Raw genomic sequence first — 72,089 nt, 5'->3', positions numbered from 1 at the left:
AAACACCATTCTTATAAACAGAAATTGAGCCATTCAAATCATTAAAAGAGTACTTAGAACCTTGCTTGAACAATGCATGAAATGAAATAATGTTTCTCGCCATCTTAGACGAATAGCAACAATTCAATAAATCTAATCTAACATCATTATTAAGCAAAAGTTGATAAACTCCGATCTTGGTTACTGGTGAAGACTTTCTGTTTCCCATGATCAAGTTTATCCTCCCTCGCTCCACCTCCCCACTTTCTTTTAGCCCTTGCAAATCAGAACAAATGTGAAAACTACATCTTGTATCAAGGACCCATAAACGAGAAGATAATGAGTTATTATAGAAATAGTGTAAATACCTACTGAAGATGGCTTCACTTTGCCATCTTTGATGTCCTGCAGATACTTTAGGCAGCTTCGTTTCTAGTGCCCTTTTTCATTGCAATAAAAACAAACAGAATCTTGTGGGTCGGAAACATGGGGACAACTTTGGGCCACTACTAGATGACCCAACTTAGCTCTTCCAATTTTGCAAAGGAGGACTTTTCCTATTTTTCCCCTTTCCCTATCCAATAGCCAAGACAGGGGCACTAGCAGGAGCGGAGGCTATACTTTTACCCTTCATTCCTGCCTCTGTCATCTGCAACAAGTTGTGCAATTGGGCTAATGCCTGCTCGGTGTTGTTCAAATGGTAAGTTAGGATGAACTGACCATAACTATCGGTAAATGAGTTTAAGACCATGTCCATGGCCAATTCCTCATCAAATTGCACGTTGAGCTTGGCCAAACACTCTATGTAGCATTGCATTCTTTGCACATGACTAACAACCGACTCCCCTTCCTTTATCTTCCAAGCCATGAGTGACTTGACTACTTCAAACTTTTCTTGACGAGCTCGCTTATGGTACTTTTCCGTAAGGTCCTTGTTCATTTCAAAGGGCCAGTAGTCCTCATAGTACCTTTGCAGTTCTGGGGACATGGTTGCGACCATGATGCATGCCACTTTGGTTGCATCATCATAGTGCTTCTTGTAGGCAACATATTCTTCGGGAGTGGCTTTGGTTTCATTAATCTCTTTGAGTTCATTTTCAAGGACATACTCTTTATCCTCAAAACAAAACACCATTTTGATATTTTGCATCCAATCGTTATAGATAGATCCATCCATAACGATTTTGGAGCAAATGTTGAGCAAAGAGAAGTTGTGGTTAGAGGAAGATGAAACAGAAGTGTTTCCTTGAGTAGACATCTGAAAAGAAAGATAGTTTTAGTTGGATTTCAAGATACCTCAACATAATAACCCAAATATACAATATTAAGGTTAGGATCCAACTATGAGAATTCACAACTTAGAAATGGGATGCTGAGATCTAAGTGTGAATTTCATAAAGGTTAGTGAATGACGATTCACTAATTCCACCAAATGACGAAACGAATGAAGTGAAATTCCTAATTCTTTTGAGATACATTGAAAGTATTCAATGACATGTTTTAATCTCGGATTATGCTAATCTATTTGTGACTGGGATACCGAGGATCACAAACAAGATGTGAATAACCATGAAAATGTACTTGGTAACCTCATTGTCTTTATCATTATCTATTGATGTGCCAGTAAACCACGCACGCTCCATCAAAATTGATAATCATGAGATACCCATTATGACTCTTTATAAGTCCTAATTAGTGTGCCGGTTAACCACACACGCTTCACTAATGACTTATAAAGCCTAAGGTGTAATTTCATGGGTTAGCATACTTTTCACATTTTCCTAAAGTAAATAGAGTTGGGATTTTATAAGATAATGTTATAGTAATTCATTAATAACATTATACTTTTAATGAGATTAAGTTGTCCTATCAAATCCGTTCTGCTAACGACCCTCCATTAATCAAGGAAGCGGTGGATGATAGTGGACACCCATTCAACTACCATTTTATAGGTAGTTTCCTTATATCCCCCTTATAGACTAGCTTCGTGAATGAGGCATACTAGCGATTTGACTGACCAATTATTATACATATACTATATATATATATATATATATATATATATATATATATATAAGGTGTGTTTTAAACCTTTTAAAACATTAGGGTTTATATAAATTTTTCGAAAAATTAAACCATTAATTTTTAAATTTAAAATAATCCAAAACTAGATTTACTAATTATCTATTAATTAACTTTTAATCAGTTTATTAAATCTTGGGAGGATTATCTAATTAAATTAAACAATTAATTTAATCCTAATCCTAAACCCTCTAAATTTCGAAAAATTAGGGTAAAGGATAATGATCCAATTAATATAATTAAGCAACAATTATCCAAACAAGAAACCCTAAAATCATAAGGATTTTTCGAAATTCAAGGGATGTGGCTAGGGTTTTTCAAAACCCTAACCCTAATTTTCGATTAGGGTTTTCGAAAACCCTTCAAGTCGAAACCCTAAAAATGAAAACCTTGGCCTTCAGGGTTTAATAGCTATAAACCCTAATTTGCAATTCAATTATTATAACAATTCAATTTAAAACAAAGCCAATGGCTCTGATACCACTGATAGGTTTTAGGTAAAACAAATAAACTAGAAAAATAATTCCTAAGTTCACATGCAACCTACTTTGGATCTATGTTTTAACTATTGAACATATAACTTTGAATTGAAAAATAAGAACCCTAAGAGAGGAGGCTATTTTCGAAATTAACCGATTAGTGTTTTAGAGTTACATACCTTTCAATTGTTATAGTAAACAATTGGTAATCCTTTGATCTTGATCTTCTTGTAAGCTTAGCACCACAAATGCAATGCCTCTAATGGAATCACACCCAAGAACTAGCAAGAAGGAAACTTATGAGGAGAGAGGCTAGGGTATGCAGTTTTCGGCCTAGGGTTTCTTCAAAGGAAGGAGTGGCCGATTTTGGGAGCCAGAGGCATCCTTATATAGATGATGTGGCTAGGGTTTAGCGAAAACCCTAATTTTCATTTGCTTAGCGCCTAAGCTTATCCAAAGGCCTTATCCAAGCCCCTTGGACGAAATTATTATGGTTTCCCCTATAGAATTCGCCCACCCCCTTCCAAGGAGGTTCTGGAACCTTCCACTCAACTACTAGATAATTACAAACTAGTCCCTGCACTTTATAATTAATACAATTAACCCCAAAAGCAATTCTAATTAATTTTTGGCTAACTATTAATTAAACATTATGATTCTTATTAATATATTAATCTTTTAACATATTAATAAATCATTTATATTAATTTATTAATCTTATAATAAATTAATATCTCTCCTTTCATAATTTCCTTGTCTAGTTGCTAGGTTTGAGAGTAACCCAAAAGGACTGTGTTATTATCAATTTAAGCATATACCAATTATAGTTATGGGCTTAGACACCTAATCCAACAATCACAATCCCTAGGGTCTTGATGTGGGTTGGTTCCTATGGTGTGATATGTGTTTTATTTGGTATCTCTCTAGTTTTTATTCAGTATAGTGTTCACGAGGGGATCCAGATCAGGAGTGAGTGGCCAAGATAGGTCGGGGTTGACCGAGGATCAAGTCATGGAGATGATTCTTGCTAAGGTTGTTTCTATTGTCCGGGGACAGATGCCGAAGTTGTTTGGGTCTTTCAAGATCACCATGATGGAGTTATTTGATGACTGATACGTTTCACTTTCTGAGGCTGCTGTTGCAGCAGCCACTGCGGTCGTCACTGCTGCGGGAATTGGTGGGGGGAGAGCCTTCCAGTACCGAGACTTCGACAATACGAAGCCCCCAATGTTTGATGGAGTCCGAGATCAGATCATAGCCATGAGGTGATTGTCTGACGTTAAGGGATGTTTCTTTATGTGTTCCTGCCTAACTGACCAGAAGGTCAAGTACACTACGAACCTTCTTCGGTTTGGAGTGAAGAATTGGTAGAGGCTGGTTACTGGTTCATACACTCCAGAGTAGAGAGTTGCAGTATAATGGGAGCGGTTCTCTGAGATGTTCCGCTCGAGATATGTTCCATTGGTGGAGCGACAGTTCTCTGAGATGTTCTGCTCGAGATATGTTCCATTGGTGGAGCGGGAGAGGCTGGCCCAGGAGTATTTGGATCTGAGACAGGGGACCGAGTCGGTGACGGAGATCACAAAGATGTTTGCTGAACGAACACTATTTTTCCCTGAGTTTGCTGCTTCTAAGCAAGCTCAGATGACCCGGTACTTGAGCATGCTCAAGACGGAAATCCGCCAGTTTATGTCTACTCAAGGCTATGGTCCAGTCATTGAGTTGCAAGAGGCCGTGAAGTAGCGTGAGATTGAGATGGAGCTTCAGACGAGGGAGCTGAGGCAGGCCTCTATGCAGTCGCAACCTGCAGCAAAGTGTTTCAATCCGTTGATGTAAGATCTGAGATTCAAAGGGGCCGCACTTGCGTTCATGAGGGTCCTTGTCGATTTACTTATGGATGCCACAAATGTGGCAAGAAGGGGCATCTTACGAGGGATTTTCGCCAGCCAGCCCCAATACCGAGCACTAGAATTTGCTACCATTATGATCAGGTTGGCCATGTGAAAGTCAACAGTCCATTGCTCGCCGCCAAGCCGGCGTATGCTCCAGCACCGACGACTTTGAGGATTACCGATGGGCACCATGGTAGGGCGGAGCCCTCGAGGGCTCAAAGCCGTGCTTTTATGCTCACTGCCGAGGAGGCCCTGGCAGTGCCAAACGTCGTGACCGGTATGTTTTTATCTATTGTTTTGTCGATTATTTTATGGTATGCTTATGTTTATGTTTCTAATAGGTACATTCTTAGTGAAATCTTTTCCTGCTCTTGTGTTATTTGACTCAGGGGTGAGTTAGTCCTTTGTGTCTCAATCTTTTAGTAGGGATTTTTGTATGCCCCTTATCGAGTTGGAGTGTCCGTTGCGGGTTCCTATCGCCAACGAACACAGGGTTTCTACATCCGGAATGTATCAGGGTTGTGTATTGGATATCTTCGGGGTGCCTTATCTGATTGATTTGATCCCTATCCTCATGGCGGATGTATGCGTGATAGTAGGAATTGATTGGTTGAGAAAGTTTGATGCTATGATCTTCGGGATGCCTTCTCCCTAATTTCATTTTTTCACTAAATAAATATCCAATACGTAAAGTCATTTTCAGTTAGTGTTTACATTTTTTTTGTATCTTCAAATAAGTTTTTGAATGCATGTAAACTTTACTTAATTAATAAGAAATTTAGTTGCCAAATGTAAAAATATGATATATATATATATATATATATATATATATATATATATATATATATATATATATATATATATATATAAAGAGAGATTTATTTCGTATATACACATTTCATATTATATAATATGATTAAATGTAATTTTCGTGCTGTGTTTGTGTATAATTTAATAATATTTCATATTTTTACATTTCTTTTATTAAATTTAAATATAACATGTCAAACAATTAAAAAAATGGGGTTAGAATTATCTCTTATATTAAATTATTTCTGAATTGGGTTTTAGAGAAAAAAATTATTAAATTTTTTGAATTATTTATATCACATGTTGGGAACGTGGGTCGACATGCGACTTAATGTGGCAAGTGTGTCAAAACATAAAGATAATTACCATAAAAACATAGGTTAAACAATAACATCCTTTAAATTGGTTTGTCAAACTTGTTCAAGTCAAATAGATGAACCCAAAATCCAACCAATCCAATAAATGTGTTAAATTTGATCTAATACCATGGTTTCACAATATTGGAAACCAAAAAATAGCGAGCCAACAATATTGATTTTAGGTTGTAAGAATTTGAGAGTTTTTGTTTTGTTATTCTACTATATTTTTAATGAAACCGACAAACAATAAATAAAATATTTAAATATGTTAATTTATTAATAAGTCATTTAGCCATATTATAAGACCATAGGGAGTGGTGCGTTTTTGATCGTATCTCTCACCACAGTGACAGGGGGAATACCGTCCCTCTATGAGGTCTCCAATGGGATTTAGCCGCAGTGCTGTCGTTTTTTAGCTACAGTTTGTCTCTTCCCTTGACTGTTTGAACGGTCAAAATGTTTTCAAATTTATATATATATATATATATATATATATATATATATATATATATATATATATATATATATTTATTTTACCTATATATAAAACCTATCATCACTTAATTACCGAACTTCAATCAAATTTCTTTGAGTAAATTACTGAAATCTTCCCTGTGGTTTGGTCAAAATTGCACGTTTGGTCCCTAACTTTTTTTCTTTTGCACTCGGATCGTCCCTATGGTTTGATTTTGTTGCATTTTTCGTCCTTATGGTTTGGTAAAAATTGCATGTTTGGTCCCTAACTTTATGTATGTAAGGGACGAAAAATGCAACAAAATCAAACCACATGGACGATTCGAGTGCAAAAAAAAAAGTTAGGGACCAAACGTGCAATTTTAACCAAAGCATAGGGACGATTTCAGTAATTTACTCAATTTCCTTATCTTTCACAATATTTTTTCAAGCACTCTCAACATGTCTCTATCGAACAACCCAAACAATCAGAAAACATCCACTAGAAACACCCCGAGACCTTACGATCAATCGATTTATTCGTCCCTATTTTATCACTATGGTGGTATGCTATCGTATTATCAACAACAATTCTCACAACCACAACGACCAACACAAATACAACCACAACCACAACCTGTAAACGACTTAGATTTTAATCTGTTTGAATTTTTGTCTCAACCTGAATTTGTTCAACAAACACAATCACAACCACAAACATCCATTTCTGATTCTGAACCCGAATTCGTTCAAGAAACTCAACCCACTCGAGCACCAAATAAAAGAAAAAAGAAAACAGTGACTAAAGGATGAGATTTGAAGAAGTGTTCATATTGTCACAATCATGTATTGATATTTTAGAACATGTGACAATAGGAAAAGACAAAAAAAAAATATGACAGTTTTTGGATGTGGAATACAAAAAGGTTCCACAAAGGAATGAAGCTTCATGTGTATCGTTTAAAATGCCATATTTACTCAAAATGAGGGTAGACAAACAAGGAAGTCATGTTGTTTAATGATTTGTATAACAACATAAAACGTCAATGGAAAGACAATGAAAGTGATAACAAAAAATGGTCAAGAACATTCGAATGGCAAGTGAGCAAACCACCGAAGAGCATATCGATGGTGGTTCAAAACGGTCAAGAACATTCGAATTCGACCACCCTACATCTGATGCTCGTGTAAGTTTCGACCTCAACGATGATGTATCTGTTCGAGTTTCACCAACTTCCCGACCAAAAGTAAAAAATCAAAGACAAAGTCAAAGGCAAAACGTTAGACTCATATGAGTTGAAAGATATCGGGGACGATATGAAGGCCATAAAAGAAAGAAGGGACAAAATTTTGCAAATTGTTTCCAAAAGAGAGCTTCAGAAACAAATGGATAATGATATCAGGATACTAATGACGAATACATCGGACATGACCGGGGAAGAGCTTAAAGTTGCTATGACGATGAAAGATGATGTCAAAAAATCTTATGCTAAGTAGGTAGGTTTAAGGTTGTAGGTTTTAATCGTTGGATATGTGTGTGTGTGTGTTTTGTAGGTTTAAGATTTCTTGTTTTTTTTCTAAGTGTTTTGGATTTTTTTAATTTCATGGGATGTTTTTTTTAATTAATGCAATGTAATGTTTTTATTTTTTTATTTTGAAGTAATGAAAAGTTATGTTTATTTTATTAAAATGAAGTTTTTATTTAAATTTAATTAAAAAAAATGTGGCACCACTCCTACTGTGTGGCAAAGAACCACATTTTAATGGTAAACAATGGCATAATACTGATATGACAGTGAAGAGAGTATTGTAAGAATGACATCATTCTCTCCAGCTCACTAAGACCTTAACATATCCATGATAAAAAAAACAAGTTTTTCTATTAATTTTTTTGATGTCACGTTATCAAATGAAAACAAGTTTAAGGTTTTCTATAATAATAATAATTTTTTTGAGTTTATTTATGGGTCCTACCAATCAAACAACCATGAAACTGAGTTTAAAATTACAAAAATATATATATATATAGTATCATATGAGGACTTTTTTCGGTGATGACATTTTAAAAAAATTAAAAAAAAGTACAAATCATAAAATCGTGCATAGTATTATATTGAAAAGTAAAAAATTGGACATTTTTTTGGGATCATTAAAATGAATCATGTATCATTTTTATTTTAAGATCAATTATTCAATTTTAATGATCCCAAAAAAGTTTTCCAATTTGTTTTCTCTCAAATATAGTATTATGCTCGATTTTATGATTTGTACTTTTTTTTTAATTTTTTAAGGTATACTCATGAGTCCTTACCAAAAAAAAGAGTCATCACCGGAACTGGACCCTATATATATATATATATATATATATATATATATATATATATATATATATATATATATATATATATATATATATCATAAATACTTATAAAGATAGCATTTTTTCGTGATTATCATGCATTTGAAACATCATTTTTTAACTTCTTCAAACAATATTCATTTGAAACCCCATTTTTTAACAAATGCAACTCAAAAGTTTTATAACTTATATTATGTTTAATTAGCATTTACTGAAAAGTTAACTATAAAAAGACCAATCTTTTGGGAAGACATGCATATAAATCACATACAAATTTCAGAAAGAAAACAAAGTTAAATGTTTTTGTGTTGGGTTGAGGTCTTGTGACCACTTTTGGAGATATGTTATTATTTAGAACTTTTAATTGGTAAGTTTGTTATACTAATTCATTTTTATATTTTCTTCGTTTTTGGATTATTGTAATACAGTCGTTCTATATTGTGGTTTAATCGTTAATATATTGATCATATGTTATATAGGGTGATGTCGAAAATATTTAATTAAATATTTGAAATATGTTTTTTTTGTTTTGTAATTGTACCGTTCCAAAAAGATAATTAGTTAAAACTCATACATATGTTATACTTTCCATCTCTCACTTTCTCTCTCTCTCTCTCTCTCTCTCTCTATATATATATATATATATATATATATATATATATATATATATATATATATATATATATATTATAATAGAGGTCAAATCACTTTAACGAAAACTCATTTAAAATCTAATATTTCAAATGTTTTTTAATAATGATTGTAAAAATTTCAATATGTGTTACTTAATTGATTGATTAATAAAAATATTAATGTTTTGAAACTCTTAACTCTTAAACTTATATTATTTAATTTGTTAGTTAACTAAAATATTTTTTATACATAAAGATAACATTTCTATGTTTGGTTACTCATATTTGTCTATGTAATTAGAAAACAAGGTGTACATAGAATGACTACTTCAATTTCACATAGGAATCGATACCACTAGAGATGTATATTGTCTTTAACCGGTGGTAGGAGATCCACATACCATTTTTAATTATTTATATTAATGCTTAATAATATCTATTTTATATTCCTATTCACCTTAATTTTTAGGTACAAATTAAGGAAGAGGATTATCGGCGCACCAACATAAATTCAAACGTACGCCTTGCAAAATATGTAATTAAAATTAAATATCATATTACTAATCGACTTATTTTAAAACTCTAGATGACATTTATGTATAATGATATATTTTTATGACTTCATTTTTAATTTCAATGTTTAATATTTGAAAGTTCATATATGAAACTTTGGATGTTTTGGTGTAACATAAATAGTGTAATACAAAGTTTATTAGTTCAATATTGTTTATTAATAACTCATTCAAAACAACTTATTTTTTATTTTATCCAAAAAAATATTATCAGACATAAGAAAAGTAGATTATACTAATGTTATACAAAAACTTATAATATATATTGGATATTATAAAAGTAAAAGTAAAGTTTATAAGTTATTGACTATATTAGATAGTATCAAAATGTAAATTGATGGATTTTTATGTTATTTAATAATTCGTTAATGCCCAAAACATGACTAAAAACGTAAATTTCAACATATTTTTATTTTTTTCTATAATTATTTTAACCACTTAAATGCATTCTTACGCAACGCGCGAGGTTATGCCTAGTATGTGTGTGTATGTATGTATATATATATATATATATATATATATATATGTGTGTGTGTGTATGTGTGTGGTTGAGATGCATTGAGACCTAATATATTTATGAAAAATCGATTACTAAAAGTGAAATGTTAAATCAAAATTAACTCATTAAGGACATGATCGTTGTCTTACGAATCTTATTTCATGTTTAATTTTTATGTTATTGGAAATATCAATAAAAATGTCTAAAATTAACATAATAAATCTAATTTTTGGATTTAAAAAAAAGGTTTATGTTTTTAGACATAATTAAAAAAAACTATAAATTTGCTTAAAACAATAATTTTTCAGAAATAGAGTAACTTTTTCTAAAATTATAATATAAAAAAAAATCATGAAGTTTGAAGTGCATATATGCATTTTTTTTCCAGTATATATATGCATTCTTTTTCGGTGTGTGTGTGTGTGTGTGTGTATATATATATATATATATATATATATGTTCAATTTACCATTTTTTTATCTATTCAATAGTCTCAAGAAATTATTCCAAACCTACATGAACATTAAAAAATAATTAACGAATAACACACACACAAAAGACATGTGTACATATCGATGTATGTGCATGTCCATATCGACGTATGCACATATACATATCGACATATGCAGAAGTGAACATATATTTATACGTATGTGCATATCAACATATGTATATATAATGTAAGATTCACATATGATTATATCATGTAATATTTATATGTGATTTTTGATGGGTTTTGAGCATAACAAACAATCTTATGTGTGCATGCAACCCTAATTGTTGCATCTATGTTTTCTCTATTAGTCATACTAGCATTGAACACAAAACAAGAAACCCTAGGAGGCAACTACAATTTTCGAATCTGACATTATACTAGGGTTAGGATACATACCTTGATTGTTATATTGTAATAACAATGAAATGATTGAAGATCTTGAACTTTTAGAGCAAGTGTCACAAGTGTAACACCTCTAATGGCTCACAAACACACCAAACAAGAGGATAAGAGGAGTGAGGATGAGAAGCACTTGAATTCGGCTCTTATAGAGTTTGTAAGCATGTGGCTGAAATCACAAGGGGTTGGGGATCTTTATATATATGTTGGTTACTTAGAGCCAAAACCAGGGTTTGCTGGAGGAAATCCTAATTTTCAGCCTAAGGTCTAAGCAACCCATGGACTCCTCATCCCTTAGGCCATGGACGTAAATTCTAGGGCCTCCCTAGAAGTTTTTGTCCATCCTTTCTAGGATGGTCCAAGAGCCCAAAACCACAACTATTAAATAATTGCTAAATAGCACATGTACTTCTAATTAATTCCTTTAATCCTAAAATTAATTCCAAATTAATTTCTGATTAAATATTAATTAAATAACATGATTTCTAATTAATATATTATTTTCATAACATATTAATAAATCATTTTGTGTACTAATTTATTACTCCAAATAATAAAATCAACATCTCTCTCTAAAAGTCATTGTGTCTAGTTGCTAGTGTGAAGACAACCCAAAAGGACTATGCTACTATCAATTCAAGTACATACTAATTATAGTTATGGGCTTAGACACCTAATCCAACAGTCTCCCACTTGGATAAGTCTAATAACTATAATTGCAAGTATAACTTCAAAAATTGAATAACAAATTGTAGCTCTCACAGCCGCTGTCGAACTCTGACCTAGTCAGTAATGTGTCCTAAGATAAGTGATCATATAATCCTCCATTCTGCAATATATCATGTGGACAAATCACATGGAACAAAATCTCTCTCATTGTCCAACAGTTTGTTTCCCGATTTATGATTTGTAATGACAAGGAACTTAATTGAACACATCAATTCAGTCCTAACCGGGCTCGACACATAAGTCAACACCAAATCATCGAGGGGCCCAAGATATCGCTTTTCCCTTTCAGGGAAAAAGGAACAAATAAACTTCAACTTATATGCTTTCATTATTTACACATCAAATCATGCACAACAATACGTTTTATAACATCAAGTTACTGATGCGTTTACGCATTATCAATGCATAACCAACTCGTAAACAACAACTCATATATCTCTGATTAAAGATTATACGATATTATCGTCTCATAATTACTCGTGTTAAATTCCATGAAGTAATTTACTAAGCGTGGGTTAAATCCAATACTTAAATCCCCATTTCATAAGTACTCAAGAATGTTGCACCAAACCATTGTTACGTCTAAACCCTTAGACAATCTACAACCCAATCCATGACAGCCTTAATTATTACTTACTTCCAAAGTATGATCAACTGTGGATATTTGAATAATCTAATTATTCTGGAAGTAAAACATGCTAAAGCGAAACACAATGATAAACAATTGAGAGAAGATAGTAAACAATACTTATAAACAAATATCCATTTATTTAAATCATCAAATGTCAATTACATTTATTTGTTACAAGTTTCTAAATATATATATATATATATATATATATATATATATATATATAATCACTAAAACTAATATCATCCTTCAAACCAATGCTCCTCGCATGCTGAGCGTGCTTGACCCTACTTAGACCCTTTGTGAGGGGATCGATAGGATACTCTTCTGATGATACATGATGAGGTGTCCTTCTTCTACTCGATGTTTGAGGAATTCGGGCACACTCTTGGGTATGTCTGAACTCAAATGGAGGAATTGGTAATCTTTTGAAAGAAAATAAGTTTTTAAAAAGATTTTTATAAAGAAAATAAGTTTCTGAAAAGGTTTTTATAAACAAAAAGTGAATATGATGCGTGTAATCAATCGAGCTCAAGTAAGTGATTCCCAGAATACCCATACATAGTGATATGATATATGATATAAATATTTACATGCTAGGGACACTTTCAGGAATTGCATGATAGATCGGCCTGATATGTGATACCTTGTAGCCTAGGAGAATTGGATGATATGCTACATTTGGAATCTATATTGGTAGAAGTGATTGCTAAGTGTATGCTTTAAAAATTGTATACGGTTATGATCATATAGCCCTAAAATGATTGATTTGGACTTGTTTCTTGTTCCTTATTTGGTTGTGGTCCTAGGGTAGAGTCTTCCATTTGATTGTCTATTTGATCATGTATTGTGTATGATTTGAATGCATAAGGCAACCGATAGTGAGAGTGGAAGTTCCTAGCATGGGTTGTAGTAAGTGAGCTTGGGATGTCCTGTGTTGTTCTGTAGCTTGGAGTGTTACTGCACAAATGTTGCTTTCTCTATGCTTTGTGGAACTCTTATTGATGTGAGTTAACTATTAAGTGAATATGTTAAGTCATATGTTGCAAAGATTAACTAATCTCAGAGTGACGTATTTGACTTTATTGCGTAGCTCTCGTTTGAGTCTAACCGTTGGAGGGTTGAGTCTTTTACTTGAAGGATTATCTAAAATTTATGGCATGTGATTGTATTCATGAAGTAGTTAGCTAAAATTAGTGGGAGTTCTTCAGCAGCTGATGGCAAGGTGAATCGGAACTTTGGAGAGCCTAGGAGGTGCTTTAGTGGGTTTTGTTGTGTTGTTTAGCGAATAATTGGAGTACCAGTTTGAGAAGGTGACCTAGAGGACTCAGGATAATTCATGAGGAAAGTATGGATAGGTGTGGAAGATAGTATTGGGCCTATACTACTGGAAGCATAAGATCCATACTCAAATTGAGGGGAGTCATGGAGAATCTAAGAAGCCTGTAGGAATAGGATTCTTTGAGTATGTTCTGATTATTGTATGGTTGCTTTTTAGTATGGTGATGAGCACTCGTGGAGGAGGTTCAGACTCTAGTTTAGGCTTAAGTGTCGGTACTGAATCGATGGATGAGCAGGTTTGGGACTTCATCTCGTCGGAGATCACCCGTAACATTTTTGAGCATACTCCTATGATCTTTGGTTAGCTCAAGGAGTGGATTATGAAGATTTTGGATGAGCGTATGGGCATGTTACGTACGGAGATTTTGGCTATTGTGGGGGCCCGCACTCTTTCCTTCCACGAGTTTCGTGCTTGTGGAGCTCCCAATTTCTTTGGGGAGAAGGACCCCATTGCTAGTAGGATACAGTTAGCGGACATGGTGAACACTTTCCATTCGGTCTTCTACCCTGAGGGGTGGAAGGTCAGATTGCTTCTTGTCTTCTGCAAGACAGAAACTGAGATTGGTGAGAGGAGGTGGACTTTGCTTTTGGAGGGGATATCATTAATACAATGACTTAGGAGGAGTTTGTGACCCGATTTAGGGCATATTTTGCACCAACTATCGAGGTGCATCAATTGGCGAGGGAGTTTCGGGACCTTCGCTAAATGATTGAGACTATAGCAAAGATCAATGTCAAGTCTAGGGAGAGGGATCTTTTGGTTTCACAATATGCCATAAACGAGGAGATGAAGAAGACAAGCTACCATGATATGATGCGAGATGATATAAGGGAGTTTGTCAGCTTGTCGGACTTTGGAGGACATCATAGATGGAGCCTGAGAGCAGGAGATTGATTTGGAGCACCCAGGGAAGAGGAAACCAGAACATGTGCAAATAGTTGGGAGTCCTGCGAAGAGACCCAAGACTTTTGATTAGCAAGTGAAAGGATAGCAGGGTCGAGGTCAGTGCAACAAGTGTGGGAAGTGGCACGATGGAGTTTGTCGATCTAGGGGTTCAGGTTGCTACAAGTGTGGCAGGATTAGTCATGTCAACATAGATTTTCCCCAGGGGACGAGTCTGTTATGTTTCCATTGCAACCATGTGGGCCGCGAGAAGGTCGATTGTCCGATGTTGTGGGGTGGAGCAGTGTGTACACCTGCTTCAGTTACTTTGAGGATCACTGATGGTCGTAAGGGCATAATGAATATTCATGTGGTGAGGAGATGAGCATTACAGTTACAGGTTGAGGAGATTTAAGTGTTGGATTAGTGTCTAAGTCCATAACTATTTTGGTATGTACTTGACCCGATTATGAGTATGGTCCTTTTGGGTTGCCTTCACCATAATAATATGTAGAATGAATTAAGGAGAGAAAGGTTTAATTATGATTTATTAATATATTATGAGAATAATATATTAAAGGAGCAATCATATTGTTTAATTAATATTAGTCAATAATTAATTAAGAATTAATTTTGTGGCCAAAAGAGATTAATTAAACTTAAGGGACTTATTGTGTAATTATAAGATAATTACATAGATGGGCTAATGGACTCCATAGAAGTTGGAGTGGACGAATTCTATGGGGAAACCCATTATAAATCGTCCAAGGCTTCTAAAGAGGGAGTCCATGGGCTGCTTAGGGCTTAAGCAGTCAGATTAGGGTTTCCTAGTTGTAAACCCTAATAGCCAGCATATATAAGGAACTCTTATGGCCCCAAAAAACGTGGTGAATACTTCTTTTAGGGTTTCCAGCCATTTTGTTGCCTCCTCTCTCCTCCCTCTTCATCCAAGTTGCTTGGTGGTGTTTGTGACTCCATTAGAGGTGAAACACTTGAGGCACTAAGCTTTCAGAAGCCAATGATTGATTGTTATTGCTATATAACAATCAATGGTAAGATCTAAACCCTAATTTCAGTTATAGTTTATTAGATCTAGTGTTTATGGCTTTGGATTATCAATTGCATGTTCATTAGACAAACTAGCTCCAAAGCTATTAGGGTTTGCATGTACACCATAGGATTGATGTAGTGCTCAAAACCCATCACTAAGTTCCACCAGTTGACGTCACAGGCATGTGTTGTTTTCCCTTCTTTATGCTCTTATTCTTTGTGTTTGTGATGGTATGTTGTGTGTGAGACGCTATGTGTGGTTTATCTAAGTCTCCACCTGGAAATTAAAATTTTTCCTCATGCTCGTTTATATATTTTATTTTGAGAATCTTCATATGCCATTTTGCATACCGAGAGTCGTGCTTAGAAGATATTCGGGTGAGCCGGTTTTGGATTTCGATGTGGGAGGCATTAACCACCTTCAAAGCAAGCTTTAAGTGAGAGAAGACCAACAACCAGTTCGATCTTTGGTGCTATCAGCAAGGAAATCAAGGAATCCGCAAGGTGGGCATGTTGGGTTTGAATGCAGGATTTGTAGGGCTCATTCGGGGATACGAGGCAATGAGGACTTGGTTTGACCGTGGGTGTAAGATCGATATTTGTCAAGTTCATACCTTCGAAGTGTGGTTAGTTGCAGGTTCGCATGGGAATTACTCTAGTTCAACTAGGTCATTGAATTGGTTGGGTACCCATTTCGATAGTTGAGATTTTGTTCTTCGTCATCCAATAAAGTCACTGAGGACTTATAATGGATTAAGTGGAAAGTACTCCGGAATATTAAGCTTGTTGAGATTTTGGGGGTATTTATTCAATTTTGGCAGGTGTGTTTGCTAGGAATGGCTAGTAATGGAATGCTAGTACTTGTGGGATTAGGTTGTCGACAACTTCGAGTAGTCAGGTTGCGAGATAGATTGAAAATCTATCAATTTTGTGGTTGGAAGAGCGCATCTAAATTCAAGTGGGGGAGAGCCACTTGGACTAATGGATTGCACAAGGAATGAGATTTTGTGTTACCTTGCGCATTAGTGGTGGTGCATGGTAGGTATGTGGTTAGGTTCAGTTGGAGGGATTGTGTTAGAGCCTCTCTGCCTGTTCTTTTCTGGTGAAGGCTTTGGGGTTAGAAGCACAACCCATCCACATGATTGGGATATAGCCAGATGAGGTTTCAGATCATGATGATTATGGTTGGTATGGTATATAGATGGTAAGACCATGGGTTGGGCCCATGACAATATGGAAGTGTTGTAAGATTGCATGGTGTCCGTAGGATTCACTAGGTTAGTAGGCGGTATGGAAGTGTTGTAAGACTGCGGGGTGGCCATAACATTCACTAGGTTAGCAGGTAGTGATGGAAGTGTTGTAAGATTGCGGGGTGACCGTAGCATTCACTATGTTGGCATGTAGTGATAGAAGTGTTGTAAGAATGCGGGGTGGCTGTAGCACTCACTAGGTTGGCAAGTAGTAATAGAGGTGTTGTGATACTATGGGAAGGCCACAACATTCATGGAATCAAGGAAGGTTGTGGGCTGTATGGGATCAGTCGTGATGTAAAACTACAACTGAGCATGTAACATTCATTTAGAGAAAAATAAGTTACGTTTGCATCAGTGTGATGGTTGGTTATGATATCCCTGGTTGGAACATGAGGGTTTTTGAACCCTTATATACAAGTAGGTTAAGGTAGCTTTGCCAGAAAAACTCTTGGATAGAGACTCGTAGTACAGTTGTTTGAAAGGATGTCAGTTTCAGCGACTAGTCGGGAATCTGACGCTTCAGATAATTGGTAGATCAACTCAGAGCTCAAAAGATCGTGCATAGATCGAAAATGCGAATGTTTTTCAGTAGGATAATTTAGGGTCGTAAGGATTTTGTTCAGATTAGATTGTGAATTAAAGCCATATTGGTTGTGATTTAGAATGGTTTTGTATGTTGGGAAGTCAAATGAGGTATTGGATTCCTGGTTTTGAGTTGAGTAGTGATGTTCTCCTTTATTGGTTAAGGTCAGTGGGAGCAAGGATTCGTCCGTCGTCAGTATGTGAGTTATGTTAAGGATGGGTTCGATTATTGGAAGGTCATCATATGTTAGGGTCAATGTTTATCAAGGAACTGGAAGATATGGTCGGATCGTCTGATTTCCTAGAAAGTAGCAAGGAGTGATTTCGAGGATGAAATCTAATTTAAGTGGGGGAAAGCTGTAACACCCTGATTCAAGTCGTTTCATAATTTGGGTCCGTGACCCGAAGATCAAGTATCATAAGGCTTCAGGCTTTGGGAAAGAGAGGTTTAGACCCTTTTGGAATTGGGTAATGTAGATTATGTGATCCAAGAGTTCGGGTTGTGCTTTGAAGTCAAAGGGTAAAATGGGAAAAGTAGTGTTTCAAACTTCTTTTATGAATTATGGATTTTAGTTCGATGAGTTTGAAGTCAAAAGTAATTAGATATGGTTGTAGAGCTCCTCAATACCTTTCTGTAGATATAAAGACCGTCGAAATCGGAGTTGAAACGAAGAAGTTATGACCGTTTGAAGTTAGGGCGATTTTTGGGTTAGTCGCATATGCTGGGCATACGGGGGAATACGTTGGGCAAACGCGATTAGTGCCCAAACCCTATTTTCATGGTTTGAGCCCTATTTAATCTTCTGAACTTACCTAAACCCATTCCATTCTCAACCTCCACCTCTCCAACACCCTATCTTAAAACCTTAACCCTAGTTTGAGCTTTGTGAGCAATAAGAAGGTGTTTTTAAGTGCTTTGGAGTGTTCTTGGTGCACCTTGGAGAAGAAGGAACTCATTGAAGAAGCATTGGTTACATTGGAGCTAGTAAATCCAGACCTTGTTCACCTTGATCTTTCTTCTGGAGGTATAAAGTTTGAATCTTGATGATGAAATTGTTAGATCTAACTAGTTTTGGGTGTTATGAGCTTTTGGTCACTTTAAATGCATAAAGTTTAGATCGTGATAGTTTGTGACCTTCTTATTGATAAATTTGGAAACTTTATCCATCTAAACATCATATTGATTCAGATATGAAGGTTGGAGACTTGGACTTAATGGATTAAGTTGAAAAGGATGCACTTTTGGTCATTTTGAGACTTAAAGACTAGATCTTGACCATTCTAATGGATAAAGTTGGAAACTTTATGGAGTCATTAGGAACCATAAAAATGTGACCTTGGTCCCTAGTTTTCTTCCATGCATGGTCTTGGATGTTTGAAGGGGTTCAGAAGTGAAGGTTTTTGGATGTTGAAGTGTAGCACCTGGTTCTTGGTATGTGTTCTGTTATTAAATCTTCTTTATTTTTGCACTTTTGGCCTTGGACTCGGCGAGTCGAAGGACTGACTTGCCGAGTAGATGCGGGATGAGGCGCGAGGTTTAAGTCGCGGACTCGGGGAGTAGCCGCTGTTTGGGCAAAAACCCTAATCCAGGGGTTTGTACCCTATTTAAACGACCTAATGCAGCCTCATTTTCCCCTTTATGTTCCCAAACACTCCTCATAGCAACCCTAGCTGCTTTTGTGAAGATCTAAGGCTTTTTAAGTGATTCTTGTGAGTTTTGGTCTCAAGGAAGAAGGAAGAGCATAGAAGGATCAAGATGTTGGAATAGTGTCTAAGGCTGTAACTATATCCGGTTGTGCATGGTCCTTTTGGGTTGCCTTCACCATAGCAACTTGATAGGATGATTTAATAAGAGAGAGTAAATATTATTAATATATTATGGGAATAATATAATGAATAATATATTGTTATTTGATTAATATAAGTCATAGAATTAATTAGAATTAATTTGGTGATTTAAAGAGATTAATTAAATAAAGGGGTATAAACTGTCAATTGTTTGATAGTTAAGTTTTAGACTGTAAATCCATTTGGATATGCTATGGACGGATTCTAGAGGTTTTAGGATAGCTCAAATCGTCCAAAGGGTTATCTAGGAATGGATTTGGATAGCCTTAAGAGAAGATTATCTGATAGGGACTTATCTGTAATCCTTAAGGAGTCTACAAGTATAAATAGACCCTATGGCTGATGGAATTCGACACATCTCCTAAAGCAAGGAACCTCTGGTCGAATTCCTCCCCTCTCCTCTCTCCTAAATCATCCTCCTTGCTATTGGTGTTTGTAAGCCATTAGAGGAGTGACATTTGTGACTCTAGAAGCTCCAAGACCTCAAGATCAATAAGGAACTCAAAGGTATGGTTCTAGATCTATTTCAATGTTGTTATTTAGCCTAATTAGTTATTAGAAGTCTTGGATTCAAAGCATGTTTATTAGAAAGCCTAGATCCGAGCATTAGGGTTTTGCATGCGCACATAGGAAAGTTCTTATGGCTAAAACCCATCAGTGGTATCAGAGCCTGGCTTGGTTTTCTGTAAATTGTTGCTTGATTAACTGAAACAAACCTGCAAAATTCGAATTTTAGGTTTCTGAGTCATGGACTCGGCGAGTCTCAAAGTGGACTCGGCGAGTAGGCCTGACTCGACGAGTCCCTTTGTGCACTCGGCGAGTCCAGGCGTCAGGAATGGCCAGATTCGGGATTTCTTTGTGTTTATCTTATCTTAACTTACCATAAACTAATTAGATCAATATTAATTCGTTTTTCTGATAAATATAACTGTTATCTTGATCTAGTTAAAGGTAATTATCAACTAATTAAATATTTAATTTCCTTATATGATAATTAATTAATTATTTTGATTATTTTTGGTAATTATCTTAAAAGAAATCTTGAATAAATCAAATATAGATAATTAGGATATTAATTGTTAATTGAAATTATTTGTTATTTGATCCTCCATGTTTTAAATGTTTAAAACTTGCCCTCAAGTTTTGAAATTTATATTTATGATTAAAAGTTTTAATTTAGACAACTTAAATTTCAAAACCCTAGATTTTAAAAGGTTTAAAATACAATCCTATACTAATATGATATTACTAGAATAATATATATATATATATATATATATATATATATATATATATATATATATGTATAACTAAATGCTAGTCTTACCGTTAGTAGGCCTCATTCACGAAGCCAATCTATAAGGTGGGTATAAGGTTGCGGCCTATAAAATGGCGCTTAATGGGTGTACACTCACACCCACCGCTTGCTTGATTGGTGGAGGGTCGTTAGCCGAACGGGTAGGATAGGGCAACCTCATCCTCTCATTAAAAGTATAATAAGCAATATATAGTAACTACACATATTTTAAAATTTCCCAATCCTAGTTACTTTAAGAAAAGTGAATTGATGCAATCCCATGAAATTACACTTTGCACCTTGCTAAGATGTTAGTGGAGCGTGTGTGGTTTACCGGCACACTAATTGGTTCTAAGCGAAGGTGGCAAAGGGTGATTCATTGTTTATCATAGTTCGATGGAGCGTGTGTGGTTTACCGGCACATCGAATAGATGATCGTTACAATGAAGGCACCATGTGAATTTGCATGGTTATTCACACCCGCTTTGTGATCCTCGGCATCCCAGTCACAAACAAGAGGGGCATATCGAGATTTAAACATGTCATTGAATAGTTTCAATGAATCTCATCCGAACCTAGGAATTCTCAAAAACACTTAGGACTAATAGTTTAGGTTTTTGTGATGGAGAATTAGTGAATCGTCATTCACTTACCTTCAATTTATTTGCATGTTAGATTACGGCATCCCTTTTCTAAGATGTAAATGCTATTGTTGGATCCTAGCCCTAATTTTTCTTATTGGGTGATAATTAGGGATTCTTATTCTGATCTATCTTTGTCCTTTTCTAATTATAGATGTCGAACGCAAACAACGTTGCTGCTAGTTCTTTCACGTTGATGAGCCTTTGCCAAAAGGTCACCTTCGATGGAACGAACTTTAGCGAATGGATAAGATACATTCGCACCATTGCTCGCTATGAGGACAAGGAGTATGTCCTTGATGAGAAGCTCGAGAAAATCAACACCGAAATCGCTACTCCAGCCGAAATCACCGCCTTTGAAACTCATGAGTGAGATGCAACGAAGGTACATTGCATCATGATCGCTACCATGAACTCCGAATTCCAAAAGTCCTACGAGGACATGTACCCGTACGAGATGCACCAAGACTTATTGGAGAGGTACCACCAAAACGCGAGACAAGAGCGGTATGAGATTTTCACTAACATGATTTCCGCGAAGATGGGTCATGGAGAATCTCTTACCGTGCACTTGCAAAAGATGCAAAGGTATGTCGACCGCCTTCGCAAGTTAAATGTTGACTTCGGTGAAGACTTGGCGATCGACATGGTGCTTCACTCTTTGCCTCCGATGTACAACCAATTTAGGATGACCTACCACATGAACAAAGAAGAGGTCACCCTAAGCAAACTCCAAGGTCTCTTGAGGGTTGCTGAGAGCAACTTCAAAGACAAGTCTGTTGCACCTACTCCCAATCCGCCCGCTGCTCCTGTCTTGGCTATTGGTCAAGGGAAGGGAAAGAAGAGGAAAGCTTCATCGAAGAACCATCGCAAGACAAAAGCCCGAGATGGTGCCTCTTCTAGTGGGACCAAAGTTGATCCCAAGGAGGCAGAGTGCCACCACTGCCACAAGATAGGACATTGGAAGAGAAGCTGCCCAGATTACCTGCAAGCAATCAAAGAGGGAAAGATCAAGCCATCTTTCGCAGGTATATACACAATTAAATCTAACGATTCTAATCATGCTATTTCTTGGGTTCTTGATACCGGTTGTGGTTACCACATTTATTCGAATGTGCAGGGACTAAGAAGAAGTGGGGATGTGGAGCAAGGAAGGATAAATCTAATCATGGGGAATAGAAGATCGTCGCCTGTGACCAAGATTGGAATGTATTCTTTAGTGCTTAGGAATAGTTTGGTTTTAGATTTGAACAATTGTTGCTATTCGCCAGAAATGGCTAGAAACATCATTTCATTTCATGGTTTGTATAGACAAGGATTTAGATTTTCTTTTAATAATGAGAATGGTTCTATTTTGGCTTATCTAAATGGTGTCTTTTACTTTGAAGCTATACCATGTAATGGAATATATGAAACCGTTATGATTGTTGATAACTTAGGAAATGATGTTTTGAATATTGATTCTTCCACTAGTATGGATAAAGCATCCTTGTGGCATTGTCGTCTTGGACATGTCAATAAGAAACGCATAGCCCAACTCCAAAAGGATGGAGTGTTGGAGTCATTCGACCTTAGGGAAGATGACACATGCAAATCTTGTTTACTTGGAAAGATGACTAAATCACCCTTCACAAGTACATGTGAAAGGGGCGAAGGTCTATTGGACCTAATACATACCGATGTATGTGGACCATTTAGATCAACCACGAAGGATGGGAACCGCTTCTACGTGACTTTTACCGATGACTATAGTAGATATGGGTATATCTACTTAATCAAGCAAAAGTTAGAAACCTTTGAAAAGTTCAAAGAGTTCAAGAATGAAGTGGAGAATCAATTGGGCAGGAAAATCAAGATGCTTCGATCCGATCGAGGAGGAGAGTACCTAAGTCTTGAATTCCACGATTATCTCAAGGAGTGTGGAATAGTTTCGCAATTGACGCCTCCTAGGACACCGCAGTTGAATGGTGTGGCAGAAAGGCGTAATCGAACCTTATTGGATATGGTTCGCTCTATGATGAGTCGTGCTTCACTACCTATTTCTTTCTAGGGGTATGCCTTAGAGACTGCCGCCCATATCCTTAACCGAGTCCCTACTAAGAAGGTTGCCAAAACACCTCACGAGATGTGGACAGGGAAAGCTCCCTCGTTGGCACATATCAAGGTTTGGGGTTGCGAGGCTTTCATAAGACGAGATACTCACGACAATCTTGAACCTCGAAGTGAGCAATGTATTTTCATCGGCTACCCGCAGACATCCTTTGGATATCTCTTCTATAGACCGAAGGACAATATGGTCTTCGTTGCGAGGAGAGGAGTTTTCCGAGAGCGAGAACTCATAAGCCAAGGAGACAGTGGGAGGCAAATCGAGCTTGAAGAGATTCAAGAGTCGATAGATGAAGGAACCTCTACCGCTGGCACTCAACCCGAGGAGGAAACTCCGGTTGAACCGATTGACGAATCCTTACCTCTTAGACGTTCCGATAGAGTTAGAGTTCTACCCCAGTTTTATGGTTTTCATATTACTACCGAAGGGGACACGTATATTAGTGATGGTACACTAATAAATCTTGATGAACCTAATAGCTATAAGGAAGCCATGGCAGGCCCGAAGTCTGCGAAATGGAAAGAGGAAATGGATAGCGAGATCCAATCCATGTATGATAACCAAGTTTGGAATTTGGTTGATTATGTGCCCGGACGTAAGACCGTTGGGTGCAAATGGATCTTCAAGAAGAAGACCGACGTGGATGGAAACGTGCACACATATAAAGCGCGATTGGTTGCGAAGGGCTTTACTCAAACTCCTGGAGTTGACTATGATGAGACCTTCTCACCAGTTGCGAAGATTAAATCTATTAGAGTGATGCTAGCTATTGCCGCATTTCATGATTATGAGATTTGGCAAATGGATGTCAAGACCGCTTTCCTTAACGGGAAGTTGGCTGAGGATGTTTACATGGCTCAGCCCGAGGGGTTTGTGGATCCGAAGCATCAGAATAGAGTGTGTAAGCTTGAGAAGTCCATTTATGGACTTAAGCAAGCGTCTCGCAGATGGAATCTTTGCTTCGATGAGAAAGTCAAAGATTTTGGATTTGTACGAAGCGAAGACGAATCTTGTGTATATGTCAAAGCCAGTAAGAGTATAGTAAGCTTTCTCGTTTTATATGTTGATGACATGTTACTCATAGGAAACGACATCCCGACTTTGCAGGAAGTTAAGTCCTGGCTCGGGAAGTGCTTCGCTATGAAGGACCTCGGAGAAGCTTCTTACATTTTGGGAATAAGGATAGTGAGAGAAAGAAGTAAGAGACTAATTGGACTTAGTCAGAACACTTACTTAGAGAAGGTACTAAAACGTTTTAGTATGGAAAACTCAAAGAAGGGAGAACTACCGATACAAAGTAATGCCAAGTTGAGTAAGACTCAAAGTCCGAGTACCGAAGCTGAGATAGCAGAAATGAGCCGAGTACCATACGCTTACGCAGTTGGCTCAATCATGTACGCTATGACTTGTACTCGCCCAGATGTAGCCTTCGCTTTGAGCATGGTTAGCAGATATCAAGGGAATCCTGGCAAAGCACATTGGATTGCGGTGAAGAATATCCTTAAGTACCTTCGGAGGACAAAGGAATGGTTCTTAGTCCTCGGAGGGAGTGATGACTTAAAGGTGCGAGGGTATAGTGACGCCAGTTTTCAGACCGACAGGGACAACTACCGTTCGCAGTCGGGCTGGGTCTTTACCCTAAATGGAGGAGCAGTGACATGGAAAAGTTCCAAGCAGGAAACCGTAGCTGATTCAACGTGCGAATCAGAGTACATTGCAGCGAGCGAAGCGTCGAAGGAGGCGATATGGCTAAAGAACTTCATCGGTGATCTTGGAGTCGTACCTGCCATAAAGGAGCCAATGGAGATTTTCTGTGATAACGAAGGTGCGGTTGCCTTAACCAAGGAACCGAGGGATCATGGTAGATCAAGACATATCGACAGAAAATATCACTTCATTAGACATCGTGTAGAAGAAGGACAACTCATAGTGAAGAGGATATCATCAGAAGATAACCCAGCAGATCCGCTTACGAAGGGACTGAGTAGGGTTAAGCACTTGCAGCATGCTAGGAGTATTGGGCTGAAGGATGATATTAGCATAGATTAGATAGTATTAGAAACGTGTAATAGATAAATGTAATTGACATTTGATGATTAAATAAAGGAGTTTTATTTATGAGTAATGTTACTGTCTTATGTTAATTGTTTAACTATTGTTTCTCTTTGCATGTTTTGACTTCCAGAATAATTGAAATTATTAGGAATAATAGAATTGTTCAAATTGTCCACAATCGTTCATATGTTGGAAGTAGATATGAATGAAGATTGTCATGAATTGGTGTGTAGATTGTCTAAATGGTGTTAGACATAGCAAAAGGTTGCTGCAACGTTCATGAGTGCTTATGAACTAGTTTTGAGCATTGGAATAAACCCGCGCTTGCTGGAATCACCTTATGGAATAAGATATAAAAGGGTGATCGCAAGACGATAATATCATATAGTCTTAAAACCTAGATATATGGTTTATTATTTGTTAATTGGTTGTACATTGATAATGCGAAAACGCATCAGTAACTCGGTGTTATAAAACGCATTGTTGTGTATAGTTGGTTAATGAATAAGTAAATGCATATAAGTCGAAGTTTATCTGTAACTTTTATCTAAGAAGATAAAAGCGATATCTCGGCCGCTCGATGATTTGATTTGACTTATGTGCCGGGCCCGGTCAGAACTGAATTGATGTGTTCGATTAAGTTCTATGTCGAATAAATCAGAGATCGAGAAACCTAAATGCTTGACTAACCATTCCATAGGATTGTCAGCATGATATCTAACAGAGGACTGTACGTTCCCTTATCTAAAGGACAAGATTGATTAGATCAGAGTTGACAGCGTCTTTGAGAGCTACGATTGCAAACCGAATTGTACTTGTATAGTTACTAGACTTATCCAAGTGGGAGACTGTTGGAATAGTGTCTAAGGCTGTAACTATATCCGGTTGTGCATGGTCCTTTTAGGTTGCCTTCACCATAGCAACTTGATAGGATGATTTAATAAGAGAGAGTAAATATTATTAATATATTATGGGAATAATATAATGAATAATATATTGTTATTTGATTAATATAAGTCATAGAATTAATTAGAATTAATTTGGTGATTTAAAGAGATTAATTAAATAAAGGGGTATAAACTGTCAATTGTTTGATAGTTAAGCTTTAGACTGTAAATCCATTTGGATATGCTATGGACGGATTCTAGAGGTTTTAGGATAGCTCAAATCGTCCAAAGGGTTATCTAGGAATGGATTTGGATAGCCTTAAGAGAAGATTATCTGATAGGGACTTATCTGTAATCCTTAAGGAGTCTACAAGTATAAATAGACCCTATGGCTGATGGAATTCGACACATCTCCTAAAGCAAGGAACCTCTGGTCGAATTCCTCCCCTCTCCTCTCTCCTAAATCATCCTCCTTGCTATTGGTGTTTGTAAGCCATTAGAGGAGTGACATTTGTGACTCTAGAAGCTCCAAGACCTCAAGATCAACAAGGAACTCAAAGGTATGGTTCTAGATCTATTTCAATGTTGTTATTTAGCCTAATTAGTTATTAGAAGTCTTGGATTCAAAGCATGTTTATTAGAAAGCCTAGATCCGAGCATTAGGGTTTTGCATGCGCACATAGGAAAGTTCTTATGGCTAAAACCCATCACAAGAGGGGACTGAAGGATTCGAGTTTGGTTTATCATTTGCAGTCTTTGGAAGGTATAAAGTCTGAATCTTGCTCATTCTTTTGTTAGATCCCTCTTTGGAGTGATTTAGGGCTTTTATAAGCCATTTTTGGTGGCCAACCATGTTTGCAAACATGGTTGGGGGTTTGGGTTTATGTATCATGTCATTTTATGATCCACAAGTCAGATCTAGGTTGCTTTTTGCACCAAGGAAGGCCCCATGCAACAAAAGAACCATTCTAGAGCCTTTTAAGCTCTAATGTCCCATGCATGCACGTAAAGTTTGTAACTTTACGTGCTAGATCGAGTTTAGGGGCCTGGATCTATCATTTGGTTAAGTGTTGTACATCAGAAATCGAAGTTCTTAGTAAGGAATGTGATAGACTCGGCGAGTCCAAGGGTTTTGGTCCCATATCAGTGAGGGTCGTAAGGACCAGTTGAGTGTGGAAGTTTTTTTAGGAGTCCCGAGGAGTGACCCAACGTTCTGGCTAAGCAAAGTGTTCTGGGAATTCATGGTACTCGACGAGTGCATGAACGGACTCGGCGAGTCCAAGACAATATTCATGGAACTCGGCGAATTGTTCATCAACTCGGCGAGTCTAGGACAGAACGTGTTCATAGGATGAAGAGTAACTCGACGAGTTGTTCATACAACTCGGCGAGTCAGGTCAAGACATGAGTATCAGTTGATGATGAACTCGACGAGTTGTTCATACAACTCGGCGAGTCAGATGTGGATTCAGTCGGTGTTCATTTAGAAGGAAAACTCGCCGAGTCATCGCCTAACTCGACGATTAGAGACGGGTATGAGGTCTGATGGAAGGATAGGGACTCGGCAAGTTGCGAGTCAACTCGGCGAGTCAGTTCAACTGGAAGTTGACTTTGACGTTCACTTTGACTTGGTCAAGGGGTAAAATGGTCATTTTACCCTAAGGGTAGATGTCAGTTTCTGACTAAGTGTTTTGTGGGAATTTTAGCCGGAGGACTTCCGGAGCAGCCGCGGCAGTAGTCAGAGGATTCCCACACAGTTCAACAGATACGAGGTGAGTTGCCTTCCAGTAGGGGTGGGTCTAAGGCCACAACGCCGTCCCACCATTGAGGAGTATTTAGAAGATAATTGTCTTTGTGATAATTTATCTTGGTTTGGTATGTGTTTGGTTATGTGTTATATCTGTATGATATGTTGCATGATAGGGATAGTTTCCCTGACAGTGGTCCGTAGGACCAAGGGGTAGGTCAGTACCCGGATATGTCTGAATGTGTGCTTATATCTGCTGTTGTATGCTAGTGGTAAGGGGTGGAATAGTCCCCAATTACCGGTTGAAAGATACCGATGACGATTGCCGGTTGAAAGATACCGATGGTATTGTATGGTATGTGGTATGATGGGGGAACTCACTAAGCTTTGTGCTTACGGTTTCAGTTTTTTGTTTCAGGTACCTCTTCGTCTAAAAGGAAGGAGCCGGCGGCGTAGCATGACATCACACACACATATGATTTTTCCGCATGGTGTTTTCTGGGATTGTACTCTGATATGACATTTGTTCATGGTTGTGGGTTTCGAATATGATACTTGGTTTTGAGATGTCATGTTTATACAATACTTTCCAATGAATGTTTTATGAATTAATTAATCAAAAAATGAAATTTTTGGGCTTGAATTTTGGGATGTTACATGAAGACTTAATAGCCATGCAAGAACATGAAGTTGGAAACTTTATGGTTAAGGGTATCATTTGAGGGTTAGATCTAGATTTTAGACAAAAGAGCTTAAAGGATTAAGCTCTTAATGAATTGGGAGGATGACAACCGCGTATGCTAGGCGTACCAAAGGGTACGTTGCATGTATGTGGTAAACTCCTCTACTTCTGGTCAAGGTGTAGTACCCCTGCATGACCCGGTTAACTTGGTTGAATTTTGTCTTTGACCAGAATTTTGACCAAGTTTGACCTAAGGGCATGGTGGGTAATTTGATTTATGAGAGGTGAGTTTTCTCACCGTATCCATGGGTCAAAGACACCAATGCTGACCCATTACTTTGTTATGTAGAATGCTAGTTGTCTCTGTGATACTTGCATGAAAGACCATGATCTGGCCCTTGACACTTGTATGTAAGACAGGGATTTGGCCCTCAGCATTGCAAGGAAAGACCTTGGGGGTAGTCCATGAAACTTGTATGTAAGACCGGGATTTGGTCCTCGACATTGCAAGGAAAGACCATGGGGGTAACTCATGAAACTTGTATGTAAGACCATGATTTGACCCTCGACATTGCAAATTGGGGATACTGCAATTGATGATGAAATGAGATTGGCTTATATTACCTAGATGATATTTGATAACAACCAATCCAATTAGAATTCTCAAATTCATCCATGATGGTAGAATCATGTATATGCTATAATTGGAATGGAATTGAGTGGATTGTGATGAGAACTATGAAATCTTTTGTTTGTGAGCATATGATACTTATAAACATTATTTGATACTAAAAATATGATTTGAATGCAAAAACATGAAGACTTGAATGATATTTGGTTGAATTTATGGAATAACTGACCATAAGGGCATTTTAGGAAATCTATGGATAATTACATGATGACTGACTTATTAGAAGTGAATGACATTCATGAACATGAATTGACACTCTAGAGATGACATTGGAACTTAAACATGAAGGGATTCTAGTGAAGTTATAGCTCTAGTGATTGTTTTGGTGTAAAGGGCAATTTGGGAAACATATAATGGAATTGGGGATTCCATAGTAAGTTTATGTACTTTCTTTGAGATTAATGGTGGTTTTATATACTTGACAACTTTGATATGTGTGTCAATCAGTTAGGAACAAACTATGTGAGTTTTGTAATGTGCAATTGAACAATAGACTAGTTAAGCTTTCTTTTACAACTTGAAGATTATTATGTTCTTAAGGGTTTCACTGAGCACTTAATGGATTAAGTGAAGTGTTTTGGATGATAAAACACCTATCAATCATGTGGGAGAACCTGTGTAAGTGGTATAAAGTGAATTGGAAAAGGCTCTTCAAGAACTATGCAAAGTAAAGTGTTAATATGAGAAAAATTGCATTTTTTGAGCATAGGCCATTCCACATGACCCCATGTGAAATTCCATACATCCCGTATCGAACCTCCTATTTAGGAAATGTTGTTTTCCTCATAACTTTTACATAGAGACTCGTATTTTCGCATGGTTTTTGCCTACATTCATATGTGTACATAAGGAATAGTTTGGAGAAATAAAATTTAGTAATGGAACCGTTGAGGGGTATTTTGGTCATTTTGCTTACTTTCACCTACTTGTTATATAGGTGGTGCTTGAGAGTGTTTCCTTAAGGAAAGGAATTAGAAGAGGACTACATAGCCTTCTTGTGATTGAGGTGAGTAAGTGTGGACTTTCCCACTTTGGAGATACACGGAAAAGTGATTTCTATGATAATGAAATACTAATAGTTAATATATTAAATATTTTGAAATGAAAGTGTTAAATGCTTTTGGAAATGATGTTTTGAAAGAATGCCTTGAATGCAAGAATGTTTTTTTTAAAGAAAAGAATGTTTTGAAAAAAAAATGAATGTTCGATAATGCAAGAATGTTTTTTAAAGAAAAGAATGTTTTGAAAAAAAAATGAGTGTTCGATATGTGAAATGTGTCTTTTCAAAATATATATTTCTAGTAACCTATGCTATTATAAATGATGATATGAGTATTGAAAATGTGGAAAGTGAAAGTTGAAAGAAAGTAAAAAGGGAAGAAAGTAAAGAAATAATAGAACTTCTTGGTCCATGATACCTCATAAGTTGGGCTGGTACCTTCCTTTCGCGAAGTAGATGACCCGATCAACATGCTACCTTGGTGGATCGATTTGTTCTTCTCACCTCGACACTGGACTTTTATAGAAATCCAAGGGAATGATTCCTTGGTGAATTGATTTTGTTCTTTTCACCTTGGCCGTTGAAAGCATGATGCCTTGGTGGATTGATTTATTCTTTCCACATTGGTCTGTGAAATGGAAAAGAAGCTAACAAAATGATAAGATAAGAAATGATACTTATGATATGATATGATATGTTATTTTATGTATGAAAAGTTTTTTCACGCAAATGATTAAAACTTTTTTATGGTATGTATGAAAGGAGTTTTTTTTTCTTGAAAACGATTGAAAATGCTTTATGGTCTAAAACTCACGTATCTTATAAGACATTTTTGTCTTACGTATCTCTTTTTAATGTCTTACTTAAGGAGAAACTATGATAGATGGAAGTAAGAAGTTAAGAGATAAAGAATAGAATGGAGCTTGTCAAGTTCCTTATTCATTAACGTTATTGATGTAATTCATATTTGCTTGTTATGGTTATATGATGCTTAATGGTAACATCCGATGTTTTAATCACAAATGTTTTTGTAGTACCGATTTTTGCTAAATGTAGGTTAATACCCATAATGATTTTGTTAAAACCATAGCATTTTAAAGTTTGTAAAATTTTAGATATTACATCTAATATGTGTAGGATTGAAATTTGTAAATAGGTGACGAATAATGTTACCTTAAAGCTCTCTAACTGAAAATATTACACTTTATTAGTTGGTGTTTGTTTTATGTTTATCAAGCTGGTTTTAGGTTCCTTTCTAACTTACTTATGGTTTTGAGTTCGCTTCCAACTTACTTATGTTGTTATTTGAAGCTCTGAAATCAACTATTAATCATCATAAGTCCTTGCAGAGTAAGTTCTTCCTTGGTGGTGATTTGGAAGAAAATAATGACTGGAGCAACATGACAGTCTTGAGATTGGTAGTTTTTCCACTTTTAATCGAGTTCTTTTTAAGTAGGTGTGGCATTTTAGGACTTATCCTGACGCATCATTGGTTTGAGTAGTCAAAGTTGTCTATGGTGATCATGGTTTTATGACATGTCGTGCCATGGTATAAGTTTAATACAACTTGGTTGAACATTAGGCCATCCCAATGGGGATTTAGTGGTGAGTTCAATGAACAAAAAGTTAATGATGTGGAATGCAATGCATGAAACCTATCATTGTGGATCAAGTTTAATGGATTAGAGTATAATCGTCATTAGACGATGGTATTGAAATTTATTACTTTTTTTATTTTTTTTACCTAATTTTCTAATGTATTTAAACAATTAGAGGGTCCACATATGCATAAAGGTATATGTAATTATTTTTTATTTATAATTTATTTTATTTTATATATAATAATTCAATTTATGAAATGAATTTATATTATAATATTCTAAATAATAAAAAATATTTAAATCTTAAAAATATTTTAAACCTAAGGCATATGGGGCAATCATTAATTAATAATTTGTAACTTTTAATTTCTAGTTAATGTAATATTTTAGATTTGCCTATTAATATTATTTGTAAAAAATATTATAAAATACTAATGTGAGAAGCTATTAAACTCTTAAAAGTTTAATACAATATAAAATTTAATGGATAAAAGGATATAACTAGTGGAATGTTGAAATTGAGTTTTTAATCTTAAGAGTTCAAACTCTACACTCTTAAAGATGGCCTTATCAAAGTTTCAAATATATTGTGACATAAAGGTGTTAATCTGTATTCGTTTTACATGAAGAAAATTGGTGATGGTTCCTTATTGTCTTTACGGGAGAGGAAGTTTGGTTGGGGGATATTGTGTTAAAAAGCTAAAATTTCACTTGACATCTATAAAAGGTGGATGCAAATTTAGGAATTGGATACATTTTTATAAGATAATAAAATTATTTAGTTTCTATTTTTATACTAGTTATTTATTTATTTATTTATTTATTTATTTATAAACCACAATTGTGTATTCACATATCGTCCCTACTCCATCCATACAAAGGGAGAGTGGGCTAACCTAACCAGGTTAGAAGAATTAACCTAACCCTGGTTAAATCTTATATCAGGAGGCGTTTATGGCTTCGTGATGGAGTTGTCCCTTTTATCATCTTTCTATTTAAAGGACTCCGTCATTGAGCCCTGTTCTCTGTTCAGTTGATCCTCCATTCCATTCTTCTTTCTCTGTACTCGCACACAACATTGTGCGAGAAGTGAAGTCACAATGTCGGTCTCTCTCAGATTTTCGGCGCTCTGTTTATTTCTGGTTTATATGCTTTTCCTTTCCGTCAATGGCGTTTCGAGGTAACTTGAAACAATGTCGGAAGTAATTCAATTAGCAATATCCTTTTCACTATGTATATTTACAAAACTGATTTAAGTTTTTACGAGTAATATTTGATGTCACACAGCGTACGTCTGGATCATGTTAAGTGTTACAATGATGCATCGTTGTTAATTCTAGGAAATATGAATTTGATTCGCTGAGGTATTTTTGTGTTTTCAGTATGGAGGAGGAAACTGAGTTGCAGAGCTTAATAGACAACTCAACAATGGCCGATAGGTTAGTTGCGACGACTTTAATATTTCTGTAGAGTTAATGGCTGAGTTAATGTGCTAATAATTGCGTTGATCGGGACTGTTTCTATTTGATAACACAATGTCCATTTTGGTTATCTCCGGTGTGGATATTTATTTATTTGTTAGATCCACCTGCTTTCTCTAGCATTAACTGCTTTGAATGTTATACGATGGGTTAGATGTGATATACAACCGGATAATATGAGATCTTGTGATCGATGTGAGCTATCGTACAAATGTGTACTTTATTTCAGCCAAAATTCCGATTACGGAGTTGCTTTTGTCTTTTAGATTTCTAGTTGATGTTATCGATATGCTATAGAATTCGTCTTCTGTAGCTTTAAACATATTGTATAGATTGGATCATGAATCGAGAACTGATCTGGAACTGTAAATAAATATCCAGGAGAAATGAAAATATTGCTATTGAAAAGAATGATAAGGCTGTTGAAGAGAATCCGGAAAGGGTCGCTTCTATGGTTGACATGTGAGTCTATTCTCTTCTCTTTCTTTTTATTTTCTCACTTATTAGCTACACAGATTCATGTGCTTCAACTGTTTGCCATATTATTTTAATATATATGGGGTATAATAAAAAGAATATTTAAATAAAGTATCACATGGTCTCTGAATATCAACAAAACAATACCATGATCTTGTTTGATGGTCTCTTCTTGTCCTCATCACCCTTTTAAACACTTTGTAAATTACAATCTGTAACATTTCCAATATATATATATATATTTTTTTCATGATCGGATATAAATAATTTTGTAAAGATGAGAATGTGATAACATTCAATATTCACTTAAATCCCATCCAACCCATGTGAGAGCATTTTGTCACCTAAAATGTGTGGTACATTATGATTTATATATATGTCATTTGGGTCATTGGGTGGTCCTTACATCTAAAAATTAACTATTAAAACACAGTTTTTATAGGTGAAAGGTCTGTTTTCATTTTTTTTTTTTTACAAAAGAAGTTGTTGTAGTCATTATGGCATATATCACACAAATAAATGAATTTGTTACTTTAAGATCTCCCCATGAATAAAGCTACATGTCACAATAAAAATATTAAATGTATTCTTTAACTTTCGGAACAAACTAAAATACTTGTCCCTATTACTTTTATCTGTTTTAGTATTTAATCTTATCTCTATAACAAGAAAAGACAATAAATGAATTTGTCACTTCAAGATCTCCCCATGTTCTTATGATGTTGCATCTTTTTACCATTTTACTAGCATCTTTATGTGCCAGCGTGCCCACATGACCTTGCTTCCAATTAAGCATTTAATATACAGCATCTCTTCTGTTTTTTTTCTAATCATCTTCTTTTTAATATATTATACTAAATCACATTAGCATGCCTTCACCTATCATCTTCATTCATACCTCTTAGTATAATAACTTTATTATTTATTATTAAGATTAAGACTAACTTATTCTACGTTTGCTTTTGTCACGTGATTAGGAACACTTCTTTTTCATAATCATATCACCATTTATAATTTTTCATCTACGAAACTAATCTATGTAAAATCATAAATAATATCGATAATGGTACTAAATGTCAATTTTCAACTGAAGAAAGTACCTATGTACAATATTGTGTGTATATGAACTCACCAAATATAGTATTTAATTATTTAACTATTCTGATGAATAAGAATAAATGGATATACTTTTTTCACATGCATGGTGTCTTGGAATCAATCAGCTAAAGAGATTATTTATAGATCTTGCATAATGCATATGCATGCATGGTACAATTATACATTCAAACTGATTGCAAAATGCCATAGGCTCGCCAAGCTTGACCGGGTCCCACAAAATTGGATCATTTTGGGTCCAGTTCTGGGCATATGATCAGGAACAAGTCCGATTCGGAGTTTTACTAGATCTGGTTTTCACATGCAACCAAACCAAGTCATGTTGTGAGATATCTTTAATTTTCATATACCGACACAACCATATCCGTATTTAAAGATTTAAATGCTATGAAGCTTTTTTCCCCCACCGACGATACATGTGTCAATTATTTATTATTCCCATCCCTACACATTTATTGCCACCGGAAAAATCATGTTGCTTCACTTTCCGTATAATCCGTATTCATATTTCTCTTTATTTTATTCATTTGGTCCATTAATATTCTTTATTAGTAGATTTGAATAATTTCTAAGAAGAACAAAACCAGTCAATGGTTCTGTAAGTCATTCTCAAATTAAACCATTGAACTCTTTAAATCTAATGCATTATGGATTCGCTATCATCATTCCGTTTTTATACAACTTTACGTATTGTCTTTATAACTCATTAATTAAAGTTTAACAAATTTCAATAGAATGCCTCATCATATATATATATATATATATATATATATATATATATATATATATATATATATATATATATATCATGTTTTTAATCATTTGTTATTTAACTTTTACTTTTATGTGTACATCATAGTATAAATATTAAAAAAAATTCCATAAAACTCAACTATTGTATAAATAAAATATACAATAAATGTAATGATCGATCTAAATAGCATGGTACCTCAAAATATAGTAATCTAAAAAGCGTGATACTAAAAAAAAACAATACCTACATATATATCTCGAAAAAAAATCGCATGAAATAAACCAAAGTTATCATGTCTTACCTTTGATAAAATTAGCATATATTCAACTTATACGGTACATATAATTTTCAATGATTGTGATTAATTTAGTTTAAATTTTAAAAATTATTATTATTCATTTAAAATACTACGTATGAGAGTTAACTTTCAGATGTACACAAAAATGCAATAGGTTGGACAGCCATTAGGTTTTTAAACAACTGTAAATGTTTGGTGCCAAAAATAGTTTGAATTTATTTATTTATTTATTTATTTTTGGCAAAACTTATTATCTCATCAATCTTATTGACATATAAGAATGTTAGAATTTGAACACTAAACCTATTGTATAGAATTTTATACTCATTCGATAAGATAAAACCAGCTCAATTGTATTATTAGTTTAGATAAAACCATAATATTATTGTGGATATATTAAAAATAATACAAATAATTGGACTTGTAATTGATGAAGATTTGAAAAATTGCAGGAGCATTCGCAATAGTACTGAAAGGAGGAAATTAGGATTTTTGTCATGTGGCACCGGGAACCCAATCGACGATTGCTGGCGGTGTGACAGGAACTGGCAGCGCCACCGCAAGAGGTTGGCAGATTGCGCTATTGGGTTCGGACGTAACGCAATCGGCGGTCGTGACGGACGGTATTACGTCGTCACCGATCCTAATGACGACGACCCCGTACACCCCCGACCGGGAACTCTCCGGCACGCCGTCATCCAAGACCAACCTCTCTGGATCATCTTCAAACGCGACATGGTGATCACACTAAAACAAGAACTAATCATGAACAGTTTCAAAACAATCGACGCTCGTGGAGTCAACGTCCACATCGCAAACGGCGGTTGCATCACAATCCAATACATCACAAACGTCATCATCCACGGACTCCATATCCACGACTGTAAACCAACCGGAAACGCCATGGTCCGAAGCTCCCCCTCACACTACGGCTGGCGAACAATGGCTGACGGTGACGGAATATCCATCTTCGGCTCCAGCCATATCTGGATCGACCATAATTCTCTCTCTAACTGCGCCGATGGTTTAGTTGACGCCATTATGGGTTCAACCGCGATTACAGTTTCTAACAATTACTTCACCCACCACAACGAGGTTATGTTACTAGGCCACAGTGACACCTACGACAGGGACAAAATTATGCAAGTCACCATCGCATATAATCATTTCGGTGAAGGTCTTGTTCAAAGAATGCCACGTTGTAGGCACGGGTATTTCCATGTCGTAAACAATGACTACACACATTGGGTAATGTATGCTATTGGTGGAAGTGCAGATCCCACAATTAACAGCCAAGGCAACCGATACCTTGCCCCTGTTAATCCTAATGCTAAAGAGGTAAATTTTACTTTTATCGTTTTTCATGAGTTGTCGAGGATCTTTGAGGCCATTTTTTTCAACAAATTAGATTCGATCGTTTTGCTCATGAGTGTTGTCTAACTAAACAGGTGACTCATAGAGTGATGACAGCTGGAAGGTGGAGGCATTGGAATTGGAGATCGGAAGGTGACCTAATGTTGAATGGAGCATTTTTTGTCCCATCAGGGAAAGGAGCGGGAGCCAGTTACGCACGTGCCTCGAGCTTAAGTGCTAAACCATCGTCTGTTGTGGCGTCTCTTACTTCGGGATCGGGTGCGCTTGTTTGTCGACGAGGCAGAGAATGTTAGAAAAACGAGTATATTAATCTCTCTCATTTTTGAGAAATCTCAGTTTTCATTTTTCTGAACATTCTCTTTCGTTTTTTATTTGGAACGAAATATTTGAGAAGTGTACATCTAATTCTATTTTCCCTCTCCTCCCTTGTAAATTTCTGTAGTTGTTTACGTAAAATTCTCTTGATAGATGAAATTCAAGAGAGGAAGTGAACAGCAATTTAAGTGTGTTTACCGATTGTTCTTTTGTAATCCTTTGTTACTTCAATAGAACTATTATTACTTCGAAAGAAAAGTGAAAACTCTTATTAATATTATTATTATTAGCTATTTGTCTGTTCCCAACTACCGATTGTTGTCCCACATTGATGGGCGAGAGAAAAGAGAAAAGGAATAGAGGAATATAAAAAGAAAGGGGTGGGGGCTTTAAAATCTTACATACCTGGACGGGGTCTTAATGGGTGATCAGGAAGGCCCATGGCCTAGGTGGGTGACTTCCATTGCACAACAAAAAGGAAGGGTGCCAACCTAAGGTCGGCCCATGTTGGTCGATCCTACGTCGTAATTTGTGGTAGCGGGGGCTTGCGTTCGCGCGGCCCCTTCTAAATGTTTTAGTCCAAAGTTTTGTTTTTTTTGTTCTTTTTTGGTCTAGTATATTAATTTCTCAATTTTATGTAAGGAAAAAAAAATCTTGCAGGTCAAAATCTTACCTGCTATATACAGCTATTTTTAGAATTTTTATCATTGTAATTTCTTAACTTAACTTTATATTAAGTAATAATCATTGCATATAAAACTTAACTTATTCGACACATTGATTTAAGTAGGATTTTTTACTCTAAACAAAACAGATTGACAAGTTTATAGTTGAGAAATAAACTCTATATACTATATCAAAAAAAAAAATAGCATTAAAATACTTGACTGATGAATATTTTATCGTTATTTGGTCGACTGTGTATGTATGGATAAACAATATGGAATTGCACACATCCAAACAAAACAAAACTCTCTTATGATATACAGTGTACACACCATGCCCTTGACGTGGTGTTTATGTGGCGTTGATGTGGACACGTGAGCACCTCCCCCTTTCCCCCTCCCCTATAACAATGGTGTGGTGGAGCTTGGCGTGAAGGAATGTGACGAGAGCCATTACTAACCATGTGGATGTTCTCTTTTGGTTGGTGCATCTTCACCGGCGTGAGGATGGTGAACATCATCACTGACGCGAAATTTTCGGCTATAATTAAGTGTCATCTCTCTATCATATAATAACCAGTTGAGATACATCATAAAGACTTGAAATTTTCGGCTATAATTAAGAGTCGCTAGTTAGACAAGCCATTATTTATCAAATTTTCATTTATCCGATTAGAAAGACAGTTAATCTAAATAAAAATACAATATTCATTTTTATATCACTAACATGACTTTTTTTAGTACTTTGTACTTGCAACTTCTTTACTAGTGTTTCTAATCGTCACACATTACTCTAATTTTACAAGGCCAACAAAGAAGCTAAGTATATATTGTTTGAAAAAATGATGTATACGTAACTTCTGATAAATTGGCATTAATTTTGGGTCCTTGTGGCTTGTTGTATACGTTGGAATAGCATAGTAATGCATACACTAATAATAATAATAATAATAATAATAATAATAATAATAATAATAATAATTTTGAGGCATTTATAAATCATGGAGTATCAATTTATGCTTTGATAACTGTGTTAACTAAAGATAAATTGGATTTGTATGGGGATGTATAAACAAGAACTTTAACAAAACAATATTTTGGGTGCAATTGTACTCATGAAAACAAAACATATATCCGCAAAGAAGTGCAAATATCGACAGCTTTGGATTGAACCTCGAGTGTCCATAGCAACCTATCAATGTGTCACCCTGACCCAACCTTTTCTAACATAAACTTAAAGAAAAAACACATTTCCCAATTGTTTTGCGACCTTTAACAATATTCAAACATTTTAGTTACATAATATATCAAATTTATTTTAATTATTTTTTTAGATTGAAAAACATAACAACTTTATAATAAACTTACCAACCATAACTACTATTTCAATTTTGTCCTCTACTAAACCAATTCACTCTATCATAACATGAATGTGCATTCAACCTTTCAATTTCAAAAAAAGAAAAACTTAATTTTGAGTCGAAAGATTACCATATGTTGACCAAAGAAAGTAGAACCGATCATTTTTGTGACAACTTGAAAAGATTTGTATAAATCCAAAATATAAATGGGTTCATGGATTTACAAAATTTACTAATGAATATTGATGTATTTATTTGTACTTCTCCATGATTCTCCTTGCTTCTTCAAGGCTTTCTTCTGTTGAAGTGGTGGTGGTGCTTCCGCCACCTGTGGGGCCCTCATCTTTGTTCAAGGCGATAAACACAAAGTAAATCAATCCCATTGTCGTCTGTTTCATATATAAACATCACAAGTCACAACAAGATTAACATAATGATAATTTAAATCTAGTAATTAAGAAAATTAAGCATATGGTATTTAATTATGGGTGGAAATATACCAGAAAAAAGAAAGCTGTAGACAAGAATGACTTGAGTAGAAAGAGTACAACAGCTGCTCCAATTACACCCACAGATATCCTAGCAATTGGTCTTGGTATAGAATCCTACAAAAATGATAGTATGTTGTATAATTTAATGCAAAATATGGAAATTAAATAAGTACATAGACTTCTGTTTATTTCGATATTAAAAGATATACAAAGTAGAAAGAAGACAACTTACAGGCACTAAATTTGTTCCTGCTTCAATTCCATCTTTTCCTACCTTATATGCTTTTTGAAGCACTTAATCACCAACATATCAACATAAAAGTTAGCACAAAATCATATTTAATAACTTTTATTGACTAATTAAAAAAAATATGTATATTTCAATATAAAGTCTGCATGAAAAAAGACGTCTATTACACAACGTGCAAATAACGTCTTTGCTAATAAAAATATGTACAATGAATTCTTAACATCTTATTTCACTTCCATAATTCAATTTTTTTCGGTAATGAGTAAATTAGTTTCCTGAATTCCTCTAATGCATCAAAATATATTGACATATAGTATCCAATAAATCAAAACGAGCATGAGTGTTCTAACTATAACAAATCCTACTATAAGACATAATTCTGCAAAGTTCAAAATTATGGTATAAACTGGGTTTACAAACATGATGCATTAGCAACTAACATATCCGTACCTAATTTGGAAATTGCTCAGAGGACATAATCTGTAACTTAGGCCCCCGATAAAATTTATTTCGTTATAAAGTGCAATAATGGAGCAAAAAGCACTCATTTTTCAGTCCCTTAGTTTTACATTCAAGTCCAATTCCCCAAATATCCATAGTGTGATCAACTGAAAATTACAATTTAAACTCCAGTGCTATGAATATGTGCAAAAACTTATAGTTACTTAGTTAATCTAATCGTTTCACTGTGACTTCAATGATGGAAAATGTTTGGGTATGTATCACTCAAATGTCCAAGAAATCCAGTTTTATTGGCGCCAAGTTGATGGAGATTGTTTGGCTATCACTAAAAATGCCTAATATACCTTTCAATTTTAAGGTTTCGGTAAATTCATCAATTCATAACACTGCAAGAAATTTGGTTTCAAACTTTCGAAAATGATGCATCTTTCAAACGACATCCAAAAAGCCAGCAGTAGAAGAGAGGGCAATATATTTTAGGCAAAATTCTTTCTAACTGATAAGATATGGAAGAGTGGAAATCTCAATCCCTATTACAAATCGTCCATACATACCACCAATCGAAATGAAAAATACCAAACGATTTCATAATTTCATATGTACATTCAGAAAACAAACAAATTACGTTCTACCAGACCAGGGTTCGAAACTGAATTTACGAAATACCTTTGAAAAAATTTGATTGTGCTGCGTAGATTCGAGACCTGAGCTTTCTATTTTGAACAACTGGAATCATAGACCGCTTCTTCGACTTCAAAAGCGATTGGCATGGTAACTGAGAGCTGAAAGCTAGGGTTTTAGATTTGTAACTGTATGATCTTGATGAATAGTATACTGGGGTGCATAGAGTATGAAAATTAAACGTAGAAGCCATGAAAATTTGTGAAGTAATTTATGAATGTTCGATAGTCGATACTCTTATCAGAATCACATATTAGTGTGAATGCGCGTGTCTTGGCGGAAGAGATTATGGTTGCGGGAAGAAGATGGCTAGAAGAGTGGGCTTAATTTTGGGGCTTAGAGTTCATGACACTTTTACTTCGGCCTAATAAATATGGCCAATGGGCCATATATATTTCCTATAGTGTTGTAGACAAAAAAGCCAAAATATAATGATGATATGATTTATATGAATATGATATTATGAAATATTACATCAGTTAAGATGTTAAGGGACAGAAAATAAAACAATCTGCACACTGCACAATTTGCAAATTTGTTATTCTGAAAGGGAAATATGTCATGAAAACATGTATGTATTAAGTGCACCTTGTACAATCTGCAAATCCAATGGTCTTGTATACAGACATCCTAGTTATATACATCAACAACAAGAATATTATCTAAGTCCCATATAAATAGGGTAAAAGAGGGGTATGATGGTCGAGAGCCCCTACCATAGGTACGAAACTGTTTCCGTAAAAAACCTTCGACAAAACAAAAGAAAAAAACAAATACAAATACAAATAAATAAAATAAAAATAGATGTTCATAAAATTTTCTATTAGATAACAGCCACCACTTCCGTAGTAAGTCATGCCGGCTTCTTAGATTTCCTTCCAATACTTGTGTTCTTATTCGTGTTATAATTGTTGATCTTCATTCTGTTATTTTAGTTTAATTTTGTAGGGCTTTTTTGCAATTTATTTATTTGATGGTGTTATTTATATTATGAGCCCTCTTACTTTTATATATATTTGTCCAATTTTTTAACAATGTATGGCTCGTTATACTATCTTTGTATGTATAGAGCGACCATGACTAAAAGGGAAGCTGATGGAAGTGTAGTGAAAAAAGAAAATTTGACATGGACAAATCATATGGATAACGTTATCGTTGAAGCTCTAGTAAAGGAAGATCAAATAGGTAATCGGTTGAATGGTACATTCACTTCGCAAGCTTATGCGAATATGATTGCATGAATGAGTAAAGAGTTTAGCAGGTCTATTACAAAAGATCAACAAAAAATCGAATGAAAACTTTAAAAGGTAATTTTAGTAAATTGTATGATATGTATCAGGGTACTTCATTGAGTGGGTTCTCCTCGAATTCTCAAACAAAATACATTGAAGTAGAGGAAGAAGTATGAGAACAATTAATTAGTGTACGTGTAACGCCCTGTTCCAAATCATTTCCTAATTCGGGGTTGTGGTCCGAAGATGGGTTATCATCAGGCTTAGGGCCTTTAGAGAAAGGAGATTTAGACCCAATTGTGTGTAGGTAATGTAATTTAGATGATCCGGGAGTTCGGTTTGTGTTTTGGAGCCAATTGATATATCGGTAAAGTGACAGTTCGGGCTTTTATGGAAATTGGATTTTTGTTCGGGAAGTTTTAAGGCAAGTATGAGTTAGTAGAAGTGTAGAGTTTCTAATTACCTTTTCGTGAATATAAGGATCGTTAAAAACGGACTTATAACAATGAAGTTATAGCCTTCGGAAGATGGTAGGGTTTAAGGCTAACCCTAGTACGTGGGGCGTACATATGGAGTACGCGGGGCGTACTAGGGAGAAGGATTGCGACACCTAAGGGGAGTACGCTAAGCGTAATGGGAGTACGTGGGGCGTACTCCAGTTTCATGCAAACCCTAATTTAGGGTCTTGGACCCTATTTAAGCTCCTTATCTTGTCACCAAACCCTAATATCTTCAGCCTCCATCCATTTTAAACCCTAGATTCAAACCCTAAGTACATTTGGTGATTGTTTAAGCTTAAAAGTGATGGGTTTTGAGCATAACTACAAATCCTATGTGTTCATGCAACCCTATAATTAAGGATCTAGGTTTTCACTAGTTAAATATACAAACTTGAATACAAAGGAGAAAACCCTAGGAAGCTAGTGTATAATTCGAAATCTATACAAAATAGGGTTTAATGTGTACCTTACTTGTTATGTAGTAATAACAATAAAACCTTGTAGATCTTTAGCTCTTGTAAGCAAGTTCCTTAAATGTGACACCTCTAATGGCTTACAAACACTATTTGCAAGAGGATGAGAAGGAGAAAGGAGGAGGCACACCAGATTTTCGGCTCTAATAGGGTTCTTCCAAGGTTAGCCGAAAATCACAAGCCTAAACCTCCTTATATATTGCAATTTGCTTAGTCCCAAAGTTAGAGTTTGTAGGTGGAAACCCTAATCCCCTGCTTAAGGTCTAAGCAACCCATGGACTCCTCAATAGAAGTCGTTAGACGAAGACTTATAGGGCCATCCTACAATTTTCGTCCACTCCTATCCAAGGAGTCCAAGAGCCCAGTTTCACAACTATCAATGATTTGAAAAACAACCCTTGTACTTTTAATTAATTCCTTTAATCCCAAAATTAATTCCAAATTAATTTTTTATTAAATATTAATTAAACAACATGATTTCCAATTAATATATTATTTTCATAACATATTAATAAATAATGTATATGGATTTATTATTCCAAATAATAAATTCAACTTCTCTCTAAAAGTCATCATGTCAAGTTGCAAGAGTGAAGGCAACCCAAAGGACTTGTACTTCTATCAATTCAAGTATATACCAATTATAGTTATGGGCTTAGACACCTAATCCAACAGTCTCCCACTTGGATAAGTCTAATAACTATAATTGCAAGTATAACTTCAAAAATTGACCAGCATGTTGTAGCTTTCAAAAGCCATTGTCAAACTCTGACCTAGTCAGTTACGTGTCCTTAGATAAGTGATCAAATATTCCTCTGTTCTACAAGATATCGTATGGACATGAGACATGAATTACAATCATTCTATCTGTCCAAGATTTTGTTTCTCGATTTCCTATTTATGACAACTGATAACAGATTACTAATGGAACACATCAATTCAGTCCAGGCTTAGTCAAGCGCTTTAGTTGTCATCATCACAGGCTTAGTCAAGCGCTTTAGTTGTCATCATCACTGTGGATATTTTGAATAATCTAATTATTCCAGAAGTAAAAACATGCGAAGTGAAATACAATAATAACTTAATTAACTATGGTCTCAAAACTATTGAATATAAATAAAACTCCTTTTATTTAATCACCATATTGATTAGACTTTATTAATTGTATAATGTTTCGATTAATCAACTAAACACTTGAATTTAAACATCTGTCATGCCATGTTCTAAACATGCATACTATGTCTCTTTATGGTCCTTCCTTTGTGAACAGATCAATTGGACATAATTCCAATGATGCTCATTTCACAATTCCAAATCCTTATTACAAGTGTAAGAATTCCAAATTTTCGTCAACACCAAATGTGTTAGAGTCTATGTAGCATCCTGTTCTGGATCTTTTTGTGATTTAAGGCTCGTGGGCCATAATCCGAGTATGAGAAGGTTTTGAGGCTTCAAGGGAGAAAGTCTAGGCTAACTTTGGATATGGATAAGGTATCTTGTGTGATAAAAGATTTCGGGTTGTGCTTTGGAGTCCAAGAGTATCAATGAAGGCGTTGGCTCGATTTTTTTTATGAATATTGGGTTTTGTTCGTGGAATTTTGAGGTTGTGATGTGTAGCTCGAAGCGTAGGGCTTCTCGCTACCTTTCCGTGAATATAAGGTTCGTTGGAAACGAACTTATAATGAAGAAGATATGATAGTTTGAAGTTTTGGCAAGATTAGTCCTTACTGAGAAATAGGTGGCAATTGGGTACGTTGGGCGTACACTTGAGTAAGCGCGGAGTACTTATGCGCTTTGCATGATCGTGAATGCCACCTAGTACGTTGGGCGTACTAGGTCCAGAAAGAAAACCCTAATATATTGGATTGTCCCTATTTAAGGAACATGATGGCCTCATTTCTAGCCACCATTTCCAATATCCAAGCCCTCTCAAACCCTAATCCCATTTTTCTAGCATGTGTAAGGGTTTGTGGCTCATTTGAGTGTTCTTATGGAGCTTGTGGTGAAGTAGGAGTCTTGAAGGAAGGAAAGCTTGTGCTTCTAGCTTGTGGATCTGATTTCTAATCTAGTTGGTGCATCCTCCAGAGGTATCAAGTTCAAAACTTGCTCATTGTTGTGATAGTTTTGGTTTTGGGTCCATTTCTAGGGTTTTATGTCCCAAGCTTGAAGCTTTATGAGTTTGATGAACTCTAGAGCATAATACATGTCCTTTCATGAGTATTTGATGGTCTAGATTCACAAAAGTGAGATCTTGGTCGTTTAGACCTCCCCATGCATGTGTTAAGATGAGTAAAGTGAGTCCTAATGGTTATTTTTGGAAGTTGGGTCCCATTAAGACATGCATACTGATAAAGTCACCAACTTTATCAGTTAGGAGCGTGTTATGAAGCTTCCCTGAGGTTTGGATGCTTTTGGCTGAAGTGGTTAAGTCGCAAATAGAGTTTTGGGGTCTGAGTATTACGCCCCACATAAGTCCATGTACGCCTCGCCTATTGGTCTAGTTGCCGCGATCAGGATTTACGTGTACACTGAGCGTACCAGGGGAGGTACGCCCCGCATAGTTCCGATTTGGGCTTGTTGGGTTTGGGCTTCACATCCTTGGTCCGTTTGTTGGACTTGTTGTTGGGCCTCTGGGCCATTTGGAGTATTGTTGGACTAATAGAAACATTGGGCTTAGGACAAGGCCTATATAGGGGTTGAGCCTAATTTGGAAAATTGGGTTGTTAGTGGGCCTATGTGAACCTTTCTGGTCTTGGGCCATCGTAGGCCCAATAAGTTGGGTTAGTAGTGGGCCTGGTTAGTTGGGTTACCCTTAGGCTTAGTGATGAGGTGTAGCATTGCACAGTTTTTTTATTATGGCGTTGGGTTGTTTTGGCCAGTTCAGGAACCAGTGCGCAGCGACATCAGCAATGTAGGATTTCGCGTGTAGCGGTTGTGGTGAATCTTCTCACTATACTTACTTGAGTGGTAATACATGAGTGACTGGAGGGTCTTATTGTGTTATTGACCAGAGGGTTTTATTTATGTTGTTGACCGGAGGGTCTTAGTTATATTATTGATCGGAGGGTCTTATTTGTATTACTAACCAGAGGGTCTTATCTGCTTTATGTGTTATTATGCATTCTATCTTTGTGAATTATGTTGTTATATTAGTATGTATATATGTTGAGTTATGACCGGAGGGTCCATATCGAGACATAACCATGAGAGGCTTATTATTTGTGTATGTGGTATTTTGGGGAACTCACTAAGCTTTGTGCTTACAATGTTTGTGTAAAATGTGTTTCAGATACATCTCAGGATCACGGGAAGGCGGAGGCATGATTGTACACATCCGTCGGCTTATGGAGATTTGAGGATTTTAGGATACTCTGATATTGTTTTGATAATAACTTAAAATATATGTGATGACTTGAATTTATGAGTAATATTTTGAGAAATAAAAATGAAAAATTTGTCTTGAAAATTGAGGTGTTTTAGTCTAACCTTGCATGCACATCCTTTTGTGATGACATGGCCCGAAATTCACCGTGACTTTGCCAACCAAGTCATAAAATGCTCCATTGAAACTTTGTTACTTAAAACAATTTCTTGGTGATGAAGTATCAAATTCAAGGTAACTCCTTGAACACCTTCCTTGCATTAAGGTTACAAACTCACATGTAGATAATAACCAACTCCTACTACGGAAACATTTGCATATTCCCATATGACTATCACTTCTAAACAAGAGTTACCTCCACTCAGAACATGTCATTAAGGTCCTTCCAAATATTACTATACTTCCAACTGTCCACAAGCAACCAATCTTCAGCGAACCTCAGATTGTTCTTGATAATTATTTAAAAACTTTAGTCATATCCTGTTCTAGTCCTTTTTTCTCTCTCAATTCCATAGGTATTTGAAAAATCAGAACAAGTAAATATTATATCATATGTAATCAATCATATATCTAAAGCATATGGGATTCGATACATAATGTCTTACATAAAGACATGATACTTGATCAGTCTCTTTCTATAATATTTCCATATATATAATTTCCTATACTGAATCATTTCAACATGATATTCATATTTGTTCATGACTAAGTTCCTTTAAAACTTCAATCTAAAACTCTTATATTTGAAATGAAGTATAAGTGCCTTCTCCCCTAAAACTTTCTATAGTGAAACAATTTTCAAACTTTGCAACTCGCAAATTTGTAACCTTTGTTTCCTACAAATAGTATTGCAAACCTACAACACTTAGCATAACAAGCATGCTCCCACTAGCATAACAATTATACTCCTATCTTCATAACAATTATGCTCCCACTAGCTGTAACATGTACCCAAAAATCAACTGGACTTCTAGAAATCAATACTATTGACTTTCTTTCCAAAGTTGAGATTTATGATACGTGATGCTTTGATAAGTCTTCCTCTATATTTCTCAAGCTCATACACCTTCATTAGATAGCATATGTGAGTGTCTAAACCCTTTCAGAACTACAAGTCTTGAACGTTTAAACAACTCCTTGCCATTTCTCACAATTTGAACAATGAAAAGGGATGTCATAATCTGTAACACCCCGATTCTCAGGTATTGCTTAAATAAGATTTTTTGGGTTAAGCTCTACTTGACGAGTTGGATGACCTACTCGTCGAGTAGCAGCGAGGTGGGGTCGCATGTTAAGTGACCTACTCGACGAGTCCATGCTAGACTCGACGAGTAGGAGCTGGCAGTGGAAACCCTAAATCCCGAGGTTTGCACCTCTATTTAAAGGATCCTTAGCCTCCTTGGGCCTCTTTACAGTCTTTGAGAGCCCCTTAAAACCCTAATTTGTGTGTGTGTGCCTTGGTGTGGTGTTTGAAGCTTGGAAAAGAGGATCTTCGAGGAAGAAAGCTAAGAGTGCAAAGGAAATTGAAGCAAGGAAGGAGTGGGAAGCAGGATTTACCTCAGCTAGCATCCTTTGGAGGTATCAAAGTGCCATTCTTACTTCCCTTTTTCCCTTTTGTTAAGTTTATAGGGCTTTTTATGGATTTTCAAGTTGGTATGATGAGCTATGGGCTAGATCTGAAGTTGTAACTTCAGATTTGGACCCTCTTTGGATTCTAGAAGCATAAAGTCACAGTCTTGGTTGTGATTAAGGTCCCTCTTGAGCATGAAGTTCCATTAAGAACTTAGAATAGACATTTAGAGCCTTTATGGTCATGCATGCACGTAAAGTTTGCAACTTTACGTGATAAGCATGCCCTAGAAGCTTGGATCTATGAGTTAGAGTTGTTGCATGGCTCAAAACAAGTCTGTATGGAAAAAGGACTGAATGGACTCGGCGAGTCGCAATGTTAACTCGGCGAGTCACATGAAGATGGCCGTGAACTCGACGAGTTGATGAACAACTCGGCGAGTCCGATGAAGATCGTCATAAGACTCGACGAGTGCAAGGTTAACTCGGCGAGTCGGATGAGTTTTCTCTTGGATATGTATGAGTGTGTATCTGTCGAGTTGCAAGGAGGGAACTCGACGGGTGACCTTAAAGTTTGATCGAGAATCAAAGGAACTCAATGAGTTACTCTGATGACTCGGCGAGTTGGAATGTACTTCAGGGAACTCGGCGAGTTAAGGTCAACATGGACTGTTGACCTTGACTGAGGACTTTGACTTTGACCAGGGGTTGACTAGTGGGTTATGGGGTACCTTATAAGGTTAAGGACTTATGAGTATGTTGTACTATGATAATAGGTGGTGGAGCCTGTGTCAAGTGATCCGAGAGTTGGAGTTTACCTTTCGTGTCGACATCTGCGAGGTGAGTTATCCTCACTATATCGATAGGGTCTATGGCACCAAGGCCGACCCTTTAGTTGTTATTGTTATGGTATCCTACATATGGTTATGATCTGTTAGATCGGAATCAGGGTAGACAATATGTTATGCTCTTATGATTCGTAGGGATTTGTATGTTAGTGACCTGCTAGTTGGTGCTCTAGTTACTAGATAATTCTATGGCTGATGATCAGTGAGATAGACATGTTTGGTGTTTGTATATGCAAGTATATGATAGTTATGCGCACATGGTTATTGCTTGATTGGTTGGGTTGAGGCGGTCCTGCTTTGTGTTGAAGGCCAACATACCCTATGAGCGGTCCGGGGAGACTGTAGGCCCACATGGCGGACCAGTCATGCCGAAGGCTCGGGATTGATCCAGATAGACTGTAGGCCCTGTACTGCGGTCCAGTCAGGCCGATGGCCCAGTATGCATGTTGATTGATTGATTATTACTGTTATGGTATTGTCAGTGTGGTATTGGTATTTCGGGGGCAGCTCACTTAGCCCTCGGGCTTACAATATTCAATTTATTGTTTCAGGTACCTCAGGAGATCATGGAAAGGCAAAGGCGTAATCGTACCGCTCCTCATCCTTATGTTATGATTGTTGGGACACTCTTATGGAAAAATGATTTGAAAACATTTTGTAAACAATGCTATTTGGTTTTTTATTTATGATTGAAAAGGTTTAAATTTGGCGTAAAATTTATGGATGTTACATAATCATATACGAATTTAAGAACGCAATTATCACAATTGCTAACCATAATGATATCAATCAGATTTAAAATCTACTAGCGAAAGTGTTTCCTCATAATCATTTTCATGAGTTAGAGCGAAACATTTTGTCACCTATATTTTATGGTGTATATGTTCCTATCCATATGAATTTGTCACTTCCAACCTACAATCATAAGATAATGTTGACGACAAAAACCCAAAAACAATTTTGGTTTCCTTTCATGGACCGGACTTTGCTTATTCTTAATTTCTTGCCTTTTTGTAGCACAAGGGCCTACCAATGTTTCCAAGTTGTCAAGCAGCTCATCCATATTGATCAATGTACTATCGCTGACCAACGTGCTCTGCCTTTTGCAATCAAATGAGAACTATAGAACTCACATGCAAAATCAACTTAATTGGAAGGTGTATAGAAACAAGAATATGTCAACTTATCATGATAGGTAATCAACCTCAGGTTGTGTGCTAGTGTTAACTAACAGGTTTATTCTTGATTGACTCCTGAAACTATTCAAGATCATTAAGACTCCCACTGACTTATTGATATATAAGTTTCTTTCTTAAGGAACATTCCTCGACAAGTAAAAACAAACATTCAAAAGTTAGTGTGGGTTCTTATCAAGACAACACTTCATTTAATTGGTATTACTTTATCTTTGTTTTAATCAAAACATCACAACTACCAATTTCAAATATGCTAGAGAAAGAAAACATTTCTACTCCACATTTCATGATGTGTTATAAACCTACTTAGTTTTAAAATAAGCTTCAAGATACGATTCGAAGTTACTAGAGTATGACTCTAAAACTTGATTTGATACGAAGTATGACTCATCTCTTGATTAAACCATTTTAATAATATTTGATTCTTCTTAGTCAAACAATTGTACTAAGATATTCTTTGAGGATCAATTTCTGACATGGATTTATAGTCATTAAGATGATCATAAAACATGATACTAAAGTACTCTCCTTTCCTTTCAGATTGGAGAAACCTTTATCTTTCTGCCTAATAGATTCTTCATATTCATTTTGCCATTCTTTGAAAACTTTCAAAGAATCAGAATTACACTTAATCTTATAAGTATAATCATATTTAATGAACCATTATAAATCATGACGAATATATTTATGTCCTTTGTGGTGGATCTAAACAATCCACATCAATGTGTACTAGATCCGTTAGTCCTTCACTCTGACTCACATAAACATGTGATCAACAAATTAGTCTTAATCTTCCAAAGATCAAGATTCTCATACATTACACAATCAAATTATATGACTCCAAGTTTCTATCCAATTTAAAATTGGGTGATGAGAATTCCTTTTCACTTGGTTAATTATGACATTTCCACAAACGACATAATTAAGAATCAAATCCACATTCAATAGTTCAATTACTTATCTAATATTGGTTCGATCTTAGCTCTCATAATCTAATGTTCACTAAATTACTAGATATTCAAATTCATGCAGATTCATATTCACTAACTACAGAAAACGGGAATTTAAAGCAATCAAATATTAAATCAAGCATGCTAGGTTCAATCAATCAAACACAAGTCATAACCAACAAGTAAATCAAAGCTAAAGTATTAAAACCATGAGTTCCAGCTTCATCTAGCTAACAAAAGCAGCTAGATTTAGTTGGACAACATAGCAAACAAACATAAACAAACCATAGTCTTATTCATGTTTAAATATACCAAACTAATAAGCTAAGTATGAACTCTTCCTTCTTCTTTGGTATGCAACCCAATTCCAGACCTTCTCTCCTTCTAATTTTCGACTCCAGAAACTCTCCAAGTCAGCCAAAACTCCTTTAAGTCATAGGGAATAAGCCAATATATAGATTTCTGATTTTCCGCGTTCACGTCGTGAACAGATATGTCTCACGACGTGAGTATAGTAATTATTCGTGTTGGGCAAGGACTCCTCTACATGTATCCTATCTTCTGGAACATTCGTACTCACATCGTGAATAGTTATGACTCATGACGTGAATGTAGCTTATTACATGGGTTTTCTTCTCTTTTACTCTCCAAGCCTCCAAAGTTCCAGTCTTTGTCGATTTTAGTCCTTTTCTCCCGAAAATGCTTCGATTTGGTTGCAAAGTACAATTAAAGCTTATAAGTATCATTATTCAATGTAAATAACCAAAATATGTATAAAAATATCAGTAAATATTGCCTAAAAACATGCATAAATATGGAAATATCAAATACCCCACACTTATTCTTTGCTTGCCCTCAAGAAAATCTAACTCTTATCACTAACATCATATAGATCAATCCAATTCAAACTCAACCATTATGCTAAGACCACAACGTGTGCATTTGTGTCTAAAATTTTCCTAAGAACCCCTCTAATTCTAAATACTCGCAATCCTCATAAACACTCGCTCACTTCTTTTGAGCAACGCTCCTTTTATGCATCCCTCCGAATCCATCCACATAAATCTTTCTAACCTCAAGGTATTTTTGTAAATCTACCCAAGTATACATAATCTAGAAATTACAACTTTTGATACCATAATGGAGCTCTTGGAATTCTTCACTTCTTGAATATTTGATCTTTAATTTCTTTGAATTCACCGCCTTTTTATGTGATTTTTGGTATCTTCAACTTTTGAATTTCTTCAGAATTTTTGATCTTTGATCTTCATACTTTATACTTGAATGCTTCTAAAAATTCTTCAACTTTTCACTTTATAGTAATTTCTCTCTCTTTTTTTTACATGTAACTCACTTTTTTCACTCAAAAACCTACATGCTTAAGCAGGGGCGCTTAACTTCAACATTTATTGGTTAAGGTATTAGCCTAAGTGAAATGACTACATAAGCTTTCCAAGATACATTTTTGGTACACGATGCTAAACATATTGCGATCCTCAAACTAATCGAGGTTGTGTTTTTGTCCCATGATTTCACTAGAATAAAGGGGGCCACAAATGCAGTATAACGTATATTGGCTCAACTAAACATTTGAGTTCTTATCGGATCACCCCATATAATATTTGCAACTTAAGTTCAAATTATTATCACTAGATTAAATTATTAGATTATTATTTCAAACCTATTAAAAATTTTAAATTTTACCTAATTCTAGCAATTTACTTTTTCGACCCCCTACCCCACGCTTATTAGATACAATGCCCTCATTGTATGCATAATATAAAGCAATAAAAAGGGAGAAAAATGAACAGACTCTCTGGGATAGTAGTGGTGAGATTGAACTCCAATTGTGGAAACTTTGTGCATCTTGAATACAGACTTCTTGAAATAGGAACTTGGATGTTAACACGCGAGATATGTAATGTACCAGAAAAATATGGAATCGAAACTTCAGTCTTCAACAAATGCGGTGGAAATCTCCAAAACGGAAAGAACAATGTAGGAAAGCACACGCCACATTGGATGGTTGAGAAAATGAGCCATAATTGTCTTCATATTAATCCCAAGAAGAATATTGGTGACCTAAGAAATAATATATGTCAATGGTCTTCATTATATAGAAATATCAAATTCACAACATGAGTGTAATAATAGTCACGTCGTGAGACGAATTCTTGGAACCATTAAAACTTGACTAACGACGTGAACATTAAGGATTCACGACGTGAGTACTAGGCAAACAGAAAGTAATTCTACCTTCAACTCTTGACTTCAACCAAATGTCTTAATGGATTAATATCCTTCTAATGCATCATTTTATGACTTTTCTCTAACTCTATCCTCTCTCTTGACCTACCCCACACTTATTTCTAATCGTGGGTCTCGACTCTCATTTCTAACGTTCTCTCGGCTAAACATGAACGAACTAATTTCTCGACATTCCTCTCCCGCGACTCCTCGAGTACAACTGAAAATTAATAACCAAAGGAAGTAAAAATTAACATATTAACTTAAATAGTTTTAAAATCCAACCAAATTTCAAAACAAAATAAAACCAAACCAAACTAAATCAAACTAAAAAATAAAAATAAATAAACAAAATGATCAATCGTCCTCGTATGCTCCGCTCGTTCCAGCCCCGTCTCCCCGCGGCATCCAAAGTTCTTCCCATGTCGGGATATACGGGCAATGTGACGGCACGATAGGTGGTTGAATCACACTCATATGGGAATAAATACCCTCAACAAGTTGGGTATTCTAAGTAACACCCCCACGAAGGTTGTCCAAATAAGAACCCACCCGACTTTGGAATGGGTCGGTGGGCATTCCTCCTTCAAATCTATGAACTCTTCCCGTTTCTCCACGTGCTCACACATTTTGTCGGCGAGGTCTCGGCTGCATTTGTTGCTTGGGTTGCGCACTTAGTTGTTCTTCACCATCATCATCGGAGTGCACGATCCCCCAATGTGTCTTATAGTTCCTCACCACCCTCATTGTCTCCAAATAACCAAAGGAAAACTCATTCCCCTCCATGCAATTCAAGGACCTCGTGATGTCGGGAATTATCACACCGTGGGACCGTGCCAAACAGGTGATGAAATGTCCTCCATAAACTGGGCTCCCAGGGTGGGAACTCACGGCATACTCCGCCAAGTAGCGGGACAAAAAGGACGGGATGTTGCAACACACTCCCAACTTTAAAATGGACCATAAAAAAAACAAATTCAACTTGGTAACTTTGTCCCCATAGCGCTTGTGGTGGATGGAAAATGTGATGAGTCGGTGGATAAGAAGGTGAATAGGTGATCTGAGGCTACTTTCGGGTGACACCCCGGAATTGAACACTCCAGACGCAATGTTACTCCAAAACTTGATCCCCGATGCTCCACCCTCATAATCTCGGGCAACCTCTCACAAAAACATAACGAACTCAGGAGTCATGGCCTCGTGGGCCTCATACAAACCCATTCTCCACGAGAACTCAACCAAGCTACACTCCCGGTATTCTCCGCCTAAACGGAAAACCAAGGCTTGCGGATAAGTGGGATCTTGGATATTCTCATGAAATGTCATAGTAGATAAAAATTCCACACATAGCTCCTTATAAACCCGTTCCTGGATAGCAAAAATATTGTTCCACCCCTTTCATTTGAAAGAGTACCCGTTCCTCATAAATAATTTTGTAAGAAATGGGGTCAACCGGTCAACAATTTCAACATCACTCAACCCTTGCCAATTCATAGTCGGGGCGACATCGAACTCATGGTTATGTAACCACCCCAGACGGTTGTTATAACGAGTAAGAACATCCCGCAACACATTCGTTGGGAAGACATAGAATGGGTTCAAGCTAGCCAACCCAGCTGGAATCTCTCGCCTAGGAGCCATTTCCTGCAAAACAAGAAACAACACAGACCAAAACAGAAAAATATCCAACACATTAGAATTAAACAACATAAGGTTCACCATGCCTAAAATTCACGTCGTGAATTCCTAGGAACTCACATTGTGAGTTCGACAGTGTAGGTTAGAATCGTTCGTGGAAGTGTATAGATTGATCCAATAAAATGGTTGGGGTTTACTCCTATAACAATCCTAAGCATAATCTAGTCACATGCAATGGTTATAACACGAATTTTAGGGCAATATTTTAACAATTTACTAAGCACAAACCCTAGCCCTATATTTAACAATTAAAGCAAAAATTAACCAGAAAAATCAAGAAATCAATACCTTAGAGTGTAGATGACGTTAGCTAAAATGGAATATTGAGTTTTATATGGCCGCAATCAGAATAAGGGACCAGGGGAAACAACCTCACTTCATGGGAATGGAGAAGTGATTAGGTCAAAGTGGGTTCTAGTCCTATATCTGTGGTCCCGTGTAGTTCACAATTCACGTCGTGAGTTTTTAATGGCTCACGTCGTGAGGCGTCTTGGGCTATGCAGTTGGGCCATCCAATTAATCATCAAGTGGACTTATATACTTATTGGGCTAACAGAAAAGTGGTCTGTAAGTCCTCCTAGACTCACGTTGTGAGGCATATGCACTCACGTCGTGAATTCTATCTGATCAAATATTCACTTAATAAATACAATTTTTTTATTAACTATAAATCTTAATTAATTACCACTTAATTCAGGGACCCTACACTTAATGTTTTTTACCATTCATAAAATTACTTAGATGACGAGACGATTGGTTTTCCTAAAAACAAACTAAAAAGAAAAGAAAATTCAAACCGGGCTCGGGTTGCCTCCCGAGAAGCGCTTATTTTTTATGGAGTCGTGAGTCGGACTCCGTGCCTCCTTATGTTGAGTTGTTCGAAGAGTCCATCACCAATTGAACCTTTTGCTCCTTCCATCGCTTTTTGTAAGCTTGAACTCTTTATACACTTTTTTTTCTAATTCTCCTTTTTAGCTTTAATTTCATTTGTATCGAGCTTTCTTTTGGTCCCTTTATTTCCTTGCAAGTTGTTGTCTACTTTTTCCTCTTCCTTCAGGTTTACAGGAACCAATTTTTCATCCATAGATATGCTTCTTTCTTTGGAAGTAACCTAGTCCTCGTACTCATCACTCGATAATTCGTCATGTTCCTCGCTTACCCAAGAAGTTGGATTTGTATATGTTATCACTTCAACAAAAATGGAATGGATGCTCTTGGTTTTGTACGTTTGACTTGTTGAATTGTCTTTAATTCTTCTTCCATTAACTTCTCCAATTCTCCAAGTTCATCATCTTCATCAATGTTACAAACCTCATTTTCAACATCACTTCCTTTGAAACCGTCTTCTACTCCAAAATTTTCCTCTTCATCTCCAACTCTCAAGGTGAGTTTGAACTCGCGTACATCAACCAAGGCACCAACAATATTTAGTAAAGGGAGACCAAGAATAATCGAAACATCGGGATCTTCTTTCATATCTAATACCACAAAGTCAATTGGAAAAACTAATTTCCTAATTTTCACTATAATATCTTCCACAATGCCCCGAGGTTGTGTCACTGAACGGTTTGCCATGTGAATTGTCAATTTTGTAGCCTTCAACTTCTGAATATTCAACTTCAAATAAAATGAATAAGGCATCAAATTTATGCTAGCGCCATAATCAACTTAAGCATAAGTCTTCATATTATTCCCAAACTCACATTGAAGAGTGAGGCGTCCAGGATCTCCCATCTTCTTAGGTAACTCTCCCAGCACTACTGTTGAACTTTGCTCACTTAAAATAACCTTGGAATTTTTCTTCAATTGTTGACGAGTGTCTATCAAATCTTGTAGGAACTCTGCATACTCGGGAATTTTTGATAACGACTCAATAAAAGGAGTATTTATAGGAATACCCTTTACGTGATTTATAAACTCCAAATGATCCCTTTCCAGTGGACTAAGATTAGCTCGGGACGGAAATGGTAAAGGCAGATGATAATCCAGAACAATTTTTGAATTTTTATGATCAGACCGGTCCCACATCGTGAGCATAGAGGGCTCACGTCGTGAGTTCGGTGTTTCAGTCATAATATTATTTTTGATTTTTGACTTCTTCGGTCTTCGTTCGGCTAGTTTTGGCTCCTCCTCTAATGCTTCTAAGAACTCAGAAATGGCCTCGTCTTCAATCTCGATCATCATGACAAGAGATTGAGTTTGTCTTTTGGGAAATTGTGAGGATAATTTGTTGTTCACCAAAGTTGTTAATTGACCAAGTTGGGCTTCAAGATTATAGATCGATGCTTGATGATTTCTTAATGAGGCTTGCTGATCAATCATCATTGGATGTTGTTCTTTCATCATCTTCATGTGCTCCTTCAACACATTGCATCAGTATCATCATGCCTTTTCTCAAAAGATTCCATAAATCGGGTTATCATGTTTTCGAAGTCAACTTTCTTCTCGGCTGGTGGTTGCTCTTTTTTGGTAGATGTCTCGGCATGGCTGCTTATATTTTTCTTCTTTGTGCTTCTTGTATTCGTCATATGGCATCCACTCCTTCTTTGGTTGTCTCCAGTCTTCATCATATTTATCCCCACTAGAATAGCAAACTTGAGCTTTTTTATACCCATTATCATCTAAGTGGCAATCTTTGGTCAAGTGTGGACCATTACACTTTTCACATCCAACTCTTATAGCATGTATTGTCTGGTCCATTTTTGTCATTCTCCTGTCCATTATATCAAGCATGGCCATTACAACAACCATGTCTACAGAATTTCCACCACCGCTTCCTTTAACTCCATCATTTCTTGGGTTGTGGTACTCACGAGAATGCTTTGCAAATTCTTCAACTAACTCCTTGACTTCCCCCATATTTTTCTTAGTTAGTGGTCCTTGAGAATCAATGAGTTGCCTTGTCATGACATTAGCACCATCATAAAATATTGACACTTCTTGTTGTATATTGAGGTCATTTTGAGGACAATTTCTCAACAATCCCTTATAGCGCTCCCATGCCTCATAAAGTGACTCACCCCGATTTTGCTCAAAATTTGCCATTGCCATTTTGAGTTTAGCTATCTTGTAAGGTGGGCAAAAATGGTCTAAAAACTATTTGCGCATTTGAGCCCAAGTAGTGATTGCACCAGGTGGTAGTGCCTTTAGCCAGTCTTTAGCAGCTCCCTTAAAAGTGACTGATAGCATCCTCAGCAAGACTGTCTCTATAGGAACATATGGGACATTGAAATAATCTTCTGTGACATCTACTTCATCCAAATGCTTGTAAGCATCCTCATGATCCTTTCCATAAAATGGTACATCCCTAAGTGCAGTAAGGATGTGTCCTTTCAGTTCGAATGGGGCAGTTGCAGGAATTGCAGGTTGTATTTGGCCGGGACCAACATCATCTCTTATTCGCTTTTTGTAAGCTCCCATGGACATATCCGCAATATCTGCCATCTCGTTATCAGACTCGGATTCGGATTCACTTCTATGTAATGCAAATTCAGGCTCAGATTCGTACTCGTATTCTCGTGTGTTAGATTTTTTTTTATCAAAGTCTTCAACCTTGTTATTGTTCTTTGAGGATGTACTAGATTCTCCCACTTTCTTTCCTGACTTCTTTCCAAATACTGATTTGAGATATTTAAAGGATGACTTTTTTGTTGTTTGGTTCACTCCTGCGTTCTTATCCATCATCTTGTGAAGGGTTGACTCTGGATCTTCAAGTGGTGGTACCAAAGGTGTGTTGGAACCTCTGGTCATGAACTTCTGCAAACTAAACAAAAAATAAAAACGTAAATCTCAACTAAAACAGAAAAACAAAGAAAACTGGAAATCACTGGATTCACGTCGTGAGCCAATAAAGCTCACATCATGAGTTCAGTACTGGAAGAAAATACACTAAACTGAAAAATAAATTTTTGCAGGTTTTACCCCACAAAAAGGATCGATTAATTTAAAGCAAAAAAATCAACAATTAAATAATCCGTTCCCCGGCAACGACGCCAAAAACTTGATGCGTGCAAATAGCTACACCTAATTCTAAATTTATAACCTAACTACTTAACTAACTAAAATGCACCTAGGCACTGTACCTAACTACTTAGCTAAATAACTAAAATGCATGCAAATATCAGTAAATATTGCGTAAAAACATGCATAAATATGGCAATATCAGAGATCACCCGCATGTTTATTGAGAGGGAGATGTTTTGCCCCGAGTTTGCTTCGGAGCAAGCTCAGATGGCCCGATATCTGAGCATGCTCAAGACGGACATCAAATAGTTTGTGTCACCGCAGAGATGTGATACCATGCTAGAGTTACAGGAGGCCGACTGGTGGCGTGAGTTAAAGATTGAGCTTCAACTGAGGGAGCAGAGACAGACCCCAGTGCAGTCACAACCTGTGCTTAAATGGTTTAGGGTCGCTGATTACAAACAGGAGAGTCAGAGGGGTCGCACTTTTGGGAAGTGCGGCAAGGTACATGATGGGGTTTGCCAATCTTCTTCAGGATTCCACAGGTGTGGAAAGGAGGTTCACATCGCAAGGGAGTGTAGGCAGCAGACTCCAGGTTCTGGTGTCAAACTTTCTTACCATTGCGAGCAGGTGGGCCATATGAAGGCCCAGTGCCCCCTGCTAGCTTCCAGGCCAGCGCAAGCTCCAACGATGGCTACACTGAGGATTACTGACTGGGGTCAGCGTAGAGCAGAGCCTCTGAAGGCTCAGGGACATGCCTTCCAGCTTACAACCGAGGAGGCCAGGACAACACCAGATGTGGCTGCTGGTATGTTTCTACCTCTTATCTTATTGTTTATGATTGTATTGTGAACTTTCAATTACCTTCTGCATAAGACGTTAGGACATAAGAGGGTTAGGGAATTTAGTATCGAAGGGTTGTAGATGTTTATGATCCAGGGATGCATTAAGGATGAGAAGTTAGGGTAGAGAATCACCATTCCAGGGTCAGTATTTGTAATTTGGAGATTCAGAAGTATTCGGCTGGGATTCAGGTTTTTCTTGAAGTTTGATTACTCCGTGCCGTGAGGGTTGTTCTGCGGAGATTATCTATTCAAGGGTTAACCATTCGATGGTTAAGTATGGTAATACCCAGTAGGGACGGTTAAGTTGTGTTTTGGTTTTGCCACCAGTAGGTAGTGCTTAGTGTCCCAAGTGGGAGAGAATTGGGAATTCTTAGATAGAGCTTCAGCCATTGAGGGTTTTGTTTAGTTGCTAGGGCTCGGTAGTACATTCAACATGGGTGTGCGGGTTATTTAGCGTGTGTAATGGATACGCGGGTCAGGGATTAGACCACGATTTCCCGAGAGGGTGGGCGATCAACATGAGGGCTAGAGTTAGGTCGGGATTACAGTCTGCAAAATGGATCAGGAGTTTGAAACCCCAAGTGGGGATGAGTTGGCTATATGAGAGAGGACACCAGGATGGGTCCAGGGTTTTGCTTAACAGACCTAGGATGGCCCAGATAGACTGAAGGCCAACAGGGCGTACCAGTCAGGCTGAAGGCCCGGGGAACGGTCCAGATAGGCTGAAGGCTGGGAGAGGTGTTCCAGACATGTTGAAGGCTCTGAGAGTGGTCTAGATAAGCTGAAGGCCCGGTGAGGCGATCCAGTCATGCTGAAGACTTTGTATGTGATCTGTTAGAAATACATTCAGGAATTAGGTGTGTTGATATGTTGTAGCAATCAGTAGGTCTGTCTCCTAGTATTGAGCATGTTGCTTTGTGATAATAACCTATGGAACTGTATGTTATTTGTGCTTGCTGGTTATCACCTATGGAGTGCCCTTAGGAACCGTCGGTGGACATGTAGGAGAGCCTGGAAACTTTTGAGTAGCAACTCGTTCTACAAGGCAGGTGTGCAAGGTAGAGTTTCAGTATCGCGGCGCTTGTTGATGTTATAAAGGACATTGATTAAGCCTTTTGGGCAATGGAGGAAGGTGAGTACCTTCAGGCCCGGAGTGTTGGGCAGCTGATGGATTGACGACGGTATTGATAGTTATTGGGAGATGTATTTTGAGAACTGACATTATCATCCCGAGCTACTTATAAGGTGAGTTTTCCTCACTATATTCAAGGGTCGAAGGCACCAAGTCCAACCCTTTGGATTGTTAACCTGCTTTGTTATTAGTGAGATCGGTTAGATCGGTATCCAGGTAGATAGGAGGTTGCTATGATTGTAGATCTGTAGATTGGTTTGACTGTCTGTAGACTGTTATGTGATTGCTTGTTATATGTGCAAATGTTTGATTGGTAGTGGGGTATTCCAACCCGATGGTTGATTGGATCCATAGTATGTTGGTTCCAACCCGATGGTTGAGGGTCTGGGGTATTCCAACCCGATGGTTGATTGGACCCATAGTATGTTGGCATTGCAACCCGATGGTTGAGGCCTGGGGTATTCCAACCCGATGGTTAATTGGACCTATAGTATGTTGGCATTTCAATCCGATGGTTGAGGGCCTGGGGTATTCCAACCTAATGGTTTATTGGACCCATAGTATGTTATTTGTGATTATATGTATATTGTTGTGTGTATGGGTATTTTGAGGGAGCTCACTAAGCTTCGGGGTTACAGTTTTGGATTTTGTTTCAGGTACTTCAGGTGATCGTGGGAAGGCGAAAGCGTGATCGTGCACCTCCTCAAATTTTTATGATCTGGATTTCTGGGATACTCTGATGTTTAAATTATTTTGAAAACACTTAGTAATAACTTAATGGTTTTGAGTGGTTGAAAAGGTTTAAATTGGCTTGATTTTTATGGGTGTTACAACATCATATTCACATTTTTCCTAAAGTAACTAAGAATGATATTTTTAGAAAATGGTTTAGTTACTTTATCATTATACTTTTAATGAGGATTAATTGTCCTATCGAAAGCATCAAATTCACATTTTTCCTAAAGTAACTAAGAATATGATTTTTAGAAAATGGTTTAGTTACTTTATCATTATACTTTTAATGAGGATTAATTGTCCGATCAAGCCTATTCGGCTAACGACCTCCACCATACAAGAGAGCGGTGGGTAAGAATGGATACCCAATAGTGGTCATTTTACAGGCCGCCTCCTTAAACTCCCCTTATAGTATGGCTTTGTGAATGAGGCATACTAGTGGTTCGACTGTCTCGTCTTATATATATAGTAATATTAAACATTTAATGTTACATATAATATAAAGGTGTATTTTAAACTTTTTAAATACTAGGGGTTTAATCATTTAATAAATTAACCTTTTAATTTGATTAAATTTAAACCCATTATGGATTTATTAATTATTTTTTAATTAACACTTAATTAAATTATTAATAACATCCATAACGATGTACTTTAAACCTTTTAAAATACTAGGGCTCTAGAATTTAAGATTTCAAAATTAAACCATTTAATTAAATTTTAAATTCCGAAACCAAGGCGTATTTTTAAAACTTTTCAAAAATACTAGGTTAAATTTTTAATAATTAAATTAACCATTAATTTTGTCTTTATCAAAAAATTAAACCAAATCATAAATTCGGATAAGGATATACAATTAGCTTTAATAAAAATTCAATTTTAGGCAGAAAAACGAATTAGGGTAATAATCCTAATCAAGTCAAGATAATCAAAATTGAAAAATCAGGGATTTGACAGGCCAATTCGTCGAGTCTGTGCAATGCACTCGTCGAGTTGGGCCAACTCGTCGAGTTCCATATCTGAACTCGTCGAGTTATATGAACATAATGATGATTCTGCTCCCTTCTCCTTTGAACGATTCACAATTGCATCAAGTTCAATTGAAAAACATCCTAGTCTCTGATACCATCAATGGGTTTTGAGCATAATTACAAATCCTATGTGTTCATGCAACCCTAGTGGCTTACAACCAAAGGATAAGAAGGAGAGAGGAGGAGGCACACTAGATTTTCAGCTCTACTAGGGTTCTTCAATGGTTAGCTAAAAATCACAAGCCTAAGTCTCCTTATATACTGCAGGTTGCTTAGTCCCAAAGCTAGGGTTTGCAGGTAGAAACCCTAATTCCCTACTTAAGGCCTAAGCTGCCCATGGACTCCTCAATAGAAGGTCTTGGATGAAAACTTATAGGGTCACCCTATAATTTTCGTCCACTCCTCTATAAGGAGTCCAAGAGCCCAGTTTCATAACTATCAATGATTTGCAAAACAACCCCTGTACTTTTAATTATTTCATTTAATCACAAAATTAATTCCAAATTAATTTGTGATTAAATATTAATTAAACAACATGATTTCCAATTAATATATTATTTTCATAACATATTAATAAATCATTTATATGAATTCATTATTCCAAATAATAAATTCAACTTCTTTCCAAAAGTCACCCTGTCAAGTTGCAAGAGTGAAGGCAACCGAAAAGGACTTATGTTATTAATTCAAGTATATACCAATTATAGTTATGGGCTTAGACACCTAATCCAACAAAAAGGTGGTTTGTGGGTGTTTGTGGTGAAGAAGAATGTAACACCCAAAAATTTGAGGAGCAACTTTTGGGTATAAAGAACATTTTGAGGATTAGAAACAACGTGTTAGAGGCACCAACACGGCATGTCCAAATAAGAAGAGTCGCGAGTTTCATTATGGGAAACACGGTGTGTTGCCTCTTGGAATACGACGTGTTGATGGTTGGAATGAAACCCTAATCTTCCGGGTTTTTGCTCCCTATTTAAAGGAATGAGAAGGCCAGGGTTTTTCACCCTCAGCCCATATCAGCCCCTCAAGCCCTAAAAGAAACCCTAATCATCTTTCCCTCCCATTTTTGAGCTAGATTGGTGTTTTGAAGCTAAAAACGGAAGAAGGTGGAGGAAGGAAACGAAGGTCCAACAAGCAAGCCCCTATTTTTTAATCTTTAGTTTGGCACTCTTCTAGACCTTTGTAAGTGTCCAAGACTCGATTTTTATCATTCAAAGTTGTTAGATCTTGGTTTTTGTCCCTTCTGCTTCTTTTTCTTGAATGTTGAAATGCTTATATCTCATAAATTTTGCAACTTTATGAATCTCCAGGTCAAGGTGACCTAGTTGTGTCTTGGATCTAGTCCATAATCAAGTTTTGATGCCATGCATATAGATTAGGTCATAAATCCTCATTTTGACCTAATATGGGTTCAAGACATGCATTGGACATGTATGTCTAAAAAGCACCAACATTTGGGATGGTTTAGGTGTTGAATCACTTCTAGAAAGGATGGACTTCAAAATTTAAGGATTAAGTGTGTATTGGTTAAGCCCTGGTATTATCAAGCTTTATGGTTTAGGTTTTGGGTCTTTCCTGGTTTATCATATGATTGTGTAATGTAGTGATCTTTTAGATCTGTATCCTGATAGATAGGATGATGATTTTCCTAGTGATTTGTAGATCTCCCTATTTTCTTGTTGACTGATTATATTTATCTATTATGTATATGTTGACATATTGTTTTGGGTTGAGGTTGTACTGCTTCGTGCTGTAGCCAACAAAACCTGGAGCATTCCAGTTATGAGCTGAGGGCTGGGTAGGGCATTCTAGACTCATACTGAGGGCCCAGGTTCATTCCAGATACAAGCTGAGGATTGGGTGGTATACCAGACTCGTACTGGGGGATTGAGAGTATTTCAGTCTGATGACTGATTGGGTCAGAGAGCAAGTCACACATAAGTTGTGGGCCCCAGGGGCAATCCAAACTTATGTTGTGGGCTCAAATTCCAAGCCATACATAAGTTATGGGCCCCAAGGGAAATCCAGACTTATGTTGTGGGCTTAGGAGTAAGCCAATATATGAGCTATGGGCCCGATAGGCAAGCCAGACTCATAGTATGGGCTGAAGGGTAATCCAGTCTTTTAGTTGTGGACCCAGTACATGTTGTTATTTTAATATGTTATTTGTTCATGTGTTGGTATTTTGGGGGAACTCACTAAGCTTCGTGTTTACAGTTTCAGTTTATTGTTTCAGGAGCTTCAGATGATTGTGGCGAGGGGAAGGCATGACCTTACACATCCTTGGTTTTACTATCAATCGGATCTTGGGAGACTCTAATTTTAAATAATGTTTTAGAAACAATGATTGTGTAAACACCTTTATTAGTAAATGGGTTGTTTTAAAAAGTTTAAATTTTTTCTTGGGATTTTTTGGATATTACAAGTTGGTATCAAAGCCTTGGTTTGAGTGAATTGGAGGAACACTCGTGTGAATCCAGTTTCAAACTAAGGAAAAAGATTTTAAAAATGATTTTCAATTAATTTTCAAAATAAACAAGGAGGATGCTCTGTGTACGATTAGCCGGAGCTAGTAAGTAGACCCCAAATTACCACACAATTATTTGAGATTATGTTATGTTATGTTAGAACAATATGCTAGTAATAGGATAGGGATCTTCATGAATCATATGATAGAATTTCCTGATATATGATGCCTTATCTCTTGTAGAAACCTTATTGATTGGTGTATGACTCTTTCAGGTGTGAACTAACTATTGAATGTTGCGCAACTATTGTATGAGTCCAACTTTTGTAGTATTGAATGTTTTAGCCTAAGAGTGTTTAAGTTGTGTAGTATGTGATAGTGTTCATGTGATAGTTATCTGGCTCCAATGAAGGGTCGTGTGGCAGTTGGTGGTAGGATGAGTTATGTGGGGTCAGCCACCCAGTCACGATATGTTTAGCCTTCCTCTAGGGAGTAAGGATAGAGTGTATGAGTATGCCAGTGTGTATCCGAGATGCTAGGAGATAAAGATCAAAAATTTCGTATGTGAATCCGTATGATTTTATTATGTTTTAGTGCCAGTCGACTCCACACCTCGAAGGCTTCCTGCTTTGCGCTTTGTGGGACTAACGTTGATATGACTTGAACATCCAATGAATACACTAAGCTACATGCTATGAATGGTAAATAACCTTAGAGTGAAGGATTTTGCCTATTGTGCAACTCTTGTCTGAGTCCAACCGTTGTAGGGTTGGGTACTTTAGTCAAAAGATTATTTAAGTTTTGTTGCATGTAATTGTATTCATGAAGTGGTTGGTTGACATTGATTAGCGTTCTTCAGCAACTGATGGCAAGGGAGGTGGGTGGAAATCCTAGGAGAGCCTAGGAAGTATTTTAGTGCGATTGTAAGTAGTTGAGCATGTATCGGAAGTATTATTTTAAGTAGTGTAAAATCCATAAAATTCATGAAAAACTTAAGCTTTTAAAACAACCCATAAATCATCATTGTTTACAAATAGTTTTCAAAACAGGTTTAATGTCAAAGTTTTCCCAAAATCATAAAATCAAAACTCGATGAGGTGCACGATCACACCTTCACCTTCCCGTGATCCTCTGAGGTACCTGAAACGTAATCCAAAACTGTAAGCCCAAAGCTTAGTGAGTTCCCTCAAAATATCAATACACATATAAATAGCACATATAAAAAAACAACATGCAATGGGTCCACAACTAACATATTGGATTACCCCTGAGCCCACAGCATAAGTCTGGCTTCTCCCCTAGGCCCACATCTTATGTATGGCTTGCTCCCTGGCCTAACCAGTCCTCGAACTGAAAACCACTAAGCCTTCAGTACGAGTCTGGCATGCCCTTCCCGACCCTCAGCTATAACACGGAGTAGTACAACCTCAACCCAACCGACACAATATGTCGACATATAACAGATGATATCATAAAAAGATAAATAGACAATATCACATGTATTCCTATAGATCTACCAGACTAGCATATCGAAACTAGCATGTATATATATTCCATACCCAACATATCTACAATATCAAGCTAAACAGAACTGATGAGGCCCGAATCCTAATCTCAGCTCTCTACTCAATGCCTACATCCACCAAGTAACCAATTCCATCAAAATCCCAATAATACCCAAAATACCCTCAAAGGTAAAACTTGGTCAAACTCGAAGTCAACTGGTCAAAGTCAATAAACCCACCAAGCCAACCTAGCTAACTCAACCCAACCAAGTTAACTCAACATGGGCTGACCCATGCGAGTACGTGGGGCGTACTCCGGAGGTATGCTGAGCGTACAAGAAACCTCGCATTGACTAGCTTACGGAGTGGCTGACCGAGTGCGCGGGACGTACTCCCACCTACGCTGGTCGTAACTTCGCAGTCCTTAAATCTCCATTAAGTGCTTAATGGCTTAAACACTTGAGTCCATATTTCAGATCCAAGGTCCAAATGTAATCTAAAGTCATAAAGTCTCAAACTTTGTGACTTTGCACGTCCATAAAGTCCTTAATGCAAGGTCTTAATCCATTAAGACCTTCTACAAGAATCATGGAGCCAAACTAGCTAAAGGGACCTGCTTTTTATAGCTTAGAACCCTTCCTAGGGTCTTAAAGGACAACCCAAATCGTCCAAAACCAAACATGCATAGGGGCTTTTGGGACAAGAAGAACATCATAAAGCTACCAAAATGAGATCCAAGCAAACAAAACATCAAGGTGAAGACTTTTTTACCTTCTAGAGCTTCCCAAGAAGGCGGTGATCCAAGATCTACAAGCTTGCTTCCACTTCTAAGCTCCTTGATGCAACTCCTTCTTCTTTATGCACACCAAGAACACACTTTTAGCTCAAAAACACTCTTAAAGGACTTGGGTTTTCCAAAAATGACTCAAGCGATTTGGAGGCTGAAGAGGTGGGGATAAATGGTCCATAAAGATGCTTAAATACTCCACAACCCCTAAAAGTTAGGGTTTTCCTTCGGACATGAGTACGCCCAACGTACATATGTGTACGCCCAACATACTAGGGCGCACCTTAGTACGCTTAGCGTACCCACATGTACGCTTAGCATACATCTCCTGTCCCAAAATTACAATCTTGCCCCTAGGGCTTCCCAAGACTACTTCCTTTCAATCCAAGGACCAAAATGACATAAATTAAAACCAAAGGATGGATTTGAAAATACCTAAAAAATGGGGTGTTACAACTCTCTGCTACTTGAACTCGAAGTCTGCTGCAGAGAACAAATCTAGATAATACTCCCACATCTTAGCCTTCGGCTCCCAAGCCGAAGAACTTTCCTGAATTGCCAGGAAGTGGGCACTCTTGGTCAATCGATCCATGATGACACAAATAGCATTGAAAACCTTTGTCGTCTTCAGCAAATTGGTGATGAAATCCATTGAAATCTGCTCCTATTTGCACATGGGAACCTCCAAAGGCTGCAGCTTGCCATGCGATCTCTGATGTTCGGCCTTGACCATCCTGCAGGCAGGCCCGACCCAAGGGCAGGGCAAGCTGGGCCATGGCCCAGGGCAGCAAGGAGACTTGGGGCATCAAATTTATGTGTCCTTTATGGGTTTATTTTATTTAACCCTAAGTGCCTAAGGGCGTGTATGCAGACTCAGGAGTGAGAAGCATCAATTGTTGGTAATTTGAGCGGATAAAAGGAAATCATTACACACGCCTCCATTTCTTGGGAAACGGCGAAGTCGAGGATTGGGAAGAATGGAGAAGAGGAGGAGATGGGGAGCAATTTAACAGAACAGAGGCAAACGAAAAATGAAATCAAATTGGAGTGAAATCTAGAAAATAAACCAGGATGCAACATCTAAAATCATTTTAGAGCTGTAAGTTAGGAGTCGATTTCGGAACCTGTAAATTAGGAGTCAATTACGGAACTGCATAACAAGTAACGGTTGTCCTCCTCCGGTATGCAGTCTTATTCCTCACATCTGCTCTCCTATCCCTTGACCTTCTTTTATCATATTCTCTAAAGTCACTGCCTTACTGGTTTTCTTATCCAAGGCTAGACGGTTTCTCCAAAATAAGAAGTCGATAAGTCAATTGTCTAGTTTAGTGTTCTCTACTTTTGAGCCAAAGGATATTATAGAAACTAAAAAAATACCGCCTATTGTTATAATGTATTTGTTTATTATTTATAACTTTGGTTGTTTTATTTTTAAGTTTAACTTTCAACTTTCAATTTTGTATGTTTATTAATTCATAACTGTTTATTGTTAATTTTTCATGGCTTGGAATGTTGTATCAATAGATGATTTTCTAATATTTTGTTTTATTATCTCTTGGCAACAATCAAATTTCTATCTATTTTTTAATCAATTTTATATATTTAGATTAATAGTCCATTAAGGTTTGAAAAATTAATGTAAAGTGTTATTTGTCTATTGTTCAAATTGTCTTGAATATAATAGGATAATTGATATCGTTGCTTCAAGAAATGCACAGAGAAGTTCTTTTAGGTGAAGTGTGTTAGTTTCAGTTTGTATAATATATGTTATTTTGAATTATTCCAAATAAAAAGTTTTGCTACATTGCTCTTACAACAAATTATTTCTTACAATGGTTAATTGCAATTTGATAGCAAAAAATGGGGCATCATTACATAGTTTCGCTTGGGGCATTGAATACCTTTGGACCGGCCCTGCCTGCAGGTCAAACACCTCTCCACGTACCAGGCTATCTCCTTCTTCATACACGGCCACTAATAGCTCAATCTCAGATCCCAATACATCTTGGTGGCCCTTGAATGGATAGAAAAATGAGACTTATGAGCCTCCTCCAATACAATCTGTATGACCCCACCATACATAGGAACCCATACCAGACCACAACGGGTCAACAATCTACGACTATCCGAAACAAATTTAGCAATCACACCCCGTATCCTCTCTATCTTCTAGTTCTCTTCCCGGACACCCTTGACCTGAGCCTCCCTAATCAATCCCAAAAGCGGAGAATCCACTAATATCCTCATGCAAGATACCCCATCTAAAGACCCAGCCGACTTGCGGCTTAAAGCATCCACCGCCACATTTGCTTTAACCGGATGGTAAAGGATCTCACAATCATAATCCTTGACTACGTCCAGCCACCTGTGCTTCCTCATATTTAGGTTCGGCTGATCCATAATATGCCTCAAACTTTTGTGGTCTGTGTAAATAGTACATCGGACCCCATAAAGATAATGCCTCTAAATCTTGAGGGGGAAAAACCACAGTCTCTAACTCCAGATCATATGTGGGATACCTCATCTCGTGCGACTTTAGCTGCCACGAAGCATATGCTATCACCCGTCCTCTCTGCATGAGGACCGCCCCCAAACCAGTGATGGAAGCATCACATTATACCACGAAATCCTTAATTCCCTCTTTGAGGGTCAAAATTAGGGCCTCACATAATCTTTGATGAAGGGTCTAAAAGGTTGTCTGTTACTCATAGCCCCATCTGAACTCCACCCCTTCCTCGTTAGACGAATGAGGGGTACTGCAATCTTCCAGAAATCCGGAATGAATCTTCCATAGTACCCTGCCAACCCCAAGAAACTCCTGATATCCGAGGGAGATTTTGGAACCTCCCACTGCATCACCGCCTTGATCTTGGCCAGATCGACCAATATACCGTCCTGGTTAATGAGGTGTCTAAGGAACTAAACCTCTTGTAACCAAAACTCACACTTCAAGAACTTAGCATAAAGTCGTTAAAATGCTCCTCATGATGCTCTCTCGTATTGGAATATACCAAGATATCATCAATAAATACAATAACTGAATGATTGAGCATCGACCTGCATACCCGATTCATCAAATCCATAAATATAGCAGACGCATTGGTGAGCCCAAATGGCATCACCCCAAACTCATAATGCCCATAACGATTCCGGAATGTGGTCTTCTCCATGTCCTCCTCTCTCACCCTGACCTGAAGATACTCGAGCCTCATATCTATCTTGGAGAACCAATATGCACCCTGAAACTGATCAAAGAGGTCATCAATCAGTGGAAAGGGATAACGGTTCTTCACCATTATCTTGTTCAACTCTCGGTAATCAATACAAATCCAGTGTGAACCATCCTTTTTCTTGACGAACAAAATCGGTGCTCCCCATAGAGAAATACTCGGTCTGATGAACTGTTTGCCTAGCAGCTCCTGAATCTGAGATGATAACTCCTGTATCTCAGGCGGTGACAAGTGGTACGACGCCTTGGTAATCGGGGCTGCACCTGACACAAGGTCAATCCTGAACTCGACCTATCTCTCAGGACGCACACCGAGTAATTCCTCCAGAAACACATCGACAAATTCTATGAAGATCGGGACCTCTAAAACTGAAACCTGAACCCCAACACGCGTATCCACCAAATAAGCAAAATAACCCGCACACTCGTAATAAAGATATTGCCGAGCTCTAGCTGCAAAACAAAACCCTGAACCCAACCTGGTGCTCTCTTCATAGATAACCAGTTCTTCCCCACTTGGGATTCGAACTATCACA

The 72,089-nt window shown here is 36.8% G+C and overlaps 2 protein-coding genes and 2 non-coding genes across 4 annotated transcripts; 3 read left to right on the top strand and 1 right to left on the bottom strand.

Annotated features, from left to right (window-relative positions):
• Positions 1–33,020: 33,020 nt before the first annotated feature.
• On the top strand, positions 33,021–38,109 carry LOC145072815 (putative pectate lyase 8). The gene is made up of 5 exons (XM_079019286.1): positions 33,021–33,216; positions 33,419–33,475; positions 33,899–33,979; positions 36,615–37,500; positions 37,611–38,109. Exons 1-5 carry the CDS (start codon positions 33,137–33,139, stop codon positions 37,827–37,829), a joined length of 1,323 nt encoding a protein of 440 aa, XP_078875412.1. The 5' UTR covers positions 33,021–33,136; the 3' UTR covers positions 37,830–38,109.
• Positions 38,110–38,248: 139 nt separating this feature from the next.
• Positions 38,249–38,417, top strand: LOC145077395 (U1 spliceosomal RNA). The gene has a single exon (XR_013693142.1). It is a non-coding gene; the product is annotated as a U1 spliceosomal RNA (small nuclear RNA).
• Positions 38,418–39,988: 1,571 nt separating this feature from the next.
• Positions 39,989–42,052, bottom strand: LOC145072816 (uncharacterized). The gene is made up of 4 exons (XM_079019287.1): positions 41,747–42,052; positions 40,601–40,662; positions 40,378–40,482; positions 39,989–40,266 (listed from the first exon to the last, which is right to left on the bottom strand). Exons 1-4 carry the CDS (start codon positions 41,952–41,954, stop codon positions 40,129–40,131), a joined length of 513 nt encoding a protein of 170 aa, XP_078875413.1. The 5' UTR covers positions 41,955–42,052; the 3' UTR covers positions 39,989–40,128.
• Positions 42,053–58,809: 16,757 nt separating this feature from the next.
• On the top strand, positions 58,810–58,916 carry LOC145077474 (small nucleolar RNA R71). Its single transcript, XR_013693217.1, has one exon. It is a non-coding gene; the product is annotated as a small nucleolar RNA R71 (small nucleolar RNA).
• The last annotated feature ends 13,173 nt before the right edge of the window (positions 58,917–72,089 follow it).

The sequence above is a fragment of the Lactuca serriola genome, chromosome 9 (genome assembly GCF_051521515.1).
Source record: "Lactuca serriola cultivar US96UC23 chromosome 9, Lser_US96UC23_V15, whole genome shotgun sequence".
Classification (NCBI taxonomy): Eukaryota; Viridiplantae; Streptophyta; class Magnoliopsida; order Asterales; family Asteraceae; genus Lactuca; species Lactuca serriola.
Note: the sequence above shows the minus strand (reverse complement) of the source record. Positions and strands in the feature narration are given on the sequence as shown.

Excerpts from the sequence above, each read along its gene's own strand:
- LOC145072815 (XM_079019286.1), top strand. The coding sequence starts at position 33,137 with ATGTCGGTCTCTCTCAGATTTTCGGCGCTCTGTTTATTTCTGGTTTAT. Across the intron at positions 33,980-36,614 it reads GTCGCTTCTATGGTTGACAT|GAGCATTCGCAATAGTACTG; the intron begins GTGAGTCTATTC and ends GAAAAATTGCAG. Across the intron at positions 37,501-37,610 it reads TTAATCCTAATGCTAAAGAG|GTGACTCATAGAGTGATGAC; the intron begins GTAAATTTTACT and ends CTAACTAAACAG.
- LOC145072816 (XM_079019287.1), bottom strand. The coding sequence starts at position 41,954 with ATGGCTTCTACGTTTAATTTTCATACTCTATGCACCCCAGTATACTAT. Across the intron at positions 40,483-40,600 it reads CAGGAACAAATTTAGTGCCT|GATTCTATACCAAGACCAAT; the intron begins GTAAGTTGTCTT and ends TCATTTTTGTAG. Across the intron at positions 40,267-40,377 it reads CTACAGCTTTCTTTTTTCTG|ACGACAATGGGATTGATTTA; the intron begins GTATATTTCCAC and ends TATATGAAACAG.